General features: G+C 36.0%; 6 protein-coding genes across 16 annotated transcripts in view; 4 read left to right on the top strand and 2 right to left on the bottom strand.

Annotated features, from left to right (window-relative positions):
• LOC113684299 (protein FAM13A) overlaps positions 1–2,076 on the top strand; it is a 22,700-nt gene extending 20,624 nt beyond the window's left edge. For all 4 annotated transcript variants that reach the window (XM_089199378.1, XM_089199379.1, XM_027201643.2 and 1 more), the window contains 4 exons: positions 343–506; positions 813–914; positions 1,320–1,374; positions 1,883–2,076. In XM_089199378.1, coding sequence (XP_089055504.1) covers positions 343–506; positions 813–914; positions 1,320–1,374; positions 1,883–1,951 — 390 coding nt within the window. In that variant the 3' untranslated portion in view covers positions 1,952–2,076. The remainder of the gene's footprint in view (positions 1–342; positions 507–812; positions 915–1,319; positions 1,375–1,882) is intronic.
• A 632-nt stretch (positions 2,077–2,708) lies between these two features.
• Positions 2,709–19,835, top strand: LOC113684319 (inhibitor of nuclear factor kappa-B kinase subunit alpha). 6 transcript variants are annotated; one of them, XM_089199382.1, is made up of 29 exons: positions 2,709–2,745; positions 2,933–3,214; positions 7,424–7,528; positions 8,165–8,374; positions 8,646–8,715; positions 9,035–9,123; positions 9,716–9,805; positions 9,988–10,026; positions 10,501–10,589; positions 11,200–11,258; positions 11,797–11,845; positions 12,286–12,418; positions 12,501–12,565; positions 13,343–13,472; positions 13,959–14,055; positions 14,575–14,606; positions 14,720–14,811; positions 15,249–15,350; positions 15,450–15,499; positions 15,621–15,679; positions 16,165–16,280; positions 16,745–16,785; positions 16,985–17,084; positions 17,303–17,399; positions 17,786–17,833; positions 18,057–18,130; positions 18,324–18,377; positions 18,673–18,724; positions 19,454–19,835. In XM_089199382.1, the coding sequence occupies exons 2-29, from the start codon at positions 3,086–3,088 to the stop codon at positions 19,511–19,513; spliced, it is 2,331 nt and encodes a 776-aa protein (XP_089055508.1). In that variant the 5' UTR covers positions 2,709–2,745; positions 2,933–3,085; the 3' UTR covers positions 19,514–19,835. The 6 variants fall into 6 exon arrangements, with proteins under 6 accessions (XP_089055508.1, XP_089055507.1, XP_027057467.2 ...); XM_027201667.2 differs by lacking the exons at positions 2,709–2,745; positions 2,933–3,214 and adding exons at positions 5,523–5,817; positions 6,579–6,601; XM_089199384.1 differs by lacking the exons at positions 2,709–2,745; positions 2,933–3,214 and adding exons at positions 5,523–5,817; positions 6,579–6,601 and having other exon boundaries at positions 16,150–16,280.
• A 1,198-nt stretch (positions 19,836–21,033) lies between these two features.
• On the top strand, positions 21,034–28,560 carry LOC113684331 (STAM-binding protein). 2 transcript variants are annotated; one of them, XR_016184697.1, is made up of 12 exons: positions 21,034–21,542; positions 22,018–22,082; positions 22,778–22,853; positions 23,312–23,413; positions 23,917–24,248; positions 24,605–24,648; positions 24,812–24,936; positions 25,612–25,749; positions 26,512–26,624; positions 26,948–27,016; positions 27,325–27,427; positions 28,084–28,560. XR_016184697.1 is itself a non-coding variant. In XM_027201683.2 (11 exons), the coding sequence occupies exons 1-11, from the start codon at positions 21,417–21,419 to the stop codon at positions 28,150–28,152; spliced, it is 1,293 nt and encodes a 430-aa protein (XP_027057484.2). In that variant the 5' UTR covers positions 21,034–21,416; the 3' UTR covers positions 28,153–28,560. The 2 variants fall into 2 exon arrangements, 1 of the variants encoding a protein (XP_027057484.2); XM_027201683.2 differs by lacking the exon at positions 26,948–27,016.
• Positions 28,561–31,419: 2,859 nt separating this feature from the next.
• LOC113684329 (PH and SEC7 domain-containing protein 2) lies at positions 31,420–50,978 on the bottom strand. The gene is made up of 19 exons (XM_089199359.1): positions 50,388–50,978; positions 48,348–48,414; positions 47,800–47,853; positions 42,546–43,476; positions 41,579–41,772; positions 40,573–40,631; positions 40,156–40,245; positions 39,945–39,988; positions 38,963–39,023; positions 38,050–38,076; positions 37,209–37,290; positions 35,645–35,719; positions 35,394–35,535; positions 34,895–34,987; positions 34,210–34,261; positions 34,049–34,078; positions 33,261–33,335; positions 32,929–32,964; positions 31,420–32,841 (listed from the first exon to the last, which is right to left on the bottom strand). The coding sequence occupies exons 1-19, from the start codon at positions 50,526–50,528 to the stop codon at positions 32,632–32,634; spliced, it is 2,463 nt and encodes an 820-aa protein (XP_089055485.1). The 5' UTR covers positions 50,529–50,978; the 3' UTR covers positions 31,420–32,631.
• Positions 50,979–51,079: 101 nt separating this feature from the next.
• On the top strand, positions 51,080–64,913 carry LOC113684298 (sphingosine-1-phosphate lyase 1). Of its 2 annotated transcripts, XM_027201640.2 has the most exons (22): positions 51,080–51,238; positions 51,414–51,488; positions 52,098–52,191; positions 53,936–54,003; positions 54,411–54,494; positions 54,836–54,859; positions 55,258–55,297; positions 55,638–55,717; positions 56,233–56,287; positions 56,639–56,712; positions 57,342–57,430; positions 57,883–57,919; positions 58,555–58,626; positions 58,738–58,773; positions 59,248–59,390; positions 59,732–59,798; positions 60,005–60,070; positions 60,955–61,072; positions 61,219–61,273; positions 61,597–61,743; positions 62,045–62,165; positions 62,590–64,913. In XM_027201640.2, the coding sequence occupies exons 1-22, from the start codon at positions 51,155–51,157 to the stop codon at positions 62,719–62,721; spliced, it is 1,761 nt and encodes a 586-aa protein (XP_027057441.2). In that variant the 5' UTR covers positions 51,080–51,154; the 3' UTR covers positions 62,722–64,913. The 2 variants fall into 2 exon arrangements, with proteins under 2 accessions (XP_027057441.2, XP_089055483.1); XM_089199357.1 differs by lacking the exons at positions 51,080–51,238; positions 51,414–51,488 and adding an exon at positions 51,878–51,925.
• A 767-nt stretch (positions 64,914–65,680) lies between these two features.
• Positions 65,681–69,970, bottom strand: LOC113684324 (adenosine receptor A3). The gene is made up of 2 exons (XM_027201671.2): positions 69,846–69,970; positions 65,681–67,210 (listed from the first exon to the last, which is right to left on the bottom strand). The coding sequence occupies exon 2, from the start codon at positions 67,200–67,202 to the stop codon at positions 66,201–66,203; it is 1,002 nt and encodes a 333-aa protein (XP_027057472.2). The 5' UTR covers positions 67,203–67,210; positions 69,846–69,970; the 3' UTR covers positions 65,681–66,200.
• Between the last annotated feature and the right edge of the window lie 274 nt (positions 69,971–70,244).

Below are 70,244 nucleotides of genomic sequence, written 5' to 3'. Positions count from 1 at the left end.
AATAATATTTGGTATATACCACAAAGGTGAATGAAAAGCAAGTGCTATTCACCTTCGAGCAGCCGATGAGACAAAATGGCGCTTCAAGAGTTCAATTCGACCATTTTTCGGTATATTGAAAGAATTAAACCAATTTTTTGTATCTGTTTGGTATATACTAAAACAGTTATTCACCTCAGTGTCGTTCAGAGTGGTGGACATTTTCCACTGTTTACCACCACTTCGGTGAACAATTGTTAATTATTAATTTATATTGCGCAGTTATCAATTTACCATTTTCAGTTGCGCTTTCAGCTGAAGATGTGGAACAGTAATTTACGTAAGACCGCGCTTTGTTTACAGGAGTCACCCCGGAGGCGTAGTACAGGTAACATGCCCTACACAGACACATTAGATGGTGATGATGACTCTTTTGGTGACACAATCCAGGACACACTGACACTCCGTGACTCCGCTCAGTTCAGGGACGAGCTCAGGGAGGATGCTAAATTCCACGAAATGAGCCGGTAAGCTTGATTATTCTCAGAAGCACAAGTGTCCACATTGGTCATACAGCAATCTTCTAACTCCCAAAATCTTATTTGTGATTCTCGCCTCTAGCTGTTTCACATTTCCCTGTAGATCACTTGTGAGAATTTGTTTTTATATCAGAATGAAGTACTGGATGAATGTATCAAGTCTCATGGCCCATTAGCTGATTCGTCAAGCAGTTTTTGGATGCCGTCTGTTCTGTGTGTTTTCCAGACCGCTCCTATTGTTTTGGAATTCCTATTGATAACTTATCACTGGATTTTTATTGTTTCACCTTTCAGAGATGAGTTAAGTGAGCAGCTAGAACTGAAAAAAAAAGAGAAAAAGAAAATGAGAAAGAAACTCAAGACATTTGAGGATGAGTTCTTCGAGGAAACTGGACGGTAATAGACATACTAGCTGACTTTCTTCCAAAAAAAGTTTCTTTAACATTAATTAGTCAACGTAGACTTTCGTTTTCTCGTTAAAAAATCACGTACGAATTTATTTCAGTATGTTGAAGGCGCAAAGATTCAGTTGAGGACAAAAAATTGAAGAAATGAAAAGTCACCTTAGACAAACACCGCAAGAATACCCGACACGAATGTTTTCTGAGCTACAATTGTTGATGCACAAAATGCCTTCATCAGTGTGACGTTTCATCGGCAAAAAGAGTATTTTATAAAGCCTCGTCTCGGTTTGCGCTTTTTGAAAAATCTAGTTGGTTGTCAACACATAGCGAAGTGTAACTTCAAGGATTCTAATTTGTTTTTAATGTTTTGATACTTATTTTTAACTTTGCCTTCCAGGCGAGTGCAGCGAGACGACAGAGGTGAAATGCAGAATGATTACCACGAGTATAAGGTAAGATCTGCACAGTTCTGTCTTCACTTTGTTCCAAAAAACACCACCGCGTTCTTACTTGAAAAATGAGACAAGAAATTCACGTGCGACTTTATTCGATTTAGAACGAACCTCGATTGATTTGCTAAGCATTTCGAACACCTGATCATCAGAATTGCTAACACGTGACCATAAAACCACTTAAAGAAAAAGAGGTTTTTTTTTTTTCCTTTACGACATTTCCCAAGGCAGAATTTTCTGTCATATGATGGTGATATTCCGTTGGGTACGTTTTCAACAACTTAATTGTCGTTATGCCTTATTTCCTCTGTGAGTGAAGAATGTCTTATGTCGTCATGTGCATGACAGTGGGGTGTCTTTGTTTCAAGTAACGTAACCTAGGCCTGACGTAAGGAGTAACGGTTCTATTTTCGTTTTCAAAAGTTTTCGCGATTATTTCTTCACCCGTAGTCTTACGGAGTGAAAGTAATCACTGTGATATAATTTTGAAATCTTTTTTCCCTTACAGCACATAAAGCATCAGTTGAAGCTTATAGAGGCTTTGTTGACAAAGCGCCAAGTAACTAATACGATGTAAACTTTCGAGATTTTTTCTTGTGTATATTATTTCGATTATTTGTTAATAGAAACGACTTTATGATATGTTGAATTTTGTAAAGAGTTTTAAAAGAAATTAAAAAGTTATTTTTTGTCAAACGAAAATCGACTTGATATTACTGACACGGAAGAAACCCACTCACTTTGCGCCAAAAAAAAAAAAAAAAAAAGCCTTTAGTATTTTTGGTTCTATAAACTGAGTTGATAATGGTACATAAGCTCTCTGCTCTGACGAAGGGCTAACGCTTGAAACGTCTGATATAGAAACTCTTTACGGTGCCATTTAAATTCCCATTTTAGTTATTATCGTCAATACCCACCACCGACGCAGCACCAGAGTTTCTTAAGAGACCACTCTCTGTTCATTTGAATACTAAACCAGTCTCGGTTTCGTTCAAAATGACTTCTTGGTTACCATTTGAGTCCCAGGATGTTTCACTCGTCGGGTCCCGCTCGGAGCATTTTCCGAAACAATGCGATTTCTTACGTCGCATATGAAAGCTGTTGGCCAGAATCCCTACAACTGTAATAAAATCATATCTATCGAACATAATAAACGCATATCGATTTCAATCATAATTGAGGTAACAACTAAGGCGCTTATATCAGAAACAGCGCCTAAGCACCAGCAAAAAAGCTGGTGCAACTATCGCTTGCACTTTCGAGTTCTTTTTACACTCGTCGGCTTTTCATTGGATAACTTACTAGAGAGAGTCTGAATAGAATGAGAGTGATCACAATTTGATTTGCGAATGATGAGCGGTTGCAAAACGAGTAGGTGCTTTTATCTTTCGAGGTTGGTCGATGAACGCAGAAAAACCTAATAGTTCTGTAGAGGACTGCCCCAAAGTTTTTAAGGGTATCCCGGCATTTTACATAAACCGGGAGAAAAAAATTCGCATTTTGTCGCTTAGTTTCCGTATTTAACTGTTTCGTTTCGATGTTTTGCTGGTTTTTACAGTCGAAACACAGCATTGGGTTCCTCGATTCTTTGGAGTTACGCCTCTAGATACCGAATTTCAATGCCCACTTATGCGATCGAGGGATAACCATTCTAAGTCGATGTATCAAATTGCTACTTCGTGAAAAAGAGACTACTTTTGTTCGCTGTGCAATGGACTCTGGACAGAAACAGTGCCTAAGTTTCGAAGAAAGCATCTTCCTGCTTACCGGACGCTCATGGCCATTAACTATGCAAGAGACTCGAGGTAACAGACAAAGTGTGCTGATAATGAAAGAGCAGGTAAACTGTATTTATCAAAACATTTCATCAGGAAGAGTTAGTTTTTTGATATGGCGGAAATAGCAAAATGTCTAACAACTGCTAACCCAAATGGCCATAACTTTTCATAGGAATATTTATTCATTTGTTTCAAGTATATGTTCACATGATGCAGCCCATAAAGCCCTAGAGATTTCTTCCGTGAAAGAGGAAGTCTTTCTCCTGGGTATCTAAGTTTTAAAACTCGCTTTTATTGTCAAGGCCTTTGTTTAAGAGTGATTATTAGTGGTGACTTACAGTAAGGATCAAGCCTTTCTGGATGCCTATTCAATGGAAAATTGTTCTTACCTTGCAAAAATAGAGAAAAATAATAATAATATATCAGTTTTTGAAGAGGTTCTGTACGATTCCTGAAGAACAAACTTTGCGACTCTACTTCCGCAGAGGAAACCGTTTCGAAGAAAACCCAAATAACTTCAGTTTACTAGAAGCTTCTATTGAAATCCTTGACTACTTTTAGTTGGATTTCGATATCGAATGGGCGGCTTTTGAAGAAAAGGGCACCCAATTGAGTTTGTAGCACAATAACGATTTTAATTACGATTTGTTTGTATAGTAGAGAGCCGAACCGAAAAAAGTTAATCCCTTGAAAAACGCTGGAGACTGAGTAAATAATTGATATCAAGTGAAACAAAGGAAAATTGTGATTAAAAAAACTTCTAGTCGGTAAGAAACACGTTGCCGAATGGTCTCCTAAGTTGAGTTTTCTTTATCATTGCATAAAATCTTGAATTACAATGAAGTAAAGACGTAACAAAGAACGGTTACCAACCTTTTAGAGCCAACAAACCAGTAGTTTAGTGAAAAATTGGAAAACGCTCAGCTCAGGTTTGCCGGCGCACCGATCTGCCATTTGTTTTCTTGGACACTACAACCGTTGAGATGAATATCAACCAGATGAGAACATTTTTATAGTGTTCCTTCCACAGTAACTCTCAAAAGAAGAGTTTCAATTTTGAGTACTTTCACACTTTGCCCGTCTAATTTCTAGAAAATACATCGTAGACACAGACTGTGTGTTCTCTTGACGCATTTCAGCCTCGTGTCTAACCCTGTTTAGCTTTAACAACAGTATAAACAGACTAAAGAAGGAACCTTTCAGTAGGAAGTGTAACAGCTACATGAACTTCCTGCATTAAAGGACTCGGAACACATGATAACCTGGTGTTCACTTGGCAACCATTGCCCCTATTGACAGATAATTCTTTTTGCTTTGCTTTTGTATTGTTCTGTTTTGTTTTGTTGTTTTTTTCCTTGTCAGAGTCTGTTAAACCGGATCCTCAGTGATGCACACTCGCTGGCCGTGGTAACCAGCGCTAAAAAACCCTCTCTGTCTTCCTTATGATGTTAAAACGAGCAAATAAATCGAAGCTGTATCGAACTTATGGGAAACTAAAAACCTGTGCTGTCCTCAATTAACACCGTTTAGTATTCCAGCTCTGCTTTTCTTATGGTAATGATTCCAAGAAACGTATCACTTCCCTCGCTGCCAAGTGTCAATTATCGCAAAAAAAAAGGTTTCGCTCTATTCCCCAAATCAATTCCATATAGTCTATCAATTGTAGTTTAACGAAGAAGTTCATCATCAAAGAAACATCCTTTAGATGCTGATAACAATAATGTTTTCCGCCTGAAGGACGAAGCATATATTGTGCTAATGATGAGATTAATAAAGGTGAAGAAAAAAGAAAAATACCAGAAAATTCTAGCCGATGACTAGTGTCAAGAAGGAAAAACAGGAAAACTTTGTATCCAGGTTTTTCGATGCCCTTTGGCGATCTCAAAGTACGCTCACATTTGGGGTTTTAAATAGTACAGTGACACATTTTGCCAAGCGGAACATGCGGCTTTCATTTTCGGATTTTCCAAAATTGTTGATACGATCTATAAGTGAATAACTTCCTTGAATTAAACATAGAAGTAAACAAATTTATTTCGGACATATGCACTGAATCAGGAAGCTAAGCATTTTGTTAGCGATCATCGTAGTTGTCTTTGCGTTATATACAATTTGCTCATAATGCCTCCATTTTGGAGAATTTTCATTTTCTCTCTCTCCCTACCCTAACTAAAATTCGAACGACGTCCGTAAAAAAGCAAAGCATCAATCTTACGAGGTACATTATTGCGAGAGATCGATGACTTTTCAATTGAGAAGAAATACGACTTTTCATCAAGTTTTTGCTGATTAGCTGAATTCAGTTGAATATTCTGTTTTCAAAAGCCCGCTCCCCTCCCTGAAGAAGTGAATATTTTACCCATAACACTCCTCTCTCCGAGCACTTCCGTATTTCGGGGAAATTCCCTACTTTTCACGATGGAATAATTTCGACAAATTTAACCTATGTTGAATGATTTCAATCATACTTTTGGTACTAAATTAGACACAATTGTAATGCTTTGATTAACGCTTGGAGTTTTGCGGTCGAAGAGAGCAAGAAAGTTCCGTTGTTGGACAAACTGTACTGTCAATACTATGGAAGCCCACCTAATTTCACGGGCTTTGCACTGAGTGAAGTTTAGCTTAGCATTGAAGAGTTGAGCTACGTTCAGCGGTTCATGAGGTAATTTAGATAGAAATACTCAAGGCCGTTTTAAGTTCGCTGCGTATGCTTACCTGCAGTAGTTTTAAACAGAAGTTTATGCATTGGAAACGTTTGAATTCATGTTCTTTGCTATGAAAACATCTACGGATCATTGAGTAGTCTAACAACTTTTTTTTTCAAACCTTGCTTCTCTTTGCAAACTTTTACAACATCACTCGCAAACGGTTTCCTTGAACTTCCTGTTTGTTGTACATTTAGTATAGTAGAAAGGATGGTATATTAAGCTGTTTCAGTCGTGACATTCTATTTGAGCCACAAGTTTGTGCCCAGTTAGATTACAGTGAATCGAACCTCTTGAGTAAATTTGAGCTTTGAGGTTTTTAGTCGGTACTGAATACAATAGCTGGGGAATTTTCTTGTATCCTGTTCAATACCCCCGTGTGAAATTCTTATCTACCGGTTACCGGAATTGAATTCGATCGATCGCAAGGATAATGTCATAATTAGCTTTATTCATGAAATGACAGCAGATCTAGGCCTGGCACTGAGAAACCTATTAGGCCTCTGAATGCAGGCAGCTACATTCAGGGTACACAATTTGAAGGTTTTCAGCTCATCGATGACCTTACTAACAGTTACTTTTGTAGTACTAGATGTTCTGTTCTGGAATGTGTAATGCTTGTAGTTATTCACGGCATTCATTCAATTATTCCAACATAAATTTGGAATTGAGAGCATCTGGAATATACTCGATGTTAACGTTGAATCCTTAATTTCAGGATTGAATAGTCATCATATTGCTGTAAGTTATAATTTATAATCTATAATTTGTGATGATTCAAGCATATTTACAAGTACAGTTTTCTCTAAAGCTTGGTCCAGTCATTTACTTGCAACATAACATGAAACATCATACCAAACAAAACTTAGATTCTTTTCAAGGTATCTTTTTATATTGACTTGATGATGTTAATGTTTCTGATATGTAGAATGATTTCCATGATATTTTGGTGTAAAACAATGTTAAACTCTGGTGCAGTACTCCAGATTACAAAAAGATCACATTCATTACCCTTAAACTTCCTAAAGTCCTCAACCTAACTCCTCCTTATAGCTTGAAAGGAATTGATCCATTACTCTGCCGATGATGGCTAGTCAACAGAAGACAAGGGTGTCATCTTGGTTTAAAACAAATCTTTCTCAACTGATTTACAAGGAATGAACACAGAATATACAAGCTAGCTATGATGTCATGGATGCTTTTTGTTAATACCATGGGGTCTTACTTAAATATCTTTTCTTTTTACTTAAAATAACCTCACGGTTTATATACATATACAACAGCAGATCTTGATTTCAGCTTAAAGACTATATAATCCAGCAATCACTAATCTGCTATTAAAATTTCCACTTCATATCCTGCCATGATTTTTACCTGCATTCACCCAAACTTTTTTGCAGCTCTCTACTAATGATTCCTTCCTTTAATATTGCTTTTAATTTGCTTTAAAAACAGGATCTTCATAAATTAAATTATTACTTCTTAACAAATCAACTCTGTAAGAGATTAATTAATATACAAGTACTTAAGGGTAAGGAAATGAAATTTTCTGTCTTTCAACAGGAGATGGAACATGCAAGACAGAGGAAATCGTCACGGGAGGGGTGGGTGGAAGAAAGGTGTCTTGGTACTGGGACCTTTGGAACTGTTATGCTTTTTGAGAATAAGGTATCCTTATTAACTCTTTACACTCCTCTATCAGTATATAAATTCTCTATACTGTTCTCTATACATTTCCTATGGTACTAACTGGGAGAATTATTCATTGATCAAGAGTTTCTTGAGTTATTGATCATTTCCTTTATTGTCATGACCTTACTGTTTGAGTCAGCAGTGAGAGTGTAAGGAGAAATTAGAAGCCAATCACTCTTAGGGGTTAAAGATTTAAAACACCATGGCAGACATTTTAATTTCTGAAGTTTTCCAAATATCTGGGAGTTTTTACTTTCTTTCTATTACATGTATTAAATTTTGTCTTACAAAAATTTGACTCATAAAGAGTATTTCAAACCAATATTTTACATGAAATGTTAAAGTACAGTTTAAATCACTGATAGCATTTGAAAGGTGGGTAATTTTGAGCTCTGCATATGTCCTTGAATCAAGAAAGAGGTAACTTTTGCCTCTGTCTCAGTTACACAATGTAGGACCAAAGCAAAGATAGCTTCTTTTGTTGGTGATCATTTTCTGTGTTATTTTCACCTCATGTTTGATTCAGGAGTGATATAATGTAAGGAGAAATTAGATGCCAGTTACAGGTCAAAGGTTTAAGGTAAATTGCAGTTTGCATGACATTTTTTATAGATTTCAAAGGAACAAATAGCCTTGAAGAAATGCCGCTTGGCATTGAATCCTCAGAATGAGAAACTATGGAAGCAGGAAATTGACATCATGAAGAGGCTTCATCACCCCAACCTGGTAGCAGCCATTGAAGTTCCACCACCACTGAATGTCAGTGTGAATGAGCTTCCTCTCCTAGCCATGGAATTCTGTTCTGGAGGAGATTTGAGAAAGGTGCACTTAAAAATATTTAAAATTATTCAAATTATGTAATTAATTTTTAAGAATTAGTCAGTATTACAGTATTTGGGAAATTGAGCTGGTGGGACCCAGTAGAATGCCTTGGATACCCCAGGCACCAGCTTTCCATTAAAGGTTTGCAATGGTTAAAGAGTTGAAAAATGATTGTATAATTTTTATTTTATTGTTACTTGATTTTAACTGTTAAAACATTATTGGCTTTCATGAGTAATGAAATGTTCAATAAATCTTTACGCTTATACAGGTACTGAATTCCCCAGAGAGCTGCTGTGGGCTGAAGGAAAAGACTGTTCTGAAGATTGCTTTAGATGTTGGTGAGAAATTTTTGAAACTAAGAGTGATTTTGAAAAGCCTATTAATTACTAGGAGCATGGTTATATTAACAATGCTTTTGGTAAGTTTTGAGGTAAGATGAGGCTAGAAAGGTTTAACCAAGATGGCCACAGAAACATATGTTAGATGGGTGAGCCTGAAAGGGGTTCTAGGAGAAAGCATCTCCAGAAAATTGTGAAAAATGTCACATTTGATTGTTATGAGCAAGCTGTACATTACAACAGATTCAACTAATGTGGTTAGGTATGCAATTAAAACAGTGGTGTTGATGTTGTTGTTGTTGTTGTTTTTTTTGAAAAGCGGCTGCAGTTGAATTTCTTCACGGTCATCGCATTATACACAGAGACATCAAACCTGAGAACATTGTGATAAGTCATGCACAAAGTAAGGTAAGAAGAAACTGAGCACATTAATGTAGAATTATGCAAGACATGGATCATTACAATAAAGCCTGCTTTATTGTAATTCTTTGATCAGAGGCAAACTTGTGGACAGATCAATATTGACATTGCAAGATTCTGGAATAGCATTTCATTTGTATCCCGGAGACCTTTACTTTTACCCAACTGCTCTCCACTGTAGAATGAGGCTCCTTGTTTTCTACAATTGTAGAAAATAGGATGGGGGAAGGGGGTTATTGGAGCAAACTGGTCTTTAATGTATTTTTCATTAGTTTCTAAATAAGACCTTAAAAGTGGGGACATGGATTCTATGCATCAACTAATTTTTTTGCCCATTTGCCCAGCTGCATAAAAAACTGTGCTTGCCTTGAAAATCTCAGTCATCTAGTCAAAATATTGATAATTTTGCTTTGACCAATGGAAGAGGTAGTGTCTCAATGGCTAGACCAAAAGTCATGGTTTAAAATGTGGGGGTTCATTGTGTTATGTTCCTTTATTTTTGAAACTTAAACATTTTACATTTATAGTGCAGTTTACAATTGTTATTTGTAATTTTTTTTTTCACTTTACCTCCTTCCAGGTAGTTTACAAAATTATAGACCTTGGCTATGCTAAGCAATTGGATCAAGAAAGTCTGGCTACTACTTTTGTGGGTACTCTTAAATATGTGGTGGGTATATACTACTTTTACAAACTGTTTGAGGTTGGTTTTGTTAGTTACAGAACAAGTTTCTTTTACTTGGATTTATGGCCCATTACTTTCAATACAGATGGAGAAATCTACTATTTATATGCCATTTTAAAAGAAGTTGTTAGTTTGGACCAATTTTGATTATTTTGTTCTTTTCATAGGCCCCTGAACTTCTTGGTAGAGTCAAATACACAAAAACAGTAAGGGCACTAATTAACCTACACAGTTATTGTTAATAATTAGTGTTTGAATGGTTTAGAAAGTTTTTTCCAGCAACAACCAATTGATTTACTTTTTATGAACCTCTGAACTTTTTTTTTTTACTCCACCCATTTAGTTACACTGTGTACACTGCAATGACCCCTTCTCCAAAATAGCTGCTGATAGTGTGCCACAACTACCAATGTAAAATTAAACCTCTTACTGATGGCCAGTTAACCATCAACTCATGAACAGTGTAAAATACCTGACAATTCATTCATGCAGCCAATCCTTGACAGCTTTATTTCCCTGAAGAAAGCATAAATAATATATAAATCTATATTACCAACAAGCAATATATTTCTTGTACGTGTATGTTCACAATCTTTGTTTAAGTTATTTGCCTATTAAATCCTTACAAATGTACATAAGGGTTTTGTTTTTCATCATGAGTGGTACTATTTGATTTACAGGTAGATTATTGGAGCTTTGGTACAGTGTTGTTTGAATGCATCACAGGACTGCGACCTTTCTTGTCAGAACTGAGCTCTCCAGTCCAGTGGTATGCATAGTTGGAAATATGAAAGTTACTTTCATTTATTTAAAAGTTACATGCAAGTTTATTCAACCGATACATCTAGCAGATTTTCTTCTGGTTGTAATTCTCCCAATTCTGATAGTTGTTATATTTATTGGTAATGAATCAACTTTAAACTCTTGGCCAGAGATAATCAATAAACATGTATGTAACTTTGCCTTACATTATAATTTCTGATTTTACCTTTTTTTTAACTTTATTTAATCACAGGCAATTTATTAGCTATTTACAAAGGATTAAAAACTGTTAACTAATAATTACATTAATCACACTATTAATTTCTCTATTTTGCTGCTTTCCATGAATGCTGTGCCTTAGAGAGCTTTTTTGATTTCTTGTTTTGAACAACGTGAGGTAATATTATCCAGTAATCTCATAATCATCCTGTGAGAATAGTTGATAAACTTGTCAGCCTGTGGGTACTAACTTAACATAAACTATAATTAAGTTTTGTCAATTTATTTACAAGGAAATTGTCAGTTACGGGAAGGTAGAATTTCAAATCTTATTGTAGTATTTTATGGGTTAAGAGATAGCCTCAATAAAACTCATTTTCTTTGCTTGTTCTCATTAGGTACCAAGAACTTAATGGCAAAGGACCAGATGACATTTGTGCTTTTGTTGATTTGCAAGGTAGTTAAAACCCTTTAACTCCCAGATCAAATTTGTAATTCTCTTTACTGCCAACCATACAATTTCTATAAAGTTAGCTTTATTGGATTAACCAATTATCCCTTAATTGATATTTTTCTTTATTCTCATCACTTATTTGGTTCATATTGTATTGATGTTGTAAGGAGAAATTATGTCTTGGTCACTCATGGGAGTTAAAGGGTTAATATAAGTTAAGACAGTACCTAGCTTTCAATCTGTTCATTATTACTTTTTTCTTTGTATAACAAAGCTTTTATCAGTAAGGTTTTAATTGGTGAAATGACTTCTTCTCAGTGCCACAGCAGATAGATTTTAACCCCCTAGTGTGATAAGATTGATAATTGCAGTTACTGTAAAATTTTGACAAAAGTAAGTCTCAGTTACTCAAATTTCTAATGTACTGTGGTTATGGCACCTTGACAAGTCTTACCTGGTGTGAAACTAGAATCATGTAGTTATAAGTACTTGACAGGTTAAACTATGGTATTTTATGGTGACTGGGATAATTTTATTTCAGGGGAAGTACAGTTTAACTCTGTGTTACCAACTCCCAATGCTCTCTGCAGGTGTGTAACCTATATCAGTTTGGGTAATCGATATAATGAACATCAGTAGCGTTCATCTCAGGCCAAAGTCTGGTGTTATCGTAAGGGGCTGTACAGGGGCAAAGTGTGACTTCAGTTCTTAATAATTTTTAAGCACAGGAAATGCTCCCAAAACAAGCTGTCGTGTGGTAGATAATGGGGAGAAGAAGAAAAAGAGGAACTGGTTTTTTCTTGTGACGCTATTATTTTCCAAACGTGAACTCAAAGGAGAAAATTATAGCGGTATGTTTTTAGATTTCCGGGAATTTGTATGCTACAGTGTAAGGGGAAAAAAAACTGGGAAAAAAGTACGGCTTTGTGGTAGCTTCATTGGAAAGTATTACAATTCTCATACGCATTGGTAAGAAAACTTGTGATGAAGCTGAGCAATTTAAGTTGCATTGTTTTCCTTCCTCTTGCAGACCTCTTCAGGACAAGTTTGTAGCGCTTTTGCGGCTGTTGTTGTTATGGGATCCCACGGCACGTGGGGGATCAAAGCTTGAAAGTGGAAAAATTGAGTGTTTTGATATGCTGGAAAGAATTATCAGTACTGTGGTAAATGAAAATTTTGTTACGACACTGTTTTTTAAACCTGTTGGCTTAAATTAATTTTACTTTTTGGTGTTTTTTTTTTCAGGTAGTACATGTGTTCGTAATTCAATCAAGCATGGTACATGCATTTGAAGTGTTCCCGACTGAAACGTAAGTGTGATGAGCTCAACGCTCTAAGTTGATCCTCGTCTTCAGTATGTCAATTATGCTTATCAAATAGTTTCCATATTGCTGTGGGTCTGCAGTAAAACATCACAGATAAAGTCAAATGTGGTGAGAACAAAAGCGTGGCACAGAGGCGCAACTGAGTGTGTCACTGACGTACTCACCACATTTTGACGTCTTCCGTGATCTATTACTGAACAGAAACACGGCAACAATGAATCTATTTTGTACTAAATGATGACAAAGCAAAATTTTTGTCGATGGTGACGTCATCTATGTGACGTCATAAAGCCATTACATCATAATTAAGAACCAATCAAAGTGCGTACGTAATTTAGCTTTACATAACTAACCCTTTACACCCTGACATCAGTATGCATATTCTCACTGCTGTTCTCTCTACATTTCCTATGGTGCTGACAAGGAGAATTTGTTTAGCAACCAAGAGTTTCTCTAGTTGGTGATAATTTCCTTTATTCTCGTGACCTTAAAGCGTGATACAGGGGTGATATTGTAATGAGAAATTAGATGCTAGTCATTATTAGGGGCCAAAGGGCTAAGTATTAGAAACATCGTGGTCGCCTTTGAGTCCTTAGATGATGAAATCGTGAATGATTCAATTTGGGAAGTAGAGAAGGTGCAGTGTTAGAATCCCCCTCTCTTCCAACTGTTGGGTTCGATGCCCGCCTGAAAGATATGCTTTGTGTGGGCCGGGAAAACTCGTGTAGCACATGTGAACTTTCCTTTTTCACTAAATCACAGTGTAGAGGATCTACAAGTAAAGTTATGCGAGGAAACTGGGGTGGAAGTAAAAGAGCAAGAATTGATGATGGTGTCAGGACAAACACTTGAGCCAAAGACCCTGGTCATGGATTGCATCAAACATGATATCGTAAGACTTACAAGCTGTATTTTGTAATCCGTATCTTGAGTTTTGTTTATAAAATAATTTCTAGTTGATCTGGTGGATAAATTTTAAGATTTTGTGTCAGTCGTTTCAATATTCCTCTTGAATGTCTGACAGTCATTAAATGTGTTGAAAAAAAGATAAGGAACAATGTTTATAAACCTGTAGGAAAAGTAGTAAGCTTTTAGTTAAAAGAGAAAATGTAAATGTTAAAAATCTAGGAACTTAGTTATAGGAAATGCCAAAATTTAGTTCGTAAGAGCGATAATAAATTGGTTTTCTCGAGATATTAACTCACAACGCTAAGTGTAGTCACAATCTTTTGAATTATCTTAAATTTTTCAAGTCAATGTAGGTACTGTGTAGACACTCTCCCTCCCCTCTAACACTGGGGTATAAATAGGACTGTTTTGTTCCTAAAATTAAAACAAAGAACTTACATTGGGTGTTGCTTGTGTTGTTTTTTCGCAGATGGGAGAAGATAATGTTTTGTACCTTTTACCGAAAAATAACGAGCCAGCAACCAAACGTCAACTATACACCTTACCGCCTTCAGTACAAGGAATGGGTAAGAGTTTGCTTATGAGAGCAATCAGCTTATTTATACTGAGAAGGCAGGAATAGAGAGGGCAGCTTTGTTGAGTGAGGTAAGAACGTCAGGTTTACAAACCGAAGGTCCCGGGTTCGAGTCCCGTTCTGACCACCAAGCCCCAAAGGTTGGATAACGGTATTCACTGAATAAATCCCCATCTCATGGATAGCGAGGTAGTTTTTGTTATCAATTTTCCGCTGGAGAGCGATTTATCCGTAGGATAGCGTTATCCGCATTTTGAACAACTGAGCCTAGATGGATTTGTTTCTCGGTAGAGCTGGAATAAATTTCTTTACCGCGCTTCTAAACAGGCAACTAGTTTTGATAGTGGCAGTTGGAGTTGTCAGCATCTTATTTTTTATTTTGATTGTTTGTATTAGTTTATTGGTCATCATTATCATTATTTTTGGCTTAGGTGCTTGAAACGAAAACTAGATGAGTAGAACATTTCAGATAATGATTTGATTTTCATCTTATCTTGTTGCTCTTTTTCAGTCACCGAACCAAAATCATTGATGGCTTACGAGGTAAATTACTCAACTTCCCTCAGAATATAGCAGTTCATGTTAGGTTCTCTTACTCCGATGTCATGCAAGTTTGTACTCTGTATTCTTAAAACTTAAATAAATTTTTTTTTCAGGAATTAAAAAAGGCTTTAGCTCAAGGGGTGTACTTTTGTCGTGAGCAGATCAAGATAAATCAGCGGCTGATTGACGGTGTCAGAGCTGCCCAGTGAGTTATAAACGTGCACATATTTTAACTTTACACGAAAGAATGATCTGTTTGGCTTGTCAGTGCACAGTTTTGAAATCGCTCCAGAGTTAGGTGGGAAAAACTTTGTAAGATGTAACCGGGCGCTTTGAACGAACGAACAGGCTCGCATAGTTCGAGCGGTCATGCGCTACGAGGCAGTTTGTAATTTTCGTCGTTTCACTTCTACTCACTGTCCAATTTAAACAGACACTGGGAAAAATTGGATTTTAGTTGTCAAGCAGCCGATGGGGAGATAGATACACCTTTAAAAAACCTATTAGGGACATATAGAAATATCACCCAGTGTTTTGTTTATCATCTTATGCTTCTTAGGACAGAACTCTTTTTGGGGGAATACTTATAGTCAATGATTCTGTTATGCATCTATTTGTGAACGATTTCGACTTCTCTTTCAGGATTTCACTGTTACTTCTAAATACCAAACTTGGACAACTCAAGACTGAGCTTCTAGCTGAGTACGATAAACTGAAGGCAAAAATTGAATTCTTCAACTCAAGGTAACTTAACCGTAGTGAGTTGAAATTGTGTAAAAGTATTGTTTGTTAATCAGTACTTTTATAACTTTTAATGTAATCATGAATTGGTTTATTCTTTAGTTTGGAGACAGATCTCGAGAACTACGCCGATAATGCCAGTCTCATGAAAAGTGAGTTGAATTAAATTAAACTCTGTGTTGTTATGATGGTGGTGAAATTAAACCGTCGAAGATCTTTCCTTCAATAAAATATAAAAGATGAAAAGTAATGGACGCTATTTTTGTTTTGCAGATGACAAACTGTTAAGAAACTGGAAACGGGCGCAGAAAAAAGCGGAATCATTCCATAATGTAAGAGGAATTATAAAACTTACCGTATAAAACAGTAATTAAATTAACAGTAACAAACTCTTCTAAGTCAGTCGCTTAGGATGGATCGTTCTTATGTTGAATCGTACATTACTGCCTCGTTCCTTCAATTAATGGAAACCTTTTAGTAAACCTCCTTAAGATGAAGAGTTTGGTATCCTCGATGTGGAAAGCAGACGAAAATTTACCAGGAATGTAGAAACCAATCCCCCTTCTAGCCCCAGTTCGCGTGGCTATCCACATGAGTTCGAAAGCCGCGCGGATTGGGGCTAGGAAGAGGATTGGTTTCTAGCAGGGAGATTCGCATTATTCCAACACTGGAGAGCACATCGAACATCCTTGTTGTTGAAGTCCTTTTTTAAGTATTTAAGGGCAGGTGGATAGTATATTTCTAGAGTGTTGTTCCTTTTTTGGCTTTAATAGACCATTTTTGCCACTCATACAAATGCTAGTTTGATTTCTTTCAGAATGATGTAACACAACTTAGAGATTTAACAGCAGCTCTACAGAATAAAGTGGTTGAGTTGCAAAAGGCGACATGTTCAAGTGCAGCGCAATCTTCTATGAAAATTGATCAACTTAGGTGAAAACCTCTTTTTATTCAAGCATTTGATGTAATTCTTGCTTTTTCTTCTTTGTTGGTATAACATGTTTCTGATGTTCAATTATCACAACACCGTTTTTCCACTGGTTTCCCACTTTCTTGCAGAAAAAAAATCGCATGATATTTGGCTGATGAATATACATATATTTGGTCAGAATATGCTCCAAACTTGTCGGTACTCTTAGACATTATCTTTTACCGAAACATACTTTTCGCGACGTTAGACCAAAGCTGGTATTTGGCCAAATTGGAGAAAAAAGTTAAACTCTTCAGACAGCAATTGATGTATGACTACCTGGATTCTGTTACAATGCACGGGAGTAGCAGGTGGCCTGGATTCAGATTATACAAAGAGTAGGACTGGCTTTAGGTTTTTAGGTTTAATCATTCTAGCGCGGTTTCTGTTTGAAAACTTCGTCCCATACGTTTTTCTTTGGTCACAGGTATGATCGTGCTGTTCAGCTGTATGAGGACCTCAGACAAAGTAAGTGATGATTTGCCTCTTTCATGTTGCAATGAAACCGGTCTCTTATCTCGGCTCACTCCAAGTGGATCGTCGGCGCTAACGACTGGGGGCTAGTTTCCTGGCTCACTTTCTTGCCCTCAATTTTAATGTAGCAGTGTTCGTCTGTACAAGAGTTTTCTAATGTTACCCAAGATAACACTTCTTGTTGTGTTTTAAGGTGACAGACGACCTGCAGATTGTGAAAATATGGCCACAGTAATTCTACAGATCCTTGCACAAAGAGAAAAACTCCATAGGGAGATTTTGTCCAATTTAAGGTAAGAGAATTTTGTAATTAGGAGAATATGTCAAATTGTTCGTCAAAATGAGATTTAGTGCCGTAGCATCCGGCTTGTGCACGGAACGTCATTACTTTGATTCTAGTCAAGGACGCAGGACTCATAGATAATCTACTTCTAGGAAGTTCATATTTGGAAGGCCGTAAAATTATTCAATTCTATGTTCTTTTTCTGATGTTGTTCCCAATTTTCTTTAGTGAAGTGATGGCTTGTAGAAGAGACATGTGCAGACTGATGCAACGTCTTCTTCAAGTCAAATCAAAAATTATTACCAGAGCGGAGGATCTAAAAGAGGTTAGTTTAGAGAGAAGTTGTTTTCAATTAAGAGCTGTAAATAATCCGAAATTGCTTTTACTTCTCAGTGTGATTGGTCCAGAGACTTGCACCTTCCTTTCAAACAATCACATTCTAAGCTACAGCCAATTGCGGCATAATCACTCAAGTTTTCCCGCGCTTCACGCAGTTTGCTTGTTTTACACAATATCGTTGCACCCTCCATCTGTAGCTGTTAAGTATAGACCCGTTAACAGGCAATTAAGCAATTTCTAAGCCGATAATAAATTATGTGTATGCAGAAGGCAATAGAAAATTGATGTTATCATCTAACTGGGGTTAAAATCCTGGAGACTGCGATTTTTTATTTTACTCTATTAATTGCTTTTGATTATTTTGTTTTCCAGATGCAAAAACAGAGACAAGTTGATCTTTGGCGGCTTCTCCATTCAAAGGTTGTTCTTAAATTTTTTTTATTATTTTCTAAAATGAAGTATCAAAGATAGCATTAATTTTCCACTTGTACGAAAGTTAACTGGCCTCCCTGTATTGATTGAATTGGACGAGACACTTGACCTAGGTTTTGCAGCGTGCCCTCATGCATTGGGATACCCTCCCTCAATAATGGACGAATTTAAAACTAATTGACGCGTTTTCTTTTTTTCCCCCTGATTTCAGAGACGAAGAGAAGAGGATCGACGCCGTTCGATGAGCAGTTCATGTTCATCTTTCTCTTCGATTGCAGCTTCAAGGTCTTTGCTACATCATCAGCATAATTTATTTAAATTTTTCTGTATCATCTCCGTTTTTCTCTCTTCTAGATAAACATAGATGCCTTCTGTTGATACTGCTGCTTTTTCTATTCCACACTTACCTAGCCATACCAGAGTCAAAATCAGTAGAGTCAAAAGCACTTATTTTTCATAATTTTTCTTGTCTTCGTAGTTCCAGTACACAATCCATTGTTCTAATAGAGGAGAGTTCAAAGAATTTTGAAAAGTAAGTCCAAAAGTGGTCGTGCGATGTTATGCGACCTATAATAATGTGTGTGGAATAGCGAAGTGAGTCGATTTTCAGTTGCACCTGATTGGCCGATAGCATCGAAACTTCACTCTGATTGGTTCAAAGTTGCTACCCCTTTCCTAGCCCAACACTAACCGTAACTTGTGGTCAGTTGACAATTGTTTGGTTAGGGGAGGGATAGGTTCTCAGATACTGACATTGATCCAATGCCCCTATACCTCTCTGTATTTTTCATTCACGTAATTGTTTACCCAACTTCCGTGCCTTGCAGATTGGCTGGACTATTAAACACATTGAAGAATGATCAGATGAATGATACAGAGGTAAACTTTTGATTTTGATCACGTCAACTGTGTTCTTTTGTATTGCGCTTATACTGACCGTGATATATGCAAGAATTGAACGAAATCCACAAGTAACTTAACACGCAAACTTTCATAATATCCGGAAAACTGGCAGTTTCCAACCTACGGCCTCGACCCATTCCCTTTACGTCGCTGTTACCACGGTCGTTGTCATATCATAAGTCTCTTTCAACAATGAAGCAAAGAGCTGAAGAAAAAAAACTGAATTTAAATTTGTCATTTTGTGACAAAAATATAGTGACATAAATTTGTCAGTGTGTGACTCCTGGGAGGATTGGTTTTTAGTATAGGTAATCACTCGATTGTTAGTACACTTTGTTATAAATAGGGACGAGTTACGTTTTCAGAAGAATAAAATTGCGCGAACCCGTCGAGGCTTTTATTCAAAATGCTCCTCCTCCTTCAAAGGCCAACTGAAGAAGTGAGTCACCGGGACTTGAAATTTCTGAGTCATAAACTCCCAAGACTGACTACCATCTAGTTTGTCTAGACAGCATCGCTACAAAATTTAAGATCAAGAGAGTAAAGGAAATGAGCTCTTCTTGTCAGCATAATAGGAGATTTATAAATAAGAGTATGGAGAATGTGCATATTGATGCAAAGGTTTAAAGGGAGAAGGGTTTATGTGATGATGAAGTTATGGAAATTTAGCTCAGTTTCTGGTTTTTTTTTCTGTTTTTGTTTTAGATTTTCGACTGGGAATTCCTGGAGGAAGAAAGTGATTCACCACAAAAAAAAACTGTGTGAAGTGTGTCGGCGATTTGTAGTGTCTTAAAAAGTGACTGCTGATTGATTTTCAAAAATACAATGTGAGAAGTATGCACCACAATTTTCGGAGTATTAAGCGGACTTATGTACAAACCATTTGCCGAAATAAAAGAAATGGGGGCGATAGTTTTCAGCACTTTCTTGTTAATAACAAGGTTTTAGCTTTTTATAATGGACTTTTGTGAAACACCATCCAATGGTTGTTTCATAAATGCTGTTTGCGGGGGTTTTACTCGGCAATTTTTTAACTGTGTATAGCGTCGTAAGTATCTTGATGCAATAAAATTGCTGTTATGCAGAACTTGCTGTGTCCTCTTGATTTGTGTTTTCACTGTCAAATAGATTAGTAGTTGCTAACGTTTGCCTCATTTTGGCAACAAGGCGAGCATCTTGAAGTGTGCTGCCTCAATTAGCAGACACAAACGTAACCCACCCATTAATTTACGTGTGACTCCATTAGTTGCTTAGCATCACGTGGGACAAAATCACCGGACAGTTATCACGCAATGGAGTGTCTTCCGTTTATTTCCATCGAAAAGATACAAAGCCAGCGGAAAAAAGCCAGCTCAAGAGTTTCATTTTTTCATTATTATTACTTTCCTTGGAAGAAAAACGAATCAGTGATCGAATCGCGATCCATCTCTGAAAAATCAGTCCAAAAGATTCCAAAACGAAGCTATCCTCGACGTCAAAACTCACTACAAACCGACCGAGACCTTTCAATATACACACTATTCATCTTGCCACCCGCCAGGTGTTAAGAAAGGCTTTATTAAAGGAGAAGCTATCAGACTTCTAAGAACAAACTCCTCGGAAAGAAATTTCCAGGAGGCCATGTGTAACTTCAAAACACGACTTGAAGCACGTGGTTACCCAAAAAGCCTAATTGAAAAAACGTTATCTGAGGTCTCGTTTGCCGCAAGGCAGTGGACACTTAAAAAACAAACCAAAAAAACTAAAGGCAAAATATTGCCTTTTGTGACAGCATACCACCCAGGGGTTAAAAAAAATTAAAACAAATACTGATGCAAGAATGGAACCTCATCCAAAATCAGCCACTGCTGAAAACAATTTACAAAACGCCTCCGATTATATCATACAAAAGAGGTAAATCGCTCAAAGACATACTCGTCAGAGCGAAGCTTTAGTTAAAGGCTTTTGCGTCGCAAACGTAAAACCACACGGGGGAGTCTGTGTAGGCCTGTCTATGACCTTTTCGAATCAGTTATGTAGAGTCCACCGGTAATGACATTAAAAAGCTGATCTCAAATACTGCTCCGGAAAGTACAAAAGTGTTAAAAAGCGTCATATTATCTTTTTCTTTTCTCTTTTCTACCATTTATGATTTCATATTTGGATTGCAACAATTTTAGAGGTCAATTTGATTCGTCGTCCTTTCATATGTGCCATAACATGCCAGTATTTAGGGCATACCGGTTGGCACAGTACAAATAACAATCTGATGAGCTAAAAACCACCCCTGAAGCGGCCAACCTCTCATTTTGAAATCTTATTTTGAGAGCACAGCAATCTTTAAGGAAGAAAGGAAGAGAAAATTCTTTGCTTTCTAACTTTTCTTTGTTTGAACAATGAATTGATTTGTAAAAATTGAAAGTCTTAAAGAGCGAAGAAAGCGAAAAAGCAAAACAAAAGTGTAGATTTTGTATTGATTTTTGACGCGTGTAGGATTGTGTCGGACATTTCGCTAGATGTGTAAGCATACAAACGATCGAGTCATATACACAGGCCACCCCCCTACCAAGGACAATTATTTTAAATAACAGTCCCACTCGAGTTTGCTCGCGTCAGCTCGTGCGACATTTATGAAGTATCAAAAAGTATAAAGAGTGACCTAGAGTACAGTGGGTAAGAAAATATCAAGATGGCGGACGAGCGCGATCCAGCCGAGAGAGTGCGGAGACTTGTCCAATACGCTGGGCAAGTTGAGGTTGATAATAGCATAGAACCTAAGAAATACTTCAGATCTGGTGTAGAAATGGAGCGAATGGTAAGAATTATTTGCCAGGTGATGGGATACGAAATGGATTGCATTGATGTTTGTTGCAACAATTTTTTTTATCAACAGTCACATCTTGGCGTACTCTGTGGTTGCTTCTTTTTTATCATGCATCATAGCCTCTGTATCTATTTTTCTTCGAAACGAATTAGCCTTGTATGATTAATTGCAAATAATAATAGCTTCCGATTTTTCTTTCTGATCGGCCGCCAAATCTTGCGAAGTAAAGCCTTACAGTAACTTGCATTATGTCATTTGCTAAATAAAGAATTGACGCAAGCTTCGTGGAAAGCTGCTTAAGGCATTGTCATTTTAGCACAGATTTATCTTTTATTTGATGGCTTATTACCCTCAGAAGACTCTCAAATCCAAAATTAAACTTATGGGTTTAATTCAGTCATACACACTTGTGATTGTTGTTGTTGCTGTTCATGTGGCCTTTCTTAAATTTTCTAACATCTCGTAGGCAAGGATATATCATGATGAAGGAAATCTGGAAAGTGCATTTATTTTGTATTCAAAATTCATCACGTAAGTAGATGATTAATACCCTGGAAAAAAACACGATTTTGGAAAGAAGTCATTTATTTAATTCTTCAATTTCTTCTTAAAATCTTGCTGCTGACAAAATTGAACCCTAACATGATAAAGGAAATAGGGAAGTGGCTTTAAGAGTGATGTAAGCCAAGCGCAGAGACCAGGTACTTACAGTTAAGTCATTTTAGTACCTGTAGCACAGAGAGAATAGGAGATTTTTCATTCTTATTGGATGGGATACTGCTCCACAAGGGGTGATCACTGACAGTTGAGTGGCACCGTAACCCCTTACACTCTACCATTAGTACGCATATTCTCCATGCTGCTCTCTATAATTTTACTATACATTTCCTAAGGTGCTGACAAGGAGAATTTTTTAAACAATCAAGAGCTTCTTTAGTTGGTGATCATTCCCTTTGTTATCATGGCCTTAATGTTTGATTCGACATGGAATGGAGAAATTAGATGCTGGTCACTCTTAGAAGTTAAAGGGTTAACATATAGTTCTAGGTGGAGTGGGACTGCAAGAGTTGAGTGTGTTGTCCTGAACACAAGGATGACAAGAAAGCTGCCATTTATTTAGTACCTATCCACACAAAAGTGATAATTGCTATCAATGAGAATGATTTTGTGTAATGTTAAGTGTCCTGTACAGGGATTGTTAATTGTGTATCTCTATTTGGAATTAGATTGTTTGTGGAGAAACTTCCTTCACATCCAGAATATGCCAAGGCAGCACCAGGAGACAAAGCAACAAATAAAAAGGTATATAATACTTTTAGTAAAAACCCATTGATACCTGAGCACTTAGAAAAAAGACAGACAAAGAGTATCGCAGTGAAAGGAGTGAATCTAGGGGTACAGCTGATTGTGTTGTGTTGTGGTATAACATTGATAATTTGTAGAACCATGTATTTCCATGAGTACACATATGTATAGGCAGTATCCAGTCTGTTGTGCTTGATAATCCCTTTGTTCATATGGTACCTTCTATATTTTTAACTCATCATAACACCATTCAGTCATCATGCTTAAAAACTAATAATAGTTTGAAATAAAAGAATGATATACTTTTCAGCAATAATTGCACATAATGTATGGTCACCAAACATGCATGAAATTTCAAAAGTTCTTCCTGCTTGGTCTGTGATGTAGAAGTTGAATCTCCATGAAATTATGATTGTGAGTGCTCAATGACATGATTGTATGATTGTCATATTCAGAGCCTCAGAAGAGTATTTGGTGAAGCTGAGGAATTAAAAGGAATTTTAAAGGGAAAGTATCAGAAGGAATATGAACAGTTAATGGTTGAAGAGGCTAGAAAGGTGAGGAAAAAAATATCAGTTCTTTCATATAGTTCCTCTTTATAATATTACCATTAGAATTGTTGTCATTTTGTTTGGCTTGTTAAATTTATTTTTAAATTGTATTAACCCTTTAACTCCCATGAGTGACCAAGACAGAATTTCTCCTTACAACATCAATACAATATCAACTAGATAAGTGATGAGAATAAAGAAAAATATCAATTTGGTGATAATTAGTTGATTGAATACTAAATTCGCTGAACTAACATTATAAGAATTGTATGGTTGATGGTGAGAAGAATTACAAATTTGATCTGGGAGTTAAAGGGTTAACGTAACAATCCACACAAAAGAAAAATTCATAACACTGTGACCAGTTATCAGGAGAACTAATAACATTGTGGAAGAAAAAAAAATACTATGGTTTCAAGGGGGCATAATTACCTGTTAGTATTGTTTATGTCATATTGAACAGTTAGAATTCTTTTATATCATGCAAATGCATTTCTTTCTGTTTAAAGAAAGAAGAGGAAGAAACCAAAAGAAAAGAGTTTGAGAAAAGGGAAGCTGAAGAAAAAGCACGAAAAGCACAGGCAGCACAGCAAATAGCACCACAGCATAACAACACATCAAGGCCTCATACAGAGACCCCAAGTGTTACTCCAAGTGCACCGCCACTGATTGAGGATTATCTTGCCCCACCCACCTCCTATCAGGAGTCATCTGGCAGTCCAAATTCAATAGTGGGTAATAATCAGCGTGAACATGGCACCCCTAGTGACAACAATCAAACACATAGCACAATGCCATCACCACCTAGCTACTCATCACTCTTCTCTGTACAAACACCAAGGTATGAGAAAAGGATTGTAGTGTTTTTCTTAAATTGTTCAGGCTAAAATTACCATACAATTATGTAGATATTTATGAGGCAAGATGGCTAAAGGTTGTTGTTTTATAAAACTGTTCAGGCTTAAGTTACCACACAATTATGTAGATATTTATGAGTCAAGATGGCAAAGGATTGTTGTGTTTTTGTAAATTGTAAGACTTAAGTTACCATCTACATGTAATTCAAATAATTTTGAAGCAAGACCAAATAGGACAGTATATGGCTTTTTTTCACAAATCTCACTTACCCTTACCAACTTAATAATTATGCAAGTAATAGTTGGTTAGATAATTTTGCATTGAATATTCCATCTGTAGTGTCCCAACAATTGACAGGTCCACCAAACCAGTCATGTCTGCAGGTTAGTTAAACTGTCTGACTACCTTTGTTCAGGAAAACCATAATTTTGGTGATTAATATAATTCTAACTGCACTAATTCAAGGTGCCTCACATGTAGTAATCATCCAATGGCCAAGAGCTGACAATTTTGAAACTTGCTGATTCTCTCCTGATTTGTGTTAAGATGCGTCATCAAGTGGCCTCAGAAAAATGCATGTTCCAGCAGAACTCATCAGTCAGTTCCTACGTCTGGCATCTAACAATACAAGGAAAAACCTTGAAACCTGTGGCATTCTAGCAGGCCGACTTGTGAGTACAACTTTTCTTCAAAAGCCTTCAAGCCTGTAATTTTCAGGAACTTTGAAGGATTTCCACAAACTCCTAAGCCATGATTTATGGATATACTTTCCCATACTTCTCATAAACAGCTGCAGTTGTTCTGCTAGTCAATATTATCTGGGAGCAGGTTCTTATTGGTGCTGTGACACATTTAAGCCCAGCACCTGCTAAGACTCTTACCCAGTCATCTCTTTCAATGATGATTATGGATTCTTTTAAGTATTTGCAATGTCTGCTGTTACTCAGCACCTTGAAAGATCAAACTCCAGTATCTCAGATTTCAAAATTTTCAATGATAACACCCTAACCTTAAATTCTGGTGAGAGACCACATCAGAATTTTTCCTTATGATTTTCATACCATATCAAGCAGACAAATGATGAGAATAAAGAAAATCAGACAATAATTAGTTGATCCAATATCAACTCCTCCAAACTAACATCATAAAAATTATGTGGAACACAGTTAGGAGAATTACCAATGAGATCTTAGGAGTAAACTTGGGTTAAGCTGAACCAATCATTTGTAAAACGCTTCACCCACACCTTACCAAATAAAAGCCCTCTTATTAGTTTTTATTATAAAGTTTATATAATTCTACTCAATTAATGTAAAACTGTATCTTGTCTCATTTTATTTGTACAGCAAAGCAACATGTTCTGCATTACTCATTTGTTGATCCCCAAGCAAACCTCAACATCAGATTCCTGCACAACTCTGAATGAGGAGGATCTGTTTGATTATCAAGATTCTCACAATCTAATTACATTGGGTTGGATACATGTAAGTTGCCATCTAATGTAGGAGGTTACATGTAACTTCTTACATCTCTTCTCACTTTTGTCAATAATGCAAGAAACACTGAGTTACAGAGTGGGAAGGACATGGAAGGGTTAAGGATTTCCATCTTTTCGTTCTGTGTTCACCCTACCCATACTACCCATTACTTTTAACTCCACCATCCTGATCTATTTTTTACAAAAGCCTGCAGATTATACAATTAACAATTGGTTCATACGCCAGCATGCGTTCATCAAGATATGAAGCACGTGGGAAGTTTGGAGAGCATGAAAGATGTGTAAGAGTTGCTCGAGGCATAGCCAAGAGCAACTCTAGCTTCTTGAGTGCCCTCCAAACTTCCCAAGTGCTTCATATCTCAATGAACACACAGATGACATATGAACCAATTGTTTTATAACATTTTCAACCCCATGGAAAATTTTTTTTCTCAAGGGATTTGTTTGCAGACATCATGAGTGTGCACAATAGGAATATGAAGCACGCTTGTGCAATTGAATTTGATTAGACAAATTTACCAGCTATGTTATAATATAGATTAGCAAAGTTTCATATTGTATGATTTCCTTCTGGCTGTCAACCCCCTTAAACAATCTTCTCTCTCTTCTGTATCACCTTCTCCCTAAGCCTCCCTTCATGTAATGAATGAATCACAAGATGAAAGGTTAATTTGGGTGGAGAACTTAACTTTATATTTAATTGACTACCACAGTACCTAATCATTTTAAAATCTGATTCGTGAACCAGACACACCCATCACAGACAAGCTTCATGTCCAGTGTTGATCTTCACACCCATTGCAGTTATCAGCTTATGATGCCAGAAGCAATTGCTATTGTGTGTGCTCCGAAGTTTGATGAGTAAGTAGGGTATTATGTGTTCAAATTATGTTATCAGGCATATTGTTTACTTGGTGGTATTTTTTGTGGTACAGATTTATCCTGGTTTCAGTTTTAAGTTTCTTGTCTTACTCAGAATTATCTATGTAATGCTTGAACAGAATTAAAAATGTATAATTTAACCAAGAATAAAATCATTTAAATGTGTGACTAATAAATATTTCTGCAGTTGCCAAATTCCTCACCTAACAGAGGCATACTGTAATACATTTTAATTATTTAATAATGATAATAATAATAATAAAAATAATAATGATAATAATAATAACAGTATCTTTTGATAGAGGGTAACAATTGACTGTAAGACATTGAAGCATTTTGATAAAACCAAAGCCCTCAAGTAATCACAATGAGTAAGTGAGCAAGAGTGAATTTATTGAATTGCAAATTGTCTGCTCTAAGGTTATCAATAACAGACTGCAAACTTAACACCACAATTAAATGAAAGGCCACAACTACCTCGCATGGCACATCCTGCATGTCCATGCAAGTGTGAAGCTTGCAGTGTTGCTCTTTTCTGTTATAAACCAGCTCTCCAGTGACAAAAGTCTCATTGTTAGATAATTGGCCAATACATTTTCTAACAAAATGTTTCCCCTACACAGTTATACAGTGCTGTTCAATTTCTGGTTCACTAATGCATGTGCTGTGCATTTTCCAGGACTGGTGTGTTTTCTCTCACCCCAGATTGTGGTCTTCAATTTATTTTGAATTGTAAAAAGTCAGGATTTCACCCACATCCCAAAGAGCCTCCACTATATGAGGTAAGAAATATTCCTGAGTACGAGGTGAAACTGAGCTTTTGTACAAGTTATGCCAACCCAAAGTTACTCTACCACCTGTCCATTTTCACCAACATCACCCCAAGTTACTTAAGATGCTGTAGGATTTTAATAGACTGTTATGAAAGACAATGTTAGGGTACTGGGCTGGGTTGTTCTATGCATGATTAACATAACCCGCTGCAAATTTTTAATTCAGTTTAATGGCCTTGCAAAGGTATTATTCCTTTTTTTCTTTTGTTTCCTTTTAGTTCTAAGTCATATTGAAATAAAACCCAACAAAACCTTAGCTTTTAAACACGTTCATATACAGGAGAAATTAAAGCCATGATTAACTTTTAACCCTAGATTAAAGTTAAACCCCTTTCGAACAACCCAGCCCTGGTCTCTAAATACGACTGTCTGGTTTGTGCACTGTGTTCTAATGGGCAGGACATTTCTCCCTCACACTTCCTAACTAGTCAATCAGCATGCATAAAAAGCACCATTCACTTGAGTGGTATATACCTATAAGATTTATTTCCTACCCAGCTCATACATGTAGTTAAGAGCTCTTTGCAGTCAAACCATTTAGTTATGCAGAGGTTCCCAGTACTTCCCAATGTTTCAGTCATTAATACAAACTGTTTTTCTTTTAGGAGAGTTCACATATATTATGGGACAAGGTTGCAAGAGTGGATGTTGTTGACTTAAGATTTAAAAAATAGAAAGATATCAGCTTAAACTTGCCACTGAAACTATAATTTTCAATTGCCAAACAAACTGTCAAAATGTAACAAAGTATAAAGGTAACATAGTGGAAGAGAAAATTTCAGTTTAGAACACAAAACAGTAGTTAACCACTATGAGCAAAGTGGAGGTGGCTAATGGTGGTTTATACAGTGAGGTAGTTCCTGTTTACTAGCCACCAATACTGAGGGAATAGTTGTTTTAGTGTTTATTAAAACAGTGATATAGTATGGCACAAAAATGCGATTTTCACTCCCTTAGTACTGCTGCAATTACAATATTTTTGGGTGCAAGTCTCTGGTGAGTCGCTTAGAGTTGAGTAGTAAAGGATATTCAGAGTTTGAGATATTCAGAGTTTGAGTGGCCAATTACAGCATGCCTTCAAGAGTTTGAGTGGCCAATTACAGCATGCCTTCAAGGTTATCTACTGTTTTAGTATACTACATAACATCTTTATCAAATGCAGTACTTCCATATTTTATTTCAGCATTGTACAATGAAATGATGCTTAAAGAACAAGGGGGAGATTAACATTAAAATGAGACTTATTACATAGGTTATCACACCATTTCTATGCTTAACTATGAATGAACACACTCAAACAAAGAAACTGATTTCATCAGTACTTTTAATAGTTTTCACATTCTTATTTGCACTTGAATACTAACACTTATAAATCTGTTTAAACTACTTCTAAACTTGTTTCAAAGTGCACAATGAACTTATTTTATTACTATAACTTTCAATAAATAGTAATGTAAAAATTGGAAATTGTGTCTGCAAAAAGTGTCAAGGTCCTTTAAGTAAACATTTTGACCTGAATGTATTTAAAGTTCACACTGAGTTAGGAAAAATTAATAACCTTTAAGGTTTTAGTAAATCAATTTGATGTATGTACATTCATGTATCGATTATATAATTATTAATTCAATTGAAATAAATAAATTCTTAGGCATGGTAGCCTGCAGAATAAGTGATTTGTTGCCTTAGTCAGTAAGTCAAGGGAAAAAAGCACAAGGCAAGCAAGAAGTACAAGTGTGATTTACATGCAAGAGGAAGAGTGAGAAAAAGAGAGATAGAAAGTAAGTTTTCTTAACACCCATCCTCTCCCAAGTGGCTCTCTCTCTGTCTTGGTTGCCTTGTGCTAACCTCTGCTCACCCGCAAAGGCCAAAAAAAGTTGCCTGTTCCGTAGGTGAAAGGCATTGTGACCTTGAAAGTAATTATTCAAATTAAGACATCTGCTACTATCTAAATAAGTCTCAAAGAGGATTACACCTTCCTTATGACTACTTTTAACTTCTCTGCAAACAACGGTCCGTCGATGAACTTAAGTCTGAAGAATTTGACAACATAAGAGGTCAAATAATTTGGAAAAATTAAAGGTTTACCAATTTTGACAAATAAAAAGCAATCTGAAAAAAATTGTTTTTTAACAAAACCAGATAGTTTTTCCCCAAGACTTTTGTGCCATAGTAATTAAAATAACAGGATTAAAAAGATGATAGCAACAACCAAAAATATGTCCCCATTATCCAAAAATTTATTTGGGATTACAATGAATTGGCTAACAGAAGAAAATTATTTGCATGCTTGTCATCAGTCAAAAACTGTAATTTTGCAGTGTATCCTCAAGTTACAAACCTGTGCATATGATGTCAAACCTGCAATAGTTTATTCAAGGTTTAACTATGTAGGTATCTGTATTGTCAACAAACAAACAAACAGTCTGGAAACAAATACAATTCATGGCTAAAAAATAATGTTTTTTTTGTTTGTTCATAAATTGTGTAGAATAACTCCTCAAATGCGTTGTTCTAGAAGACATCCACACCACTCCCATGAGGTGTTCATTGATTTCCACCCAGCCCCAACCCTCAGGAATTTCATTTGAGCCTCGCAATGCTCTAGCTTCAGAGCAGCTTCCTCTTTCCCAATTGTAATTTTAAATGTCTAAACTGGGTGAGTATGGCCAACTCCCTGAATCACACAATGAGGAACCAAATGATGTATTCCACACATGATCATTGACTGAGGATTGAGATTCAATAGTTTAGTCTCCTTTTTAAGGATTTGCTATGCAGGAAAGAAAGTTGGTCAATGTCTGTAGTGTCTGTTAAAGCTATTTTAGGGTAGCATGCAATTAACATTAAATTTCCTTGTCCAAGAATTGTGAATCACCATCTTCAATGCTATTGTTACCAGACATGTTGACAGAGCTAGGATTAAGAGGAGCACAGAAGTGAGCCAGGAAAGACAGGGGTTATAGAATTAGTTCGCAAGTAAATAATAAGAATTATTCTAAATAACTTCAATATTTGCAAGACATGGCAGAAAATAAGTTAACTCAGAGACTTTGTCAACAGCATGCAGTTACTTAGTATACTTACATGTCAAAGTTAATTTGCAAAGAGGGTTGGTTACAAGAACTATATTATGATACAGCTATTGATGAGCAAGTGACACTGGGAAACACTTCTCTCTTTGGGTTTCTCTCTTGTTTACTGTAATTAGTTCTAGAATCTTTTCCACAAAGTTCTTTTTGTAGGAATCACCATTAAAAGTATGAACCCTCAGGAGTTGCTTCCTACGAAATGTCATTCATTCTACAAAATTTTATTGCAGGAAAAAACAATACACTAACAAAACATCTTTACCAGCCTTAAAATGATTCAATGACTTTGTGTATGTTACAAGTGGGAGAGCAAATTGAAGAATCTTATGTGAAAAACATTCTGATGCCCCTCTACTGTTATTAATATATAACAAAACACTTTCTTGTAAAACATTCCAAAAGGGTATGAATTTTCTTGCCCCCCCCCCCTCCCTCCATCAGAAAAAAAAAAAAGCATTAACATAATAGAATTGAAGGTACCTTTTTACCAAAACTACAATTACAATAACTATAATTATATGTTGTGAGTTATTAGACCTTGTGTGAATAAAAGTGTTATGAAGTTAAGATACATTACAGTTAGAGAGAAATTCTTGCACATAAATGTATGCAGCTCTGTCTTTTGAAAGAGAGGCAGTTTTAGGTTTGAGCTTCAAGCATGAAATAAGCAAAACAAAGTTAATGAATTAACTACTTTCTCTTAGAAAAAGTGTTAATTAGAAAAAGATTGGAGCAATTGGTTAGTTCTTTAGATTGTTGTTAGCTTAATTTTGCTGTTAACATTAAAAAAAAACTGATCACAGACACAGATTTTTTTTAAAAATTACAACCAACAACATTAAATATTGCATGTATGTTGGCAAAATGTTTATTACATGACCATAATTAGAATGTTTAAACAAGTGCAAAATTAATATTATTGTCTAATATGCATGTGTTGCTATGATAATGTATTTTTTGCAACCTTAACTTTTCTCATTATTTCTTATTTATATTACTCCAATCAATCAATATTTCTCATTTCCATCTGATAACATCTTTTGAAATCCAATCTGAAATAACTTTAGGAGCTTTTCTAATACAGCTGACAAGATATAAATTTTGCATATGCTGAAACCAATAACCAATACTCCAAAAGGATAAATTTTATGAGCATGCATTTTTATACTCAGTTTGCCACAATTCCTATAATAATAATAAAGTTAACTGACATGGCATTAGGAATAGCCACTCTCTAAATTCATGAAATGGCAAAACATTTGTAACAAATCTACTGTGACATTCTATGTTTTAGAATCTAACTCAGCAGATTATGTGTTTTAGCTTCAACTCTACTTTGAAAAAAAAAACAAATTTAGTTTTACCTTATCATTACCACAGAGCCTTAAGAATTAAATACATTCTAAATGACAGTTTAACTTTTGTTGGAAATGACTGGTACTCAGAAAACCAGGAAATTCTATGTACACACAATGTAGATGAAATTACAAAAACGTTTTCATAGGATAAACATGAAAACTGTTTGTTCCATCTTGACAAAATATTACCAAGAATAAAATAATGAGTATTTCATTTTTTTTTTCATTTCTGATAGAAATAATGACAAAAAGGTTCTTGAGTCAAATCAACCTTCCTTAAAATTTCAAAAAGTTTTTTTCTCCCTTGAAGTTCTTGTTCAGCCTATCAGTTTATCTCCAGTCTTCTAACTTTGATACACAGGCAGAGCAAACAGAATAACTGATTAATGAATAAAGACACAAAACTGTGGTGCTGCATTGGTGGGAGAGTATAACTAGATAATTTGGGTTCCATCAACTGAGTTGATAATGAAAATTGGCCACAGTAAAGAGTTCCAAAGCTTATGTTGTTTCGGGCATTAGCCCTTCATCAGAACAAATAACTGATTGCAAGCATTTTTTCAACAGTAACCAATCAAATAGTATAAACAACCACATACTTTTGTGGAACCTGGATAATTTGAATCATTGTAATAGTTACCTCCTCAACTTGAATTGCAAAAGCTAATTGACTCATGAACTTTTTGACAGCAAAAAGGTTTGAACCTCAACCCTTATAAATTGCCATAACATAACTTTCTCGAACATTCCTCCCCTTGTAACCACTGGACAAATCTAAATCCCCCAGGGAACTACAGCGCTTCATCTGCAACATGATAGATTCAACAGACCTGCTGGAGCCACGAGGCTTTTCTCGCAATTTACTCTCCAACTTTGATCCCCGCAGAACGTTCACATACATCTTGTATCTTTTGTACTAGGGAAAGAAATAAATTTTAAATTCTTTGTGGTAAGTCTGAGATCATTACAAACCAAACATTTCTCAAGAAAGTGCATCATTTACCTCATAATCCAAGAATTCATGTTTTTCTTGCCACTCCTGCAAGAAAAAACAACCATGTTTACAACTAGTGCAAAATTATTACTGAAAATAAGAATCATGCCTACTGGTAGCCATGATTTGAAATGAGTTTAAGAATATAAGCCAAGCCCCCCTTCCCCCACTCCCCCCTCCCCCACTTCCCCCTCCCTGATTAAGTGCTACCCTAAAATAAAGGCCAGCTGTTAAGCCTATATCAGAAATAAGGGGTCCTAAGTACAAAATGGAGGATCTATGATAAAACACTTTTTCTGCAAAATCATTAATTCAGAGTATAATCTGGAAAAGGTTTGTACCTCAAACTCTCTGCCAGTTACATTCTGTGGCTTGCTTTGTAAACTTTCAATCAACTGTCCTTCTGCCTCTTTACTCTGGAATCAACGATTACATTCAGCAAAACACGCAAATAATAATTCATCACATGGTGATGCTAACTGTACAATGTCTATTACAGCAATATGAACCAACATGTTATCTTTGCATGCAGACTCTTCATCATCACGTATAGAAATAAAACCAAAACTCATTGTCCAGAGATTCTCATCCATATTCATTTAACATTTCTGTCAAACTATGTGAAACACATGGAACAATCTCAGATGTACCAGTTGATGAGTGCTGAGCCTTTCATAGTACTCTTTACCTCCAAACCTTAAGTTTACATTAGCCAGCACATTGCATTAACTTTTTAAAATTCCTCAAGAAAATGGCGATAAAACACTCCCATGATATGATTAACAATTGGTTTATATGTCAGCATGTGTTCGTCAAGATATGAAGCATGTGGTAAGTTTGGAGAGCACAAAAGATGCATAAGAGTTGCTCAAGGCATAGCTGAGAGCAACTATAGCTTCTTGAGTGCTCTCCAAACTTCCCAAATGCTTCATATCTCAATAAATGCACAGCTAATGCGTGAACCAATTGTTTTATAACATTTTCAACCCGATGGAAATTTTTTTTTCTTGAGGGATTTGTTTGCTGACGTCATGCACAATAGGAATATGAAGCATGCTCATGCAATTGTATTTGATTAGACAAATTTACTAGCTATGTTATAATTAATAATGAATCATATCATACTTACCTTTGACTCATGGTGTTCTAACTGCTTCATCTGTTAATTTCAAGAAGAAAACACTTTAGATAAAATTTGTCTTATCTGACTTCTTCTCTCTGTATTTAAAGTTCAAATTCAATCATTACTTTTAATTATTGTTTTATAAAAGCATGGTAGATGCAACTTACAAGAGAGAGCTGAGTGCAGGAGAAAGGAAGGACAGGTCGCTGAAATCTTTTGCTGAAAAAAATTTCCAGTGAGATACATCATCAGTCTGATTGATTTGTGATAAATTGTCAAGAATCAACATCTACAAATGTTGCTATATGTGCATCACACTTGCACTGGCATTTTGCATTGCAATGAAGCTGTGCACTTTAAACACACAATTGGTTCTCTTCAGTATGAAGGTAATCCTCTTTTCAAAAAAACATAATTCTCTATCAAAGAATGCCATGGAGGTTCATGACCACAGTTATGATATAAATAACAATGAATTGCACTTTTAACTATGCAGCAATATATTGAACTTTTAATTTCTCTGCAAACTTCTGTTACAAACCTTGGTAGCACAGGTACAGTATTAGCAGTGAAAGTAATTTTAATACTGGAAGAAATGCCAGAAATGAGAACAATGAATGACTCTGAAAACCCCCCCACAACTTCTGATATACAGCTGGATTCTCCCTCTATGTTTTTTTGTCTTTCTTTAGGAAACAAAAGTAGAACTTGACGTTGCATCAAAAGTCATTTAAGGGTAACTTTAATACCATGCACCCCATTCTATTGAGATTACGTTGTGTAATTGAAAAGTTACAATGCAAGAGAAAGACTACACTTAGCAGTTTCAGAGCAATTAAGATGTTGCTTTACCATGAACCAACAGGTGCTGGTAAGGGTGGAGCAGAAAATGTGGCAGCCACTAGGTTAATGGCATCAATCCACTCATTCATATCACGAAAATTCCTACAAAAATACAAAAGGAAAGATAAATAAGATGGCTTATGAGAAAAAAGGAGTTATAAGTGCTTAATTCTTCCCAAATTCCTCATCTACATGGCCATTTAAAATCACAAAATGGTTTCAAGAAATACAGTTTTAGCCATCTAAAAACCAAATGTGTATGGAGATTCAGGTGACACATAGAGGTTCACTGCAGCTTGTTTAATGGGTATGTTTAGGATTTTAACATTTTCATGAACATATAAAAATTTCATAACTCACAGGATTTCCAATGTTAGGATGAACTGGAGTGTATAATAATATGAAAGTTAGCTTTCTTTATCAGAGAAGTGTCCTATATCTGAGTACATTGTGGTGTATATGAATCCAATAAAGTATTATGAGAATAATTATGAAAAGACTAACATACTTTGCTTGAAAAAGGAATTCTCTCCAATCGGAAGTGACAAATCTAAATACAAAAGGCCTTTTGATATAATCTGTAGCTCGACTGGCCAAAGAATGGTGTACACCTAAACAGTTTCTAGTATGCTCTGGCCCAGTTACCTCATCTGACTGAAATAAACAGAAGGAACAATTCATTTTTTCAAATGGTTGATTTTACCAGTTGTAAATATTTCAGTGAATTAAAAGACAAGATTGCCTTAAAATTGACCTGACTTGCCTTGTGGAGGAAGAGGATCATTCCTTTGAGTGTTGCAAAAAAAGGCATCCATTTTCTTTTCCAAGCAGAAGCTGAAAGAGGTTACAAGACTTCAATTGAAATTGTACTTTATTACAAATACAGGGCTCCAAACACAACCTCATTCAAAGTTAATACCTAGTGACCAAAAAACCTTAAAATGGTCACCAGATGTAAAATTTTGGACAACAAGGGAAAATGATATCTTGTACAATACTACATATATATATATATATGATTTAAAAAACTGATGACACCCTTGTCAAGTCACTACTGAAAATTTTGCCAACCAGCATTGGAAAGAGCCTTACCATTTTTATTTGTGTATAAGTTAAACTTGTGTACAAGTCAACCCCATTTTCAAGGTCAAAAATCGGATTTTTCATCATTTCTAGTCAAAGAAGTAAAATTCAGACAGATAGAAATTTCCCAAAAAGTTAATCTCCTATTTCCACACCGCACCAAAGCTGTATGAAAAAATGTCTGCTCAACAGTCCAAAGACACAATAGAAATCAGCTCCAGCAGCTTTGTGTTAAGCCACTTGAATTTTATTATTTCAAACTTTTTTGTTGACAAAGAGTGTGCTGAAAAGTAACAAAACTTGAACACAATTAGAACTGGTATTATAAACTTGGTTTTCCAAACAGACTTCAGGCAATTGTTATGCTAATTTCTTGGATTGCTTGGGTCAGGTCTTTGTGCATGACTCGTGTATAAGTTGAGGATGATTTTTTGGGCTGGTTTTTAGGTCATATAAGGTCAACTCATACACAAGTAAATACGGTATCTACCAGGCGTTTCATCCAGAAAAACTCTTGTCAAACCATACAGTGTGTCCTTGCAATTTTACCCCTTAACAGCAGGTGGAACAAGTCAGCTAACTCAACAAACTTGGCCTTCCAGCCATTCAGTTATCAGACAAGGATGAAGACTGTATGAATGTCATCTCTGAAGACAACTCACAAGTACACACATAGCAATGATCATTTTACAATGGTTTCTTGACTGAGCTGCCCATCATTATTATCTCTTCAGGAGTTTTGTTTATGAGACTCATCCTTACTGAAACATTTTACAGATTTCCAGTTTATTGTTCAAAATTTTAAATGGTTTAATTTTTCTGTGATCACCTGTGTGTTGTGATGACACAATTGAAAGGTAATTAAAATAAGGAAGGTCATTGGTTACACCTCATTTAGATTAAAATTTGACACCTAAAAATTACTCAGTAGTGTGTGATCAAATTCTTGGGCTTAGTCTGTGTCCCTACTTTTCGAGCATCGCACTTATACAGCTTCCAAGGTGCATCACTGATTTTTTTTTTTACTAGCATGACAGTCTTCAAAAAGTTGGGACTGCCCATAGTCTAAATTTCTACAGAGTGATTTGTACTTTCATGACATACAGTGTACATAGTAATACCACATCATTTGTTTAGCCTACAGAGGGTATCAGTGCAGTAACTTCCTCAAATGGCAACCGATTTATATAAATGCTTTACACTGTTGTGTACGTAATCACAACTGGTACATTCAACTCACTTTTCTTTCCTTCAGAGCTCATGGTGACTTTCCTGTACAAGAGTCCTTCTTTGTATACCTTATCAGAGTCACTACCTCGAATCTAAGACACAACAAAATAATACTTGTCTAAGCCATAAACAGGAAAAAAGCATAACCCTGTATAAATGCACTATTTTGATCATGGATGCCTGAAGAGGTACCAAAGAATCTGGGATGTGCATAACCATAGAGCAGCACCGGGAATGGAACAGTTGCATGCAGAGGTATATTGAAGAGATAATGAACTAAGTTGAAGATAGCTGATGCAGGGCGTGAAATTAATTTTTTTCTCTGATAGCCACTTGGCTCCTAAATTCTTCAAAGTGGTAGCCAAGAGAAAAAAAGTTGGTCGCCATTTTCAAAGACAAACAAAACCTTCTTTTAAGCCGTCAGCATTCTAGATAGACCCTCCAAAATTAAGTTTGGGAAAAGATCTTTAACGTGCTACAAAATGGACACTAGGATGGACGATATACAACATTAAAGCTCACTTAATTCCATGATGGTGTCTAATTATCGATTGAGATGCATCTGTTGCGTTTTGGAAACAAACTTAACGAGGACATTTGTGACGGATTTATCTTTGCAAATCTTTTTAATTCACTATATCTCTTGGTAAGGTTATGATGAAACATTCTAGTCGCCAATTTGACGACTAATTTCCAGGATTTGGTCGCCAAAGTGAAAAAGTTAGTCGCATTGGCGCCTGTATTAGGCGCTATTTCACACCCTGTGATGGTCTAAGAAGGGCTTCAGAGGGTAAAGGCAAATAGAGGGCAAGACCCCAGCCAAAGAGAAGGGATAGTAGTAAAGTTCATACCTCTACAAAAGGATTTCCAGGGGTTCCCTAGGACAACAACAAACAGTATTAGGACATTGGATAAACAACAAAAAATTCTACATGTGGTGACTGTGAAATGGGGAAATGGGAAGTGGGGTGTTTAAAGGATTGTAGACATTGCTCTAAAATGTCTTCTAGACAGGAAATTACATTTCTGACATCAAAAGATACTCTTGTCAATCCCTAGAAAAACTAAGGCCTCAAATTTAAGTCACAAAAAACATAAAATAAAGAAAAAAAAATGGAGAGGGACATCAAACCTGAGCAAAAGACACTAATTTATAATAACTTAAGAAAGCAGTAAAAGGATTTACTTCATGTACTTAAATGCACACAACTGTATTCAGTAAATGGTTGGACCCAGCAACAACAGTTCATGATACAGTAAGAATAGAAGTGGTAAGTTTCTAAAGAAACTGTTAATAGTGCTGCTCCAATGGGGAGTATTACACAATGGTTTGGTTTTACCACCCAAGTTGAAATCGTGAAGTGGGCATCACAAAGAGATTATAGCTGATGTTTCATGCATAAGCCCTTCCTCAGTGCTAATACTTTGTGGAGTCTGATTGTCTGGGTGATAGAAGTTTCTCTATTGTCCCTGTCACCAACAGGAGTTCTTTTCACAAATACCCTGACCTGCACAATCAGACGTACTTCATTTACAAGCTGTACAAGAGACCAAAAAGTGTGCCCTTCTGATGAATTTTACTTCACTTCAGATTATCATAATTGTGTTCGGATCAATATCAGCATCTGGGCAACTGCCTACCTACCCTTCCCCTAACCCAACATTAACCTTAACTTGTTGTCAATTGACTGTTGTTGAGTTAGGGGAGGGGTAGGTGGGCAGTTGCCCAGATACTGATATTGATCGTTGGATTCTTCCCACTACCTTTATTCCATTTGGTGTTGGAGTTCTCTTGCCTGGACTTGATGCAGGAATCCTTTCAAAACTGAGATGAGCATGAAAAAAATTAATCAAAAGAGAAAAAAGCACTCCACTGCATATTAAGCCACAACAGGGTATCAGTTTGATATCATTTATTGACTTGTTTTGTGATAACATCTTTATGAAAACTTGAATGAAAGTGATCTTCGCAGTGATGTGCACTACTTAGGCAGTAGTGAAAATAAGGCCTGAAAAAATTCATGTCCCGTACAGGCCTGAATTTTTTTCAGGCCTTATTTTCACTACTGCCTAAGTAGTGCACATCACTGCGAAGATCACTTTCATTCATGTCTTTATCCACAGTTCAAATATATGACCTTCATTTATTCTTAACCGTCTTTATGAAAACTGCTAGGGTAAACTCAACAAAACAGATATAAGACTTAAGTTACTGCATAATAAATAAAGTTGCTAATTGGTATATGTCTGTTGAGTAATAAATAATATCATAGATGACATTTTGAAGACTGCTAGCTAGGACACTATCAGCTAACATACCGGCTAGCAAGAAAGGAGAGGGGGGGTGGAGAGGGGGGTTGGAGAAAGGGGGGAGGAGAAGGGGGTGTGTAGAAGGGGGGTGCAGAAGGGGGGTGCAGAAGGGGGCTGCAGAAGGGGGTGAATCATACTTTTTCTTCTTTTATCCCACACTCACAACAATTCAAATTAAAATCTTTCTCTATGTCATTTCCAAGCTCAAAATTTACCATCTTTCTGACTCTGTTTATGATGTAGATGTTATGGTTTAAAATAAATTTCAGGTCAAAATGATCTTCAGCTGCTTTAAATTATTATTCCCTTCCTTCCAGAAACATTACATAATCCTTCCACAAAGAAAAATAACAAGTCAAACTGGGTGGAGTATATATATTAAACTGAATCATTACAGCAACACATAATACAAGTGAAAGAGTGAGAGAGTTCTTACCCAAAACCCTCCAATGGTTTAGCTTTGATTTCTTGGTATATCGCCTGAAGGAAAAATTTAAACATTATCAGAGATAAATTTATGTCTTATTTTCCATACTAACAATAAAACTTAACCACTACAGTTAACCATAAAGGAGAAAATTAAAGCAATTTACAAAATATGGTTGACCTACAAAATAAGTTTAATATAAAATAAAAAAAATTAATACCTTCAGTAAATCTTTAGGAAAGTCTTTTCCATCACAGAGGTCTGACAAATTTTCTATAAACTGTGCTTGTGTCATCTTCTTATGAAGGGTCTGTGGCAAGGAAAATTGTTGATAAAAATCACCAAAATATAGCTGTTATTTAGTAAATTTTACTGTTATTGTAAATAATACATGTACTTGACTTAACCTTTTCAAAGATCTCATCACTAATTCTCTTTACTGTTTGCCATACAATTCTTAAGATGTGAGTTTGGAGAATTTAGTATTGGATCAACTAACAATCCCTTAGTTGAAATTTTTTTTAAATCTCATCAATTTTCTGCTTGAAATTGTATTGATATTGTATGGAGAAATTCTCTTGGTCACTTATGGGAGTTTAATAGTTAATCAACTGAAACAAGCATCCTAACAGCTTACCTCACCATGAAGATCAGAATTTAGCAAAAAGATGGCGCAGACTAAAGTGTGAGTTGCATCTGAAATCAATGAAACAGAGAAACAGAAAAACAGTCAAAACAGATTTGTGTCCCTGAATAGGGATTTAAGTTGTCAAGTTGAATAACTATTGTACATTTTAATATTTTTTTGGTGTTATGCTGTAATATATGAAATAAGAAAAATATTGTTAAAGAGAGCTTTAATGCAAGCAATGTATGTTTTGCAAACAAATTAAGACTAGAAGATGGAAAAAAAACTACTGAAAATGATGTTGAAATACCTAATGGAATTTCAATAATTATTTTTATTAGAGATTTTAACAACTGTACATGTACATGATGTATGCTCCATTTGCCACCCTTGAACTATAGCTGGAAAAAAAGTTACTTTATCTTAGTTTAAAACCATGGAGCACAGCAAAACAAATTTACAAGGCTGCTGCAATGGCACCACTATATTTATTCGGCCAAGTTTAATGGCCTGGCCATCTCCTTTCAGGATTTTATCAGTAAGCTACTCATTAAATACAACCTTGAAAACGTGTCTTAATTAAATGTTTTATTGAGAAGTACTCCTGCCTCCTCAAAGTCAATATACCGTATAATGTATTGTAAGTAATTGTATATTCAGCAAGTAATGTAAGTAGAGTATTGTATTATTAGTAGTGTAAGTGGCCCATATTGCAATTAATTGTATGTTTTGTAACGATATTCAACTTACTGTATTGCTAGCATGAGTAACCTACATTGTAAGTATTGTAAGTATTGTTCTGTAAGTAGAGTAGCGTAATTAGTCTTGCATTGTTAGAATTGTGTTTTGTAATAAAAGCAAACGTTTTAAAAAAAACGAAAAACAAAACAAAAAGAAAAAAAACAAACAAAAAGACTGCTGCAAAGTCGTTGTTCAACCCTAGATAAATAATATTAAGTCTCACTTCATTTGAATTAGTATGACCTGTCATTGACTGTGACAGTCTCTGTCCTACCTTCTGATCCATACTCAGGATTGTTACACTCTTGATATCTCTTGGAAAAAGGTATTAAAATTCTCTCCCTCTCTTGCGTTTCTCCACTCAAATGGAAAGCCATAAGGAACTTCTGAAGAGCCTCTGTGATAGTCTCATTTTGAAAATCAAAGAATTTGAGATATTCAATAGCCACTGCTTTTCCATAGGTTGTGCTGAAATAAAAAAAGTGCAATTAATTTAGTTAATAGAATAACAAAGATGGTAAATATTGAGCTCAGTAGTAGAATAACAAAACATTTAGTTTCTGCCTTATAATAAGCACCAGATGAAGAAAAAGACAATATGAATCTCCATGAGGAATCAAACAGCACTTTGTCCCACCCTCATGGAACTTCTGAGATTCAATTTCTTGTGGAGATTTAAATTATTTCTTTTTCCCAAGCTCAAACTTGATAGAACAAATTACATCTTTCATAAATTTGAAGTTGCATTTTAGGAAAGCAAACTGTTGGTGGTCAACAGTACATTTCCCAGTGAATTTCTTTCATGGAGTTTTGGAAAGTTTGCCGCAAACAACACCCCTTGAAAAAATTAAAATGCTCTTCTGATCCACATCTAGAACTACATGCACTAGGCATATTGCCAGCATATGCAGGGTATTACATTAAGTATTAAGTGCTTCTTAGCTCAGAATAGAATGCCTTTCCCATTCCTAGTTAATCTCCACAAGCCCTCATTCCATGCACCCATCAATGCTAATCATGCAAATAAAAGGAAACTTGATGGTAAGATAGGTTAGGGAAAGGTTCAAAAAAAAAAATTCTCCCAAACCATTCAGGAATCATCCATGAAATTGCTATGCCCCACATGAGCATACATGCAGTGCTGAGATTAACTGCTACCTCATGGCCCTGAACTTTGTTCACTTGTCATCTCCCAACATTAAGAATGTAAAATCACAACAGATGCTCACTTTTCCACTTACTTCTTACTGAGTTCTGGAGTAACCTCTTCTCTACTGAATCCATCTAAATTAAACAGTCTTTGTGCTAAAGCTGATGGACTCTCGTAAAGTGGGTCATTGTATTGTCTACCAGCAGAATCAGGGCCTGGCAAGTTCTCAAACATTCCCTTTTCCTTTTTAAGACCTCCATTAAGTACTCTTTTAGAATCACTTGAAGCAGTTTTACTATAATCTGATGTAATTCCTTTCTCGCCAAGTGACGGACCAGGTTTGTAATTCACATTTCCATTGAGTTTAGTTGGTGACTGATTGTGTTTAGTTGACAATCCAAATGGAGAAGGTTCTAGCATTTTATGATTTGAGTACGGGGTTCCTGGAAGGCTTCTTCCACCAGAAGAATAATTCCTGACATGCCCACATTTTCTACATGTTAAATATTTTGATGCCTGAGATGATTCCATGGAATATTTGTATTCTATGTCTTTAGAACAATCAACTGGTTGTCCACAATTAATGCAACTTTCTGGTAAAGATTCCCAACTAGTTCTGTGTTCCTCGTTGGGATAACTCTGTCGTTTAAAGTTTTCAGGCCGATTAATTTTATCTGTTCTACTTGAAGGGACATTAACACACACAGGAAAGTCAGTGATTACTCTTTCTACCACATCATCTTTTCTTCGAACAAATATACCATCAACGCCCTGCTCCAATCCTATAAGACTCATACGACCCACAGCTCGGACATCTTCTGTACTTGTGCTAGTCCCCTTCTGCATGTTTTTGTCTTCTTTCTTTGTGATTGCTCTTCGAGGGAGTTGATCAGTGTGAGAGCGGTTACGATGATTTGGTGCTGAAGCAGATCTCTTCAGCCTTGCTTGGCAAATGGCTAGTTTAGGGTCAGCAACGGAAAATGATCTGAGATATGGACGTGCACGCTCCCTAGTCCCAGGGTCTGTTGAGGTAAAAAGTTGAGACCAAGGATTAACATTGTCACCTATTTTTGTATTAGCTTCTACAACAAGATGTCAGTTGGAATAAATAAAACCTAGCATTATAAGAAAGCAATCTAATATCCTATTGGAGAGTAAGACTAAGAAATTCATAAAACAAAGCGCAGACCTTGTCTGTCTCTCTGACAATTGTCCTAAGTTACACAGTCTTCCAACTCTGACTAAGGGACATATTAAACCATTCCAATGCAAAGAATCCTGATGGTTGTAGTTTTAATCATTTTTAAGCATGTCTGTTTATTTAAACAAGCATTCACACATAATGTGGCTTATAACTTACAGGAAATGCCTTTGTTTTCCAATACAGTCAAGTGATCAGACATGCAATACAAGAACTGTAATTTTTAACCCCATAATACACTATAAAATACTTTTCAAAAAGAAAAAGGAACCTACAACAACACTGTCTCAAAAGAGAAGTATCCAAGTGACTGGATAATCATTCAAAGGAAGACACTCTGGACATTTTCAATAACACTCATCTTTTGAAAACAACATTCATACACAGTATATCTTAAAGGTTATAATCATAATTAATATGGAATTCACATTTACATGGTGTATATGATTTAACACCGAGAAGATTTGCATGCCTTCAAGATTATTGATAATTCATCTACAAAAAAATATATTACAAATTAAACTAAATCCACATCATTCTGACCCATGAATAATTTCAAACTTAAGGTTAATATTTTTTTTCAAAGAATTTCAATGAATCATCTGGAACAAAATATTATTTTAAATTACTTTGCCTTTATCACACTGAAACTACACAACACATACTATAAGTCTATGACTCAAACCACCCCTTAGTGGTAAATTAAGAGGATAAGGAACAAAGAAAGTGATGCTTCAGCAAATGGGTGTACTGGCATGTTATTGCTTCCTTATTCTTCCATGTTCCAATCAACACATTATATTCCTCTCCACAGTACACCAATATGACGTATATGTGGTAGATGACATATCAGAATATTTTTGAGATATTGCTTTCGATTACCACTAACAATCACAAAATCTGAAGCAAAATTTACATATTAGCCAGACAAAATTTTCCTGATTTCAAGCATTCAAACTACTGGCACTAGTTCATATACATTATGAGTTAACACTTCACACTATCACTCAAAATCTGTAAAGAAAAGCACAATAATAACCAGTAGTTAAAAATACTGAATGCCATGGTTTAAATAAATTCAAGTACAGGGAACATTCTAGCATATAAACAATGTACTCATCAGATAACACTTCCTGTAAAAGGACTTAAACAGTTTGTCTACACTCATCATTCTATTGATTTTACAGCACCTTCATGTTCTGAACAAAATTCTTAAAATAAATTTTGTGACGATTTGAATCAGTCCTGATGGCTAATATAACTTGTACTCATGTGAGATTAGCATAGTTTGCTCTATTTAGGTACATCTAGTGCAGGATATTGTACACAACTATTTTCAGAACCCCAAAATTTTATTCAGTTTAAAAACATCCTATCACAAGAACAGATTATGAAATCAACCAGCCAACCTGAACAGCATGCAAATTTGAAACACACATTGAGATCAAAGTCAAAAGAAAAACTGGCATATCTTTCAAAAAAAGTAAACAATGAGCAGTGTTTTATTGAAATTTCAGTGTTGGATCAATTGTTATCAGCTGAAAGCCTTCATAAAATGCTAAACCAAAAAAATATCAGATTAAAGTTAGATGTTCTCTCTTTATGAATAAATACAAGGTTTCATATTTAAGAAGAGTATTTTGTCAAAATCATTACTGAGATACATGCATAGTATAAAATGAGGGCAGAATTTACAGTATCAATAATGCCTTAACTTTGTACTAATAATGCCTTAAAGAAATTCTTCTTGAAATCACTTTCTGTCACCTATGTTAAGCATCATTATATACATCTTCAAAGCACTGTAGGAGCTGCTGTACCATATCATAATCTTGAATCTTTAACATATGTCGAAGCCTTAGCAACTGAGTCATACTCTTGAAAGATAACAACACACACTCTGGCTAATTAAAGTTAATATGTACAAAAACTCTAAAAGCCAAGGAAAGCCTTTGGGTAAAATGTAACAAACACATTAACCTTGACTGAATCGTTTTTTTTACTTCTCAAGAAATTAAACTCACTCAGTGAATAACACACAGTATGATTACATTGTGTTTCATACCTACATGTATGTTGCATCTGCTCCCAAAGTAAGCTTTTACATTTCCCACAAAGCTATAAATATTGAAACTGAATTTCCGAAAGCACAAAGGAGAATAAATACAGATTTGCTCAGCTACTGAGTCATACCAACACTATCACTCGAATCAGCTTTCACCTCTCAGTTCTACTTTCTGACAATACGATTAATATTGGCACTGAACCAAACTATCACTGAAAATCAATACTGTGAAAATTACATTCTATGTTCCTGTATAAATATTGTTCTATCACCTTTAGGCTCTTACTAAGGAAAACTGAGTCACACAAAATCAAAACCATTAACTTCAGAACAAGATGTGTTCATTTGAAGTGGGAAACATGAGCTTGTTTCAGTGGTTTAGCTTTCACATTACGCATAAAAACAATGGAAAGCCTTTATCTCAACAGGTAGTTAGAAACTACCTACTCATGCAAGTTCAATTTCTCAGCATTGAATGATTAAAACTGAAACAGATATAGATTCAAACCACACGAACCTTGACATGTTTCACGGCAAAGAAGTAGTTTCCACTGAAGTGTGCAATTCTATACAATAGGATTCAAGTTTCACATTCTAAAGGTCATGACATTTCATTCTAGTCCCACAGAGGATGTCTTGTGTGGGATGTGACATGCCATGGCTAACTTGGTAACTTGCAAAACAAAGTGATGATTCCAAAATGAAAGTACAGTTGAATTGGTCATTTAAAATATGAAAAATGGGACTTAAGATAAAGAAATATTAACATATTCAGAAACTAAAATAAACATAATACAAATGAAAAACAGGAAGTTCACAAGTAAGGCTTGGTTGTGAAAAAAATATATCACTTCATGCTGAAAAAAACAATGTTTCAGAAAAAAAAAATTGTTTTCATATTCATACAAATGTCAAGCCTAACTTGGAAAACACCCTTTACATCCATAAATTAAAATAATAAGCAGTTTCAAAGTGTTAAATGCCCATTATTTGGGAGTAACATGATGACTGAACCAAAAATCTTTCATGGTTCATAAAGGAAATAGCCCACAATGTTTGGGCATAACCTTCCTGTTGATTAAGAATGTTATTTGGCAACGCCTAACTTTTCATTTAATCAAGTGAAAGGCCACTTTTCTTTTTCACATATATAAAATAATTATCTGTTCATATAGTGGTAAATTTTGATCTATGCACTTATTTTCATTTGTTACATGCATAACCAGTAAGTAGAGCAAAATAAAGCATCTACTGCAGAAGGGAAGTACAATGTGTAACTTTAGGTTGTTTTGGCTCTGTGTGTATCAGTTCTGGACTTTGATAAAGAATTACTCAATAATATTTTTATTAAAATTCAACAAATCAGAGAAGACAAAACCTAAAACAATATAATTCAATACTTGGTGACAAAATTATATTGTCACCCAGAGAATTCAAAATCTCAAGGCTTAAGAAAGTGTATTTCTTAAAAAAAACAAAAAACACAACAGAAACAGTTTAAAGTGTAATAATTTAATGTATACAGACATTACAATTATGTGAACATATTTTACCATGATGGTTCTGCTGTAAAATACAAATTAATCATTCTCATACTTGATTCCCAAGGAAAAAAACAAATTGAGTTATCTTATAATTGAACTACCCACAGAAATAATTGCACTGATAATAATGAACATCGTTCTATTTTTTCCTGTCACCTTTTATTTATCCACATCCTTTTATTATGTTATCTTAACATGGGTCTAACACCTGATTATAAACATAACTTTTACCACCATACATGATATACAGATAAAGTGTACATGGAGAAAACATTCTCGCGGAAAGCTTTAAATGCATATAAGGGCCACTGTAAACATGGATGTAGAGAAGACACACAACCAAGTGGGGCAGAGGATTACAGTATATTGATTAGACACAATTCTGTGATTGTATATCAATTTGACAAGCCAATTAAATGCCAGAGAAAAATTTGACATACCACAGTCTGTTAAAGAGGTATGCTACTAAAAGATGTTCAATCAAAAATATAAAATTATATTTGTTGAGTAATAAGAGAAAAAAAATTAGTCTCACCATCCCTTAGACGGATTCTCAAATTATCCTGTGTGTTGCGAATGCTTTCTACAACTGAAGTTAAAGAAACATTTGGTTAGATTTTCACAACTTTGTCCATACAATCGGTACAAATCAAACTTTTAAAGCTTTTGGCTAAAGAAGTTAGAAAAAATATTATAAGGACTCTGATTGACCATCATCACCACAATTCACTTCCAGAAATCAGACAATTAAAGCATATAATGTAACATAATTTGCCTAGAGCTTTGCTCTTGTCACTTTCTACCATTGAACATCCATATAAATTGAATGTCACAAAACAAGGATCATTTGTAATGCAGTTGAAAGGCCATCCCGGATAACTAGCCCAGATCTACCAACTAAGCAAGAGGAGTGAAAAGTTGGGGTAAGAATCTGCATGTAGCCAAGAGTGTCACCTTGGTTTTCATTTTGCATTTAAGTCTGGGAAGAGGCAGGGCAGAAAGATAAGACAAGGAAGGAGGGAGGAGGGAGGAGGGGTAGAAGTGTTGGGGGGGGAAGGGAAAAGAAGAACAATTTTACATCACCTTGACTTGTAGTGAACTGAGTAATCTGTTGACCATTAACCTCTAAAATGACGTCTCCAGCAAAAACCTTGATTAGAATTAAATTAAATCACAATCAAACAATTACCACCATCTAATAGCACTACTATGAATTTTAAGACAAATGTGAACATATTTTATTTATTTTGGAGTTTTCAGTGATCAATTGATATTCTAAAATCATATTGGTTAAGGGTACTTTGAAAAAAGTGAACTCCATGCCAATGGGATACCCACCAGTTGAGAAAAATTGATTTTTTTTATTCAATTTGGGAAAAAAAAAATTATTACCTCTTAAAAAAAATTAATATTGGCAAGTAACTTTTTGGTAATAAAGAAAGTCATCCAAAAAGATAAGCTTGAAACAAGTTCAGTCCCTTTTTCCCTTCTATAGAGTAATTCACTTTCAAAGTTATATAATCCACTATCAGCAAAGGGAGAATAAACAAAACACTGTCAAGACAGAAATCCCTGAATGAGTTTGGTTAGAAAGAAATCTGCTTTTATCCCACTGCTACACCCCCTCCCATTGCTCTCCCACTGCTCTCCCCCCCTTCCTGTATCCTTGGTCCTTATAACTGCACCCCACACAATCCTCCATATCCCTAAGATTGCAGATTACAGCTGCATCAGTTTTATAGCTACTGGAGTTTTGCTATAAGTGAAAAAAAACTAGTTCCAAAACTCTCTGCAATTTGAAATAAAACATGTTCTGTCATATCCTTTAAGTTGACGACTTTCTATATTTTAATTTATTTCCTACACGTTTTTGCATGCATAAGCTGTTTGTTCTGTACAAATTGAAATTATTTACATTTTTAAATTTTACTCTTTTCATAAGTGAAAAAAATATAGTAAATTTAAAACACAATTTTGGAATAGAGGGTAGTCAAGTATAACTGCTCAACAAGATTCAAAGCTTTAGGATTTATAACAAGTTTAAAGTTACTAAGCAAAGAAAATGGAAAAGGCTAAACAGCGAAAAACAGTTCTAATCTGTTGACACCATTATCACTACCAGATGATGAATACATGCAATAAAATTATTACCGCCATTCATTCAATTTAATCTTTCCAGGTTAACTCCAGGTATGCTTTCATAAAGTTGGCTCCCCACTGAATTTCATGCAAAAAATGTGAGCTCTGTCTACAAACACAATTAAGATAATTTCAGAGCTCCCTTTCAAGACGACGGCTGTAACATTTGCCCTCTCGGCACGACAGCAATTACTCGGGGCAGCTATAGGATTTCATGCACGCCCTGTAGTCTGAAATTTAATGAAACGAACCAACATCTTCTAATCTCCTAAATCCACTCTTTCCAATACACATTCTACCGTTTCCTTTTCCTAAATTAAACAAAGTATTATTTATTGAACTAAGTTGACATGAATTGGCTGAGTTTGCACACATACAATTACAAAAGAATTGTGTACAACTTGAAGGAAAACATTTGTGAGATGTTTTTAGTTTAGGAACACAAGGTGATTTTGAACTCAGCTAACTGAACAATTCACGATTTAATATAAATAACTATCATTCGTCATCGTACATAGGGTAATATTTTGTCCAAATAATTTTCCCCCATGATCTATCATGAAACATACAATTTTATTCAGGTCCCTAATTTTCAGGCATACATTCGATGGGATGGTTGTTTTATAGAAGCTTCAACACTCGTGTTGCAAAAACGAAGACTACAAAAGCTAGCCAATATAGACGATCCAAGCATATGAATTGAAATAAATAGATTTACTTGTGAGTTTTGCATTATAATAGAGAAAGGCCGGGAAAGTAGATAAAAATTCGCCTGTAGATAAGTTCGCTTCGAAACGAACTTTGCCACGTTGTGTCGATATCATCGGGCCCTAGGAAAATTTCAACTCAGGCATAACTTTCAAATACACGAATTTCTTAGATCAAAAAACAATCACTTTTGTAAATTATGATTTAACAATAAATTAACTGTCTTATTCCGTCTAGAAATCCGTAACAAAGCTGACATAACTAACCATATCTCACCTTCCCTGTTAGTTGTGCCGATCCATTGTGAACCAAAGCACAGACCATAGGTGGCAGATGCGTATCAACTCCACCGATGACACTAAAACCAAATCCACCGAGAGGATGTCTTTCTAGCTCCACATATCTATCATGAGCCATTACAAGACTCCTTCTTGCACACTCGGTAGAGTCATCTCTCGTCGGCGAGGTTGTTTCGGATTCGGAGCGTCAGAGATCACTCGCGTATTCTTCGGCTTTATTCGGAACGACAACGAGTATCAACGAACATTACCCGAATTTTCAAGGACAGTTTAATGAGCACTGTGAGGGCAATAGGTCAGAAGCAGTTGTGGCCCCGAATAAGGTCTAATGGAAGGTAGCCAAAAGGACTTGAAGCAATTGATATGAAAAGATCGCCTTCGCGCTTTGTCGCTCGATCCGGTAGTTACTTCAGTAAGAAATCATCCACCATATTTCCGGAAGTGCGTCACACAAATTTCTCTCCGGACGAGTATTGCAATAAACCTCAAAACTTTCAAGCCCATGTCTCCCCATAACCACTTAATTATTGAAATCAAAGTAAACTTTATTCATTCAGGGGAGCTTTTGCGAAATACTTCTCACAAAAAGGATTAATAAGTCTAAATAAGGCGAAGAAACACAACCGGAAATTGCTTAACTTTCAAGAGAATCCGGTTTTACGTCATCACGTGACTTTCATGGGACAGTGAAGATCACACAACTTCAAATATTTGTTAGGCTCGAAATATCAATCGTCTTCGACCATGTTAGACAAAACGTTATGGGAACAATTTTTAGATGTAGTAGAACCTCATCTACCGGAATATCTCCACTGGAATGAAATATGTGTTAGTTGTGAACTGTGATGTTTACCGGCCACTGTACCGATGTTACTGTCGTACTGTGCTGGTGTTACATAAGCCGGGAGAATTTATCGAAGATTATTTTTCTGAAACTGCATTTCAACGGTAGTAATATATGTTCCTTATGTTAATTTTGTGATCTATTTTATTTTTCTTCCAGTGGACGTTCGTTTTTTACCTGGCCGAGGCAAGACGCCATATTCATCGATGGTGCCGAGGAATGGAAGCATGGGAGGTAATAAGCCGATTTAAAACTTACGTAGCTGCACCTAGCGTTTTCTCCATTTTTTGAATGATTTAAAGTATGTTGTAATTCTTAGTTCTCTTGGCATGTTTTTAGGATCTGTTGTCTTGTATTTTTTATATTAATCGTTCATGAAGACTGCTCATGAACTTCAGTTTCATCACTCAAGGAACAAGTGTTACGAAGAGGGTTTACATGGCCTGTCAAAAATTCTCCTAGACTACACGTAACAGTTTATTTTAGAAGTGGTCAAAGGTCGATATTTTATACTTGTAATTGGGCAATTTCTTGCTTTGAAATTACATAATCTCTGTAACGGAGAAATCAGCAAGCTCACGTGTAATTAACTGAAAGTGCAAACGTGTCAAGTTCTGCGATTGTGTAAACAATAACATCAAATGAGATGAAATATTTTCTCGGATGTTTAGGTATGAGGGTGGCAAACTATGACCATGATTATATTGTCATATGGCTTTGTATGTGTGTTCGGCTAGTAATCCAGGGCAAAGAGGAACCCGAGCAAAGATGAGTCTTAGAATGGTTCCATCTACTTTTAATTAATTCTGACAAACCAACCAACTTGTTTATTCTGTATAACAGATTGTTGTCAATACAGTGACCTACTGCTTCTTTGTTTGGCTTGCCTTGGAAATTCTACGCTGGGTGATTGGATGGGCATTCTTCAGAGAAAAAAGTTTGTATTTGATGCAATTTGTGAATTAAATATTAAGCAAGCAAACTATAATGTCAGCTGCAATGGCACCACTTAACATCGCCTAACACAGCAGTCAGACGTCTAACATGTGCAAATGCATCAATTCTGGCTAGCCGTGCAACAAGTTCCCTTCGCAAAATTTCAAAGAAATATATTCAATACAACTGCTCTCATAAAGCAAGCTAAAGAAAACTGAAATGTTTATAGCTATATGAAATTAAAAAGGAGATTAAAGTCAGGAAAGGAAAGCTTGAATCTTTTTTTGAATCAAAGCATAATCAATTACAGGTATCCTGAAGGCATGCCTTTCTATTTTGAGCTTTGCTAAAAACCTGATATGTTTTGGAAAAAACTGAGGCAGAGTGGCTTGTGTGGTTGGTTGTAACTGGTGTGAGACAAAGTAGTCAGAGAGCCTAAAAGGACACCACCTAGTCATAACAATGCCAGCACATGTGTAGACATTTGACTGTGTGTTGGCCAGGGTAATTTTTACTAATCCTAAACTAATCTTTACTTTTCGCATAGATAAAAACATCCCCAAAACATTCTTCCAGCTATGCCCTCCAATGGTTTATACATATATAAAGAGATTCAACTCTTGAGTTTTTTTTCCTTTTTTCCATATAAGTAATAAAAGGATGTGTTACTATAAAAATTTGAGCATTAAAAGGTGAAGATTGATTGAAAGAATTATAGTAAATCCTGAGGTGTTTCCAGTCTTGAGCATACTCTAAAAGCTTGCAAAAAGTCAAGATATCACTTGCTTAAAGAGCATGGTGCCATTACATGTTACTGCATTACTCTGTTTATTAACACACCATCATTTCATAGAGGGAAATTCAAGTAAAGGCCACTTGTTTTTTTCAGCTTTTTTTCATAGGATATTCAGTCTCAATTTTGGCAAATGTGCTTGTTACCATATTACACATTAATTAATAATGGTATTAGGACCAAGTGGAGTCCAATTTGGTTCATGACATATGAATGATTAACAAAATCAGACAACTGTGAAGCGGGAGTCCCATTGTTAATCACAAGTATGATTACTGACAGAATTCAACAACAAAAAATTTTGTTACCAATTAATTATAACCATTAAAATTACTGAAAAACAAATATACCTAGAACAGATATCTCCAGTGGAGACAATGTCTTTACTTAAATATTCCTCCATTTTGGAAATTGCCTTGTTTTTCGTTGGATAAGTGGTTGTTGCTGTGGTTAATGTGATCAATTCTGTGATTGGTGGATTTATCTGAGTAGACCTAGTATGATTGGCTGCTTCAACTGTCCAATTACAGGTGTCTGATTACAGCCAACTGTCCAACTACAACTGTACAGAATGATTAGTCCAAAATGAAGCACCAATCACATTTGAGTTAATTGTAATGGTTATGATTAACAATTTTACAGCTCCTTTCATGTGATATCCTGTGTGAAGACTTTCATGTAGCAATGCAATTCACTGCTGCAAGATAGAGAAGTTACTGCTGGTCTGAAAGTAAAGAAAGATTCTTGACTTATTTACATTCTTGGAAAAGCACAAAATTATTCTTGTCCTCTTAATTTTTAAATTGTCTCAATAATAATTTGACCCAGTGGCTAGTGTTGACATAAGATAATCTAGACAAATCAATCAGCTCATGACTCTTTCAGTTCCCACAGCTTGTGTTTCACATCATATTGTTGTTAATGTCAATGTAATTTGATGTCATTCAAAAAGGTCTGATAGAGAGAGTAAAGAAAGGATTTTTTCGAACGTTGAGAAGAATGCCATTTGTAAAAGATAAGGTGAGGATACAAGTGTTTTAGATTGACAAAATACAGTGTAAGAGGGGAAATATTTCAGAACCTCTCCACTCTCCTGGTCATGCTATACATACCTGTGTAATGAGGATTTTAAAGTCAAAACCTTTGCTGGGAACCTATCAGAACATTCACTGTAATAGAAAGAAAAGTACAAACAAGATACACGTCAGTTGACAAAATTTCCCAAGTCAAATACTTATCCTTGTCTTTGAGTGTCTGGACACAAACTTTACCATCACTTCCTTTCAAAAAGTATGGTATGTTAAAGTTGCCAGGAAATGCTAGAGACCTTCATCAATACTAAAGAAGTCCACTGCATCTATACTGTACTTTGGTATGTTAGAAAAGTTGATTTTTTCAATTCAAATTGTTTATTTGCTGTTCCACAGATAGCCAATGAAATGAATAAAACTGTGGAAGAAATGGGCAAAACAGTATTTCCTGTGAAGCCAGGAGAGACCTTTCACACAAGAGTATGTCATATGAATCTTCAAACATCTAAATGTACACACTTGTACTTTCTTCAATTGTTCTGTTTTCAATGATGTACACTGTAGTGGGTATCTTGACAGATGTGTATGTAATTTAGATCATTGTTAAACAAGAAACTTGATTGAAAGGAAATGTGAAGGAGAAGGTAGACTAGTACACTTCCTTCCTTAAATGTTACCCTCTGGAAGATGACTGTTGAATCAAGGTCATTTTGCAAATTTAAGATTTTGCTGCAAATTTAAGATTTTGCTCCAAATTGTGACGCTAACTGTTCTGTGTAAGTTCATGTACTTATTTATACTTTTTTAAATTCAATTTTAAGCTACCAGCCAAAGGAATGAAAGAGGTTTGTATTTTGAAATGAGTTTAGTAATTGTAAATAATTTTGAAACTATTTTATACAAAATAATTTTCACCTGAATTTATGTTTGGTGTCAAGGCTAGATAATTATTACTTGTTGTGATCTGAAGTCTTCCTGGTTATGAATACTTTAAACCAGTTTTATTTTTTTATTTTTTAATTTCCTTTGTTTGTATTGTTATAATTATCATGACTGTGAAGAATGTTGTGGGCTGTAGGTGGAGGGAGGGGGGGGGGGGGGAAGGAGTGCAGGAAGTGGTCCAAAATCCAAAACATGTTAATATTTCAAACTTGCATAGGTGTGCCTCTTTGCATGTACACTAATTTAATACTATGACCTATGCTTTTATGGTAACGAAAAGCTTTATTTTATTCCCCTGTAGAAAGATCTAATGAAGGAAATTGAAAATTACACAAAGCTTGGTAAGTGACATCTACATCACTACAACAGCAATAACCTTGGTATCTGTACTTGTAAATTTTTTTTTGTTATAGTGGTTTACAAGATATACATGTATTTGCTGAATTTTTTTTGATAACAATTATTATAAGTTCGGATCTACTAATATTAAAATTTTTTTAATAGTCTCTCAAGTTTCAAACAGTGTGTCATTTTTCTCCATTAAGAGTAAGCTACACAGCTGAACCTCTACAAATCTTAATCTTGGGAAATCAGTCAATATCCAGGAGGGTGTTGTGCTTATGGACTTAAATTCTTTAATTTTATCAATCCCTTACATTTTAACTTAACCATGCAATTTAGGTGAAGTGAAATGGGAGGAAGGACGTGTTTCTGGAGCAATTTATTGTGGAGGAAAAGAACTCACAGAAGTGCTAACAAAGGTAAAGAAAAAAAGTCTTATTTAGGGGCATTAACCTATTAACTTCCCTGAGTGACCAAGACAGAATTTCTCCTTACAATATCAATACAGTATCAAGCAGACAAGTGATGGGAATAAATAATAATACCAATTGGGGGACTAGAAGTTGATCCAATACCAAATTCCCCAACTAACATCAAAAGAACTGTATGGCAGACAGTAAGGAGAATTACTAATGAGATCTTGGGAGTTAAAGGGTTACAGAGATGAAGAGAGATGAATTTTATACCCATTGAATTTTATAAAAAAGAAAAAAGGAAAAAATTCCTGTATTCTGTCAGGTACATTGTGTACACTGTGGATACCCACACATTTTTAGGCTTAGATGAGATTTTGATGGCCAGAGTTGCTAAACAGGATGAATACTCTTATGCTAAAAATTTAAACTTTTAACTGAAATTCTTGTGCTAACCTAGAGAAGATTTATTATCAGAAACAGCATCAGCCCTCTTATGATTTGAATTATTTTACCTACAGGTCTATTCAAAATTCACTTGGGCCAATCCACTTCATGTGGATATCTTTCCTGATGGTAAGTAATCAGCTCACAATGTAACCTAACCAATCTAAGTTCAAGGTCCATACTGTAACTTATAGATCAAGTTTTCCCCTCTGAATTGTGACCCAAGCTCAATGCTTTGAGGTACAACTCTAACTTACAGTATAGATGGAGAAAATGAGTTCAGGAAGATATTTTTTATATTTCTGGGTTCAAATAGAGGGGAAAAATTTCAATTCAATTAAAATTTTGAATTTGGCAGGCCACACATTGAAACACCTCCTAAATTGACCAATCATAGGAAATGTACTATAATTTTTATTCCATGGAGTGTCATTACATGTGTCATGAAAATGGCATGAGTATTTTTTTTTAATCCAACAGTGCGGAAGATGGAAGCAGAAGTTGTTCAGATGTGTGTCAATATGTACCATGGAGGGAAGGATGCATGTGGAACAGTAAGAACCATAATGCAATAAAACCCCAACTTGTCAACAGTTACATTCCCTCTACACAGCATAGGAACAACACTGCAATTTTTGCTTTAACCCTTTAACTCCTGCATCTGATCGTCAATTCTCTCCTCCAGCTACAACATATTTCCTTTTAAATTTGTTACAAGAATTTGGTGTTAGATCAAGAGAGCAACTTCTGCTTGATGTGTTTGAATATTCTCATGACCTGTTTGGTGGATAATGTATGGATGTTGCAGGGAGAAGTTAGTTGTTAATCACTTCAGGGAGTTAAAGGGTTAAGTAATAATCCTCTTTTTTAAACAGTCTAGTGTGTTCAAGAAATGTTTTAGTTTATTAATAGCTAGATTTAAATGTTAATTATTTTATGAAATCAATGAGTCTTGCATAGAGAGCATAGATACCTGAGTGCATTGTAGGCACCAACAATCTGATCCCTTAAACTTCATTTTTTAGTATTCTTGCATAAATGTGAAAATTTACAACTTGTTTGGACAGTGTTATTTTGCTTATTTATTTCTGTATGTATTTATGACTTGCCACTGTTTAATTTAAGACTCTCAAGGACATTCACAACTGTAGTAGATACTACTATGTTTTTTTACTTTTTTTAGATGACCAGTGGAGGAACTGAGAGTATATTGATGGCATGTAAGGCATATCGTGACTGGGCAAGTGACCGTGGAATAACACACCCAGAAATGTAAATACCATCTTGTATTGAATGATTAAGACAGGCCTAAAAAAACACTGGCTTTTCATGCAGAAATGTAGTTGTAGAATAATGTAAAATAACTGAAAATATCCTCCACATTTGAATTAAGAAAAGAAGCTCAGGGCATTGAAATTCAACGCCAACATTTTTTCAATTTCTAGCTCAACAACACATTGAAAGATCTGTGCATCTCACCTGGTCATGTATATGTCCATAGGAATAGCTGTAAGTTGGGAAAAATTGAAAAGTGGTACTTTAAAATTATCCAGCACCACTTACATTACAAGGTAATGAAGGGAAAAAAAACCCTAACTTCAAGAATCAACCATTGTTACATGACATGCACTGGCACATGTAACTAGTAATTTGTCAATCTAGTTGTAGGGTACTTGCTACAGATTCAGAGCTATTTAAAAAGGACACATTTTTCTTTATTTCAGTGTGGCACCTATAAGTATTCATGCAGCATTTGACAAGGTAAAAGTACTGATGGTTTATTTTGAATAAGTAGATTTCATTTGAGTTGACACTGTGTTTTAAGTGATCAGTGAATCACTAATTTCAATTTTTATTCAGAAATATAGTCAAAAGGAAACAAAGCCATAAAATTATGTCTTTGGCAGGGAAACTAGGTTTGGGGAGTAGGCAAAGATAGGATGGTGTGAGTTTTAGGGTGGGAGGATTTGGGGAAATTAGCAAGGAGATAGAGCATGGGGGGGAAAATGTCATATTCTATGTTGAAATTAAAAGTCCATTTAGAAGAATTTTTGTATGTAAGTCTAGAGGTCAGGAACCCTACAAGAGATTCAGTTTCTTCTACTTTCCATTACTTCAAAATTCCCCAAGACAACTTTACTCTTTTGATGGTTGGGTTTGCAAGCAGAGTTTATGGCTGGAAAAATTTGAAATCATTATTGCTCTCTGCATTTCAAGTTTGTTTGTGCATTGGCCTGGTTGTTTGTTTGTTTGTTTGTTTGTTTGTTTGTCTGTCTTTGTTATTCAGGGTGAGTTCTACTAATCAGTGACTCTACATCATACAAATGGAACCCTCTGGCAGTATAGTTATAATATAGCTCCACCTCTAAACTTGGTTTTTTTCCTTGGTTTTATAGGCAGCTCACTATTTCAATATTAAGCTTGTTCATGTTCCTGTTGATGAGAAAACAAGGAAAGTTAACATCAAGGTAAGAAGTGGTATTTACAAGAGTTAGATTTGGAACTTGCACTTTATTTAAGAGGTTAAAGACTAAAGCCTAAACGTTTGCCACTCAGTGATATGTTTTTTTTTCTTGCAGGCCATGCGGAGAGCAATAACAAAGAATACCATTCTAGTATGTTCAATTTGGTTCTGCAATTTGTGAGCTGTTATTGTCATTGTTGCTTTGTCTTTTGTCTTTTTCATGTATGATAAGATTTCGTAATAGTGAAGGAGTTGAGGAAATATTAAAAAATTGAAAGTCTGCAGGGGTAGATCTTCACTAGTTACAGGTGTTTGCCATTAGTCCAAAATGTGGACTATTGTTAAAAAACGGCCACAACTGTCACCCTCTACTAAAAAAAAAGTTATGCCTAAATGAAAGTTACTGTTATTCTGTGTTCACTGTTTGTATGTGGGTCACTTGTTGTGGTTTGTTTTATTTGTTTCTGTTGTTTGTTTGTTTGTTTATCTTTTGTTTAAACCTGTCTTCCTCTCTGTCTTCATTTTCACCTTTTAGGCAACAGCTAAGTATTGCAGTTCCTATTAATACACTGTTACAGTTATGCTATTGTCTAAACAATACATGAATGCTCTGTCTCTGTTTCAGCTTTGTGGCTCAGCACCTCAGTTTCCTCATGGTGTTATGGATCCAATTGAAGAAATAGCCAAACTTGCCAAAAAGTATAATCTTGGTTGTCATGTAGATGCCTGCCTTGGTGGTTTTCTGATACCATTCATGAAAAAAGCTGGGTATGTCTCTTTTATAACACAATCCCCAGTGGTCTTTTGGTGCTTTCATTTGGGTAAAAAAGATAAAAGGTAGAAATACCCACAAGCCAGAAGGGTCATCCTAACTGAGCTTATCCTGCCCTCCATAAATATAAAGCTTCTGAAAATATGTCTACTCCCTCTGGACTGGATTCCGTTCCATAACAGTTGCCCCTCCCTTCCCATTTCCCCCCTCCCCCCTCCCCCCTCCCCCCCCCCCCCCATATTTGCATGATAAGAAATTGGGCTTTCATCTCACAGATTCTGATTTTGTATCATATGATAGGAATACTAATATTGCATATTTTTGTTGATTTGTCCAGGTTTAGTCTTCCTCCATTTGATTTTTCTGTAGATGGAGTTACAAGTATATCCTGTGATACACACAAGGTAAGTCAAATTGAGAGGTTTCCAAAGTGCCTCTGTGTATGTATATTTTCTCAACCCTATTTTAACATTGGATGCAAAATGAAATCTATTGAGTTTAGTGTGTCCTACTAGTATTCATGTCTCTTTTTTCTTCCCTTAAGTTTATCTAAGTTGTTTGTTGTTTTGCTCTTTGATCCCTAAGTGAAGACTGTCTGTTCTCTCTTCAGTATGGATTCTCACCCAAAGGATCTTCAGTTATCATGTATAGCAACAAGCATCTCAGGCATTTTCAGGTGAATTGATTCAAAGCAAACTTTACTTCTTAGAAACCTCTATAGAAAATACTATTGACTCTTAAAACCTTGCCTCTTAACCCTTTAACTCCTAAGATCTGATCGTTAATTCTCCCCTGTAGCTGCTACACATTTCCTTGTAAATTAGTTATGAGAACTTGGTGCTAGATCAAGATAGCAGCGTCTACCTGATGAGTTTGAATATCCTCATCACCTGTTTGCTGTATAATGTATGGATATTGTAGGGAGAAGTTTTATGTTAATCACCTCTGGAGTTAAAGGGTTAATGTACTCAGAATTACACAATTAAACAAAAATCATATCCCTACCTTTTGTGTAATTCCTTGCAGCTTTCATATACAACTACAGGTAGTAAATTTCCACAGCATGAAATTTGTATGAATTTTTATTCTCATTGGAACTTAATTTTTTTGTTTGTTTGTTTTTGCTGACTTTCGGCAGAATTTTCCTAAAATTTAAAATGCATGAAATTCTTATACCAACATGGGAGGTGCAGTATACCAAATTGTGGTTCTAGTCTGCAGGCAGTTTGCTGTTTTTTGCCAAGGAAAAACAATCAAACTCATTTAGTTATGCAAGCTGCACATTAAAAAGAAAACAACAACAAAAAAGGCCATGCTGAAGTAGACATTTTGTTTTTATCAACTGAGTTGATAAGGTGAATTGCAGGGCCATCATAAAGAGATTCTAAAACTGACATTTTGAGCATTAGCATTAATAAAAGGTTAAGTTTTCCTGAAGATGGGGATTGAATGTTGCAAAAGCTGCTTTGTTTACTCAAAATGAAATTCACTTGTGCATCAAACTTAGTGTAGAAAGGATGCAGCTCATGTAAGGGGATTTACAGTGTTTTTTTTGTTTAGTATTTTGTTGCACCTGATTGGCAAGGAGGAATTTATGCCTGTCCATCAATACCTGGCAGTCGACCTGGTGCAATCATAGCAGCGACATGGGCTACAATGATTTACTATGGAGAGTCTGGTATGGAAAGCTTATCCATACAGTGGATGATTTTGTAGTTAACTAGATTTAATTTAAAATGTTTGAGTGAGAGTGTAATTCATTTGGATACAACCATTCAGCAGTATCTGCCACAATCAATACAAAAATGGCTTTTTTTCTTCCAGGTTATGTTGAGAGCACAAGAAAAATTATATCAACAAGAAAGAAAATTGAGGATGGGTGAGAAAGATTATTAATTTTGTATTTTAAGGTTTATTTTGCAAAACCCTCAGCTACCGTTGTGGATATTAAGTTTTGCATGGGCCTTTTTTTTATGGCTGATTTTCAGTCCAAAAAATGTATGGTAGACATGAGAGAGATTTTGATATAGAAATCGTGAGAGTGATAGAGTTACCCATGTGACCTTTACAACGGTATGTTAAGCCTTGTAATTCTTTCCTACAGAAGGGAGATGCAATGAAAATGAGATTGAAATTGAAAATTCATTAATGTTTGTCTTTAGTTAATGAATGGAAGTTTTTCTTTGCCTTGTACCCCTATAGCTTGCGAAAGATCAAAGGTATTTTTGTTCTTGGAAAACCTGAAGTGAGTGTGGTGGCGTTTGCTTCACATGATTTTGATGTTTACCACCTGGGCGATGCTCTCACCAAGAAAGGCTGGCATCTAAACACCCTTCAGTTCCCTTCAAGGTTTGTATTCGCTGTTTCTTTCAGTCACTCAGTTTTCAGAACTGTACCTAACAGTATAATAATAAATTGCACTTGACAATGACGTAGGCTTTTACAAGCTACTTGTTCCCAGGGTCTCCTCCTTTTAAGGAGAGAGAGAGAGAGTGAGAGAGAACCTGGAAACGAGGTTGGTTTTTAATACGCTTTATTCTCAAATGTTCTACCAAATTTACACTGATTTAATAAACAGAATTCTTAGATTAATGAAATGAAAGTTGTGTATCTGTCCATGGCTGATATGTTGTATTTCGATTTTTTGCAGTATTCATATTTGTGTGACAGCTCTGAACACACAGCCAGGTGTGGCTGATCAGTTTATTAAGGACGTCAGAGAATGTACCGCTGCACTTTTGAAAGATCCTGCAGCAAAATCAAGTGGCATGGTGAGATATTCTGTTAGCACAAATAAATGAAATAAAACGAATTTGACCTGTGGATGATAATCATTAACGAAATAATTATCACAGATGAATCGAGTTGAAGAAACTGCAGAAAAAGGCCCCGAAAAGTCAGGTTTCGACAGGGTGTGAACTCGATGGTGGTAGAGTGCCACTAGCCACCGAACTTGGTGGCGAGGCAAATTTCCTTCTTTGAAATGGTAGTAACATTGAGCTAGTATGTGAGAGGAACTCTTTCAAAGCCTGAATTTTTTTAGGTTTCCATATCTGCAATTTCGTCTAATGCAGTTGATCTGTGAGGTTTTGTCCGTCTCGTAATTCAGTAACTGACCTAATATGTGCGTCGTAAATTTTTAAAGTAATGACGTATCGGTTTTTCGACAGCTTATTGACTTTGCTCTTATTGCAGTCTGCCATCTATGGTATGTCCCAGAGCATTCCGGATAGATCCATTGTTAATGAAATAGCGTGGGGCTTCTTGGACTGTATGTACAATGTCAATCACGAACCAGCTCATGAGAATGGAGTCGTCAAGCATTAATTTTGTTTTTGGTACGAAGTAATAAGGTGCAAGTCACACAATTGATTCGTTAATTTACCTCCACGCCCGAGGTGTCACGCAACCTTTCGTCCAACTCTTTTTCGACGGAAGCGTGGCGTGACATTCCAAAGTTCGGCTACGCAGGGGCTCTCTGTCTCTTTATGTATTGGAAAAGATGGAACGCTTTTTCAGTCGTGTACCTTTGTATTTATCGGGTAAATTAGATAGAGTCTATTTTCTACGGCTTTGATTGGGATCAACAATTTCTGGAAGAAAGCGATTTTTCGTTAAATCTGATGGACTAGTGAGTCAACGATCGTGAAATAGACACAACATGATATAACGTTTCAGCGGTAGCCTTTTGGGTACCAAGGGCCTTTTGATTCATGGTACTGACCCATAGAAACCTAACTTTGAGAACAAGATATTACTAATATATTGATCATTCCTGGGTGAAAAAAGAATAAATGAGTATAACTTAGCAGCTAGAATTATTTTAAAGAAACACCCTAGAAGAAATGCACCTATAATCTTATTACATTGACCTATTAACTTACTTATTATTGGCCCTGATTTTCTTTAGTAAGGGCGACAGGAAGGGAACTTAAACCATTAGCCTAAGGAGCAGGCATTAATTTATAAAGCGTGGTTACGTTAATATAAGCTAGAGGAAAAAAGGTTTTTGATAATATTATTTACCTATTTCAGTGCAAACTATAAAGGCTATAGAATTGTCAGTTGCATCACGGGGCGCCAACCATCAGCTAGGATTTGCTGGCCAGGTCGGCTCATTCTCATAAAGAATTTGAGCCTACGTATCGGGTGCTCCGTGCAACCGCGTGCGAGTGACTTAGACCGTCACGCGAGATAGAGAAATGATCGCTCGATTTTCGTTTTTCTGTGTTTGGTTGTTCGTTTTTAATACATAGCATATCGAATACTTTCTTATGTATGGGAAGCAAAACAACCAAGGGTATCACATATTTCAAGTGTTTTTTACGGTCGATCCACCCTTCTTCGTTGTATTTACTCAGGCAGGTCCTAGGGTATCAAATACGCGTGCGTCGCAGGCCTGGATACATTCCGGTTAAAAATTCAAGGGAGCCTTTTCATTTTAAATTTTTAATGAATTAATGTAGGAATGCGGGGATTTTTTGGAGTTTGATTAATTAATGATTATATAGAAATTAGATTTAATATAGATTTGATTAGATTTGTTCCTGTGTTCACGCTAGGCTGGAGCATGTTTAATTCGATCAGAAAAAGCTAGATTGAACACGATAGACCTGAGAAACGACGATCGGAAAATATTCACTTTTTGTTGGTTTCGAGCCCAACAATTTGAAGAAAATATCGAGATGACAAAGAGCAGGATTTTCAAATCAATCTTTCCTAGGATTCGGCATTGTTGCCTTCTTATCATATTTGAGGCGCAGCTGGTTCTTTGCTTATCCACAGGTTGAAGTAGCTTTTATTTTGAGATAAGGGAAAAAATAAAGGGTGAGACTTGGGAACGCGTAAATTTTTCATGATTACGCCAAACATGTTTCAGTTCTAAAGTGAACACACCATAATGAGTTAAGTTTCGTTAAAACTCGTTTCTGTCAACTCCTCATAATTGTAGTCATTGTTTATCTTCACTTTTCCTCTTAATATTCAGTCCTGCTCAGACAATTACAACATGAACCGTTGCTTGTTGCTTTTTTGGATGTATTCAGACTCTTAGCAAGTCGCCAATTGGGGTTTCGTTGTTAAGAAGAGGGTGGAATCCAGTGGATTAAGGCGCGTGGGGACTCACGGGAAGAACATGGCGGCCGAGTACGAGTCTTAACCCATTAACTGCCAAGATTTTATTGTTAATTCTCCACTGTTGATACTGGATGCTTTCTTGTAAATGAGTTGTGAGAATTTGGTGTTAGATCAAGACAAAAACTTCTCTCTCATTAGTTTGTATATTCATAGTACCTGTTTGTTGGATAATGTATGGATATTTTAGGGAAAAGTTACATGTTAGTCTCTTCTGGGAGTTAAAGGGTTAACCGCGTTTTGTCGTTTTTGTTTCACCATCTATTTTGCCGACATTATATTCTTATTCGTATCCGTTTATATTGTAGCAATGAAATGTAATTGATTTAGCTAATATGAGTGGTTTTTGTGTTCTCAGCAATAAAGTTGTTGATTTGTCATTCTCATTGGAGTATCAGTTGTCTTAATCGATGCTTCCTTTGTTGGACAGTGTTAAGCTGCGGCAACTTCTGGTCTGGGCGGTCTGTTTGTAGAACGAACAAGGACGCAGAGCAAGCGAAAGTTGGCGAGAGAAAACGAAAGGGTACTAAGGAAGGATGGAAGAACTCCTAAAATCCCTTTCCCCAATTTTTTCTTGCTCGCGAATTCATTCGTCTCTACTGACCAATTGGAACTTAGCTAATTTTATCCTCCATGATGCTCCAACCGTGATTATAACATAGCGCGCGTGCTTGCCCTATATAAGTCCTATTGAGCCGCTATGAACAAAATCTTTCTTTACGCACGCCCGTGCGTAAATGAGATGACGTGAGCATTTTTTTACCTGGCTTCAGAGTTTCTGTCCAGTTAAATTAAAGTGCAGTTTTCTTCCTCTTTGAAATATGGAAGAAACCAGCGAAGAACTGCCCAATTTTTTTATCAGCACTGATTCAACAAGCAACAAAAATAAAGCCGAAAAAGACTCGCGCAGATCCTTGTCGTCGCTCTGTTACAAAAGAATTTGCACGTGCTTTTAGCTGTGCGTAGATCGAGTTATGGATACACTTGTGAAGTTTGGAGAGCACTCGAAGAGCTAGAGTTGCTCTCGGCTACGCCTCGAGCTTCTCTTACGCATTTCTCGTGTTCTCCAAACTTCCCGCGTGCATCCATAACTCGATATACGTACGCTAAGCATGAACAAATTCTTTATAAGCCAATAGTGTAGATATCATTCTTTTTTTTATTTATTAACGTTTCTGTTGTTTATTATTTTAATGTTACGTCGAGCCCCCATGCTTTTTTTTTTTGTGGGCCTTTTTTTGTCATAACACAGTTAAATCGTTAAACTTAGCACTGCTACATTAATTATTGTTGTATATTCACCGTTGGAAATTTTTTGAGTTTGCATCTTTGTTTCCTTTTATGTCTGATTGAAACATGGATGCTAATCTTGTGTGTGACATGCTCCTTAATGTGAAATGGCCGGAACCGCTCTCTTCTAAGAGGACGAAACGGTAACACTGCCTTTATCATATATCTGCCTGCGACCGTAAGCGCAAACAAATGATTCAGAAAACGATTTCACAACAATGATTGAAGGCCTTAATGAAGACTGGAATTCTGATATAAAGTTAGAGCAAACTGCCGCACAAAGGAGACTGCAGCTCGCAATAACACAGTGCGTGAGATACGAGCGGTCACTGTTACATTCACTGTACCTCACAATTCTGTTAGTGAGAATTTCTCAACACTGTTCATTTCAGTTCAGAAAGCTTGTCAACTGCCTCAGGGAGCCTAGCAACTGGACTTATCCTTGATGAAACCGCTGTTGATAACTCTCTCAACGCAAACGAAGGCGGCGCTCTTTCACTTAAATGTGCGATAGTCTCGTGACTCTGGCGCGTTTGTTGATCCTGGTAATAAATGCCAAACAGTGAACAAACTGCCCTCCTAAAATCTGGCATTCTGAATGCGTACAAAAATGGATTCACAAGAGAATTCCCAAAGTTAAAAAAGCTCAAAATGTTGAGAAAAAGATTGCTCGTTTTTCTGTTGAGAGCGAAGTACTTGACGCCAAGTACAACCATTGGAAGATAGGCGACTATGGAGAAAACTGTAGCCATGAACAAAGTCACCGTTAATTTGCGCTCTCTGTCCAATCTACGTTGGTCAGTTCGTCGCATTTTTACAAATAGAGCTGAGTACGACCCACAGATTACCAACAACAAGAGACAAATATAGGGCAACCAGGAGAACAGGGAACCCAACGGTGACGAATACGCAAAAAGTGCAACCGCATACGAACTCGTGATGACGGCAGACAGCATCCAAATAGAGGCAATGAAGAACAGAACTTGAGACTTTGGAGTGGCACGATGTCTCCATGGTAACATGGTTGCGTATAACCTCTCGAGTGATATGGCGGCCAGGTTTGAAATCGAGGCAACACTTGCGAACATGTCCAACGTCAGGAAAGTGATGGTTTGCCACAGCTCACCCAAGCCTGTCATCTGATAAATCCATAGCGGTAAAACAATTAAGCCAATGCACAGGTCTGCCAGCGCCAAGCTGATAATGAGATAAGAGCTTGGCTTTCTTAGGCGGTAATCTCGTGCAAAGATAATAACAATCAGAAGGTTTCCTATTACTGTGACAAAGGCTTCGATGGCAAACAGAGGACACCATGTTGCAACTTCAATCTTGCGTGTTGACTGGGAAATATCGTCGTCTGAGAATTTCACCGTGGACTTCTGCATTTTTAGATCTGGAAGGAGAACACTAACTCTTGTCCTTCTCACCAAAGTTTGATAAAGACTCCTCGCTAAACTTATTCTCAAATTACAGCTAACAATTCTATCAAACAGCTTCGGTTCTACTGATGGTATTAAAGTGATTCCTCAGTATTGCGCTTCGCATCCTGAAGTGCGCATTAGAATCACGTAACCAGGCGACTCAGCGACGTGCACATTGTTTGTTAATCAGTGGTGATAAGGTACGATGGTCTTTAGGCCTAAATTTTTTTATTACATAACTTTGGGGTACACGTATCCCCTTTTAATTGAAGAAATTATTTTAAAAAAAACTCATCGAAGAGCACAAAAGAAAAAAGCTTGCAGAAAGCCCGTAACTTGAGGATGCAAATTATGATCTTGAAAGCAAAAACTTGAGTAACGTTTTGAGTCGATGTCGTGTAAGATTGGGTAATTGTGTGAATGAAAGTGATCCTCGCAGTAATGTGCACTACTTAGGCAGTAGTGAAAATAAGGCCTGAACCCATGACCTCTGCGATACTGGTGCAGCGCTCTACCAACTGAGCTAACAAGCCAACTGGGAACTGAAAGAGCGTGCTCCATGAGAGTAAAGAGCATAGAGCTGAGTTAAAGCTGTCACGCCATCTGCCAAATTGTACTTTGTCCGACCTTTTCCGGGACTTTTCTCTAGTTTTTTTTTTCTTTAATTGAAAGTGAAATTTCGGAACAGGCGAATCGGCAAATAGCAACAGAAGAACCAAACAAAGGTTTGCAAACATGCCAGGCGCCGCAATTGACGTTATTATAACGTGAGCGGAGACGAAAATCCTCAAAGATTAAACGAAATGGACGGTCCGAGTTTTAAAGGTTTTCACACTCAGTTAGATTGCAAGGTTACGTACGGTATTAAAAATCAAACACAGCTAACACTCGTGTAATATATGGTTTCATGTTCAAAAACAAAAGAGAACAAATCAGAAATGATTAAAAATATTATTATACCCATTTTGAAATCACCGCTAGTCCCCGTAATCCGTTGGGCTCTAATTGGTGCGATTTATTCACGAATCGCGCCATTTTTTGCTTTAAATTGCATCTTTTTCCCAGCCAATGAGCAGGCTACACTAAAAACAAAACAACCAATGAGATTTCAAGGCTTGTTTAAAGTAACCGATCAAATTGCAGGAAAATGAAAGACAAAGAGTATCGTATGGCAAATTTTGCTACTTTTGTTTCCAAAGTTCTTATTTTCCCCCCAAAAAATGGATGAATTTAATTTCGAAACGGCTCAGTACTGCATCAATAAAATATTTGAAGTGACCAAGTCCTGTATTTGGGCGATTTCAAAATGGATGTAATAAAGTGGTAATTGAACCTCGTGTCGTGCAATCGAAATCGAAATTTGAAATCACGCGTATGATTTTTTTTTATTTCAGCCCAAATTGCACTCCACTCAGTTCAATTACCATTATTAACCAAACTGGCAAAACCGTTTAAATTCATACAAATCATGACGGTGTCAGAGCTCGTCATGGCGATCTCCGGTCATCGTAGTCAAGTTCGCCTCAGAAATTACATCGGCGGCACTGCGAGAGAACAACTGAGAGCCTGCTCTGATATCCTTTCCGATCCGTTGATTGGAAGGCCACATCAGTCTTACGGCGCTGTAATCCCGAGCAATCCTAATGTTCCGGTAAATTCGGCTGTCGTTCATTCAGGAAACACACGCTTGAACATTTTGTTTTCTAACTATCACGTGATAAAACTTACGAGCCACAATGGGGCCGGATTTCACTGAATATTTCACTTTCAGAATCTGTCTTAAAGACTAAAAAGTGTCAAATTCGACCTGCCGAACGCGCAGAAGGTGAACTTTGATGGTTTGACATTTTTGACAGCCTTAGTCTTGTACAGCCAATCAGATTATTTGAACCATTCTAACGGGGATTCTGATTGGCTTATTGTAGCAAGCTTTGTGAAAGTATTGAGCATGCTGACGACACTGTAGTTCTCTTTAGAACTAAAGTTTGTTTTGAAAATTGAAAGTAATACGTGGGGAATTTCACAGATTCTTTATTATATTACAAATAGAGAAGCCTTGACTGTGCTCTGTTTTCTTGTGTAAAGCACGTAGGAAGCAGCTAGAGCACGAAAGAAGTAGGGAGAAATACTCGACTACGTCTCGTGTTTCTTCCTACACTTCTTTCGTGCTCTAGCTGCCTGCGTGCTTTACAACAGAACAGAGCACAGTCAAGGCTTCTCTATTTGTTAATTGTGCGATAACCTTTTTTTTCTGAGGAATCACCTTTTCAAAAAACTCTGACTACATGCAAGGTAAACAACCAGCTCCCAAAGCTAAGCTAAGTGCCTATTTAATGTCGCTTCAGAAAGTTCTTCCTTATTCGCAAACGATTAATGTTGCGAGTACGACTGTTTTTGGTTTTTTTAGAGGGTCTTTTCTTCTCCACGAGAACTCCGCCGAGTTTCCAAAATTGGAAAACTACAATCGCATAGTTCTTTTCATTAATTTACACAATTGAAGACTTTCGATAACGAACACGGGAAACAAATTTTCTCGTACAATCAGAGGAAAGGTTGTTAGAGACTTAAGCTGATTTCGTCATTGAATTGTGAAAAAATGTCACCTACCTTGAGGATAGAGATGTCCTGTCGCTATTAGTTCAAGGTCAAAGATGGACCAAAGAAAAAAAAAGCATGCATCCAGTATGGCGTACACAAGAAGAAATTGTCGGTTTCGTATCTCTTAATATGACAACTAATCAGAAAAAGATTGTCGTTACAGCCGTGAAGGTGCGTTTTTGAATGGATGCTTTTATGTCATTCTATTGTCATTTTGACAGGCAATTTCGCAAATGGATGGCTTGCGCACACACTTTCTATTTGGTTGCCACATTCTGCATAAATTGAATTATCATATCAGAATTATAAAGAAAACTTAAAATGGTAAAATGTATACTATATTTTAAACTAGACACCTGCAACCATTTTCTCGGGCTACTTATGTGTAACGCAGAAAGATTATCTTTG

The sequence above is a fragment of the Pocillopora damicornis genome, chromosome 3 (assembly GCF_964200805.1).
Source record: "Pocillopora damicornis chromosome 3, jaPocDami1.2, whole genome shotgun sequence".
NCBI classification, from domain to species: Eukaryota; Metazoa; Cnidaria; class Anthozoa; order Scleractinia; family Pocilloporidae; genus Pocillopora; species Pocillopora damicornis.
Note: the sequence above shows the minus strand (reverse complement) of the source record. Positions and strands in the feature narration are given on the sequence as shown.

Coding starts and splice junctions, on each gene's coding strand:
- LOC113684319 (XM_089199381.1), top strand. CDS start 3,086: ATGGACTCTGGACAGAAACAGTGCCTAAGTTTCGAAGAAAGCATCTTC. Junction 8,375..8,645: donor CTGGAGGAGATTTGAGAAAG/GTGCACTTAAAA, acceptor ACGCTTATACAG/GTACTGAATTCCCCAGAGAG. Junction 14,607..14,719: donor AATCATTGATGGCTTACGAG/GTAAATTACTCA, acceptor TTTTTTTTTCAG/GAATTAAAAAAGGCTTTAGC.
- LOC113684331 (XM_027201683.2), top strand. CDS start 21,417: ATGGCGGACGAGCGCGATCCAGCCGAGAGAGTGCGGAGACTTGTCCAA. Junction 24,249..24,604: donor TTCTCTGTACAAACACCAAG/GTATGAGAAAAG, acceptor TTCCATCTGTAG/TGTCCCAACAATTGACAGGT. Junction 24,649..24,811: donor CAAACCAGTCATGTCTGCAG/GTTAGTTAAACT, acceptor ATTTGTGTTAAG/ATGCGTCATCAAGTGGCCTC.
- LOC113684329 (XM_089199359.1), bottom strand. CDS start 50,528: ATGGCTCATGATAGATATGTGGAGCTAGAAAGACATCCTCTCGGTGGA. Junction 37,291..38,049: donor CTGGAAATCCTTTTGTAGAG/GTATGAACTTTA, acceptor GTTGTGTCTTAG/ATTCGAGGTAGTGACTCTGA. Junction 32,842..32,928: donor ATGAATTCTTGGATTATGAG/GTAAATGATGCA, acceptor TTCTTTCCCTAG/TACAAAAGATACAAGATGTA.
- LOC113684298 (XM_027201640.2), top strand. CDS start 51,155: ATGTTAGACAAAACGTTATGGGAACAATTTTTAGATGTAGTAGAACCT. Junction 57,920..58,554: donor TTCATGCAGCATTTGACAAG/GTAAAAGTACTG, acceptor TTGGTTTTATAG/GCAGCTCACTATTTCAATAT. Junction 61,073..61,218: donor GATTTACTATGGAGAGTCTG/GTATGGAAAGCT, acceptor TTTTTCTTCCAG/GTTATGTTGAGAGCACAAGA.
- LOC113684324 (XM_027201671.2), bottom strand. CDS start 67,202: ATGCAGAAGTCCACGGTGAAATTCTCAGACGACGATATTTCCCAGTCA.